Source organism: Helianthus annuus, chromosome 11 (genome assembly GCF_002127325.2).
Source record: "Helianthus annuus cultivar XRQ/B chromosome 11, HanXRQr2.0-SUNRISE, whole genome shotgun sequence".
NCBI classification, from domain to species: domain Eukaryota; kingdom Viridiplantae; phylum Streptophyta; class Magnoliopsida; order Asterales; family Asteraceae; genus Helianthus; species Helianthus annuus.
Genome location: NC_035443.2, coordinates 108,476,575 through 108,548,663, shown reverse-complemented (window position 1 = coordinate 108,548,663; position 72,089 = coordinate 108,476,575). Strand labels below are relative to the sequence as shown.

Below are 72,089 nucleotides of genomic sequence, written 5' to 3'. Positions count from 1 at the left end.
TTCATCCCCATAGCTTTCAAATTCAACGTAATTAACCCAAGATTCACCCTCTGAATCTCTGGAACCGGGGTCGGTGACATTTCGTTATTGAAAGCGCTTTCGGTGTATAATCTGTAACGCCTTCCAGGCCCAGTACGACTAGCCCACCCGGCTCGTTGCTTAGCTGATGCCTGTGATATCGAACGTTATAACTAGCGAATCGAGACCCTGCTTTGGGTTATACATCTCTAGTTTAGCGAAACGAGGATCAATTACGTAAAATATCCCATCGATTGTTATAGAAGCTTCGGCAATATTAGTTGCAACAACCACCTTCCTCTTCCCTATTGCAGGTTCGAAAATTCTTGATTGTTGTTCGCTAGGAAGTGCGTTGTAAACCGGAAAAATTATCAATTCAGGCACGTTTTCACCTAATCCTTCATCCTTCGTGTAAAGAATGGCAAGCATGATCGAGTTGGCGGTGGCCGGAGTTGGCGGTGGTCGGAGTTGGTGGTGGTGTTTGATGAAGAAGGTGGGCCACCTTTTTTTAAAGTATTTTTTATTTTTTTTTAAAGTTGGTTATTTATATTATCTACACAATTAGTCCCTGTAAATATTGACAAAAATGCCCTCATGTGCAAAGCACGTGATCATATTTAACAGAAAAAATTAACTGAGTTTGGCTTAAAGGACAAAACGTGTATGATTTGAAAACATAAAGTACAAAACTCGTCAATTTTGAACATAAAGGACAGCGACTGAAATGAGTATAAAGATAAAGGACAATCCTTGAAATTCACTCCAGAAAATATATTAGTTTTGTACTCATGTATACCCATACTAGTAGTGATACATGTGTGCAAACACGAGTGGTTTTTAAAAATTCATGCATAACACATTTTAATAGAAAGTATAGATATGTGTATAGATATTGTAATTTTTAGTTTAGTTTTTCGTTTGATTAATATTAAATTAGTCATGAGTTATTCTCACAAATCTTGCGTGTTGATGCATTTGAACTCTGATTTACAACTAATGAAATAATCAGCCTAAACAAATAATCAAAAGTAGTCACTACCTTTCATCGTAAAAAGCTAGAACTACTATTTTAAATAGTGATATCTGGTTGAAAGTATTTGCAAACACAGGTTGCTTTTAGAAAACCATTGATACCACATTTTATTAAACAACGAATCACTATCACTATATCTTTTATAGAAGAGAATTACTTTCCCCCACATCCGATGACATGGCCGCCTATGTGGCAGATCATCCTTAAGGGACCACCCCCCTCCACATCTTATAGTCTAATAACCTATGTTATTAACCTAATTTTTGTCATTTTTAATTTTTACACTGTTCATCCTGTCGATTTTTTGTGGTTGGGTTGATCCACGGATGTGTCTTCATCATGTACATATTATTCTTTGTTTGTTAGTGTCAATTAACAGCAAATTCAAATTAATTATGATTTGTTATTAGGGTGTTGAAATTAGTTTTTTATTAGTTGACATGATTTGCCATAGATGTGAATGACATGAGATTGTGATGAAAATGGTGGATACACCAAGTTTTGTATTTGATTCCTTGTTACAATTTTGTTCTTCTAGTTTGGTAAAGTGGTTCACTTGCACTTGTACATAAATGTGTATTATGCTAACTTAAACAACAACCATCAAGTTTCACTTGTGAGTAAATGGTATACGAACCTTTAATAACAACCAAGCTATAATAAGCATAGTATGTAACAGCCTCATGACACAGCTATTTTTTTTAGTAAAAACTGTAACAAGTATCCTTAGATCACTTTCAAATAAATCATTAAAAAAACATAATTCTTCAATTAGTAAAAACTGTAACAAGTATCCTTAGATCACTTTCAAATAAATCATTAAAAAAAACATAATTCTTCAATTAAAAAAAGCTAGCACCAGATCCAAAACAAAAGTTCAAAATCCTTAACTAAAAATGCTCATTAGAATCTGTATTGATTTTTATATAATATATAATCTATTGGCGACTCTAGAGTCTCGCTTTTCTTGTCCACGTTGGAACATGTCACGAAGAAAGGAAATTTGACTTTATTTTTTTTTTCAACAACAAAAATTTGACTTAAATGAATGTGAACAAACCAGGATTAAGGCCTAGGGCCACCAAAAAATATGGACCTTCAATTTTATTTCCTTCCATATATTTGATTTGTTTTTGCCATTTAAACAACGTTTCTAGGCCTAAGATTTAGCATTTACATTAGGAGCCTGCATTGTCCACGCACACAACACATCAACCCTTGTTACTTGAGGTGTCTTTTAAGTAACCAATGTGAAACTAATTGCGGATTGAGCAAAATTAGGGCCAAGATTAGGAAAAATCATCGCTATGGTTATTCAAAGTCTCAAATCTCAATCTCAATTCCTTTATACCAATTCAATAGGGCCGTAACTTTGTAGTTCGCTTAGGGCCTCTAAAAACGTTGGAACAGCCCTGGAACAAACAAGATATAAATAACAATAGATAAATGATAACACTGCATAAAACTTATATTTTTTTTGAACGGCCAACAAACTCAATCCCGAGCACTCTCGGGGCACCCACTGGACAAACGGAATACTCCGAGAGTAACCCGAGTCCACCAACAATTCCGGGGAAAACCCGGTAACCCACCCGCCTGTAGGCACGACAGTGAAATTACCGGTAAAACCCGTTTGGCTCAAGGATCCAACCCAGGTTTCCCTGGGTCTCCTATCATTGCCCACCAGTGCCTACCAAGTGGGAGTCGAACTTGCATCTCCCAAGAGAAATGCAAGCCCTCCACCACTTGATCTAGAGATTATTGACTGTATAAAACTTATATAATTCCCAAAAAGTTGGATAAATATTTTGGATTATTCTATAGGAGAAATTTGATGATTTTTATATAAGAGAGCTGATGATTTTTATATAAGAAAATATTAATAGGTATTGAAAAGATTTATAATTTTTCGTTATAAGTGGAACTACAGGATTTATTTAGATACAATTGAAATTGGTAATTTGTAGAGCATGATTAAGTGACTTCCGTCTGCATATCATTGTAATAACCGAAAAATAAATAAATAATAAGTTACATAAATAGTCCCTATAGCTTGTATTGGGCTTAAACCGAGAACTTTGCCAAACTACAAGAACCAAAACCATATTTACTCAAAACCAAGTATAAAAGGTGTTAATGACATGGAAAAAGTAAAGATTGATGAAGGATGGAAAAAAATCCTTAAACAAAGAACAAAAGCGTCGCTGATATGTCATGCAACTAGACAGACACGTTCTTGAGTGAAAAATCTAGAGTCTAATGCACTAGAAATGGCCTTGGGGTCTTGGTTATAGTCAGTCATGTGGGCGGATGGCAACTGGCACGGTTTTCAATAGAACTAAGTAGTATAGGAAAATAGTAAAACAAGAAATGGAGTGAAGAATCTAAAGGAATACACACATATTAACGCTTACAAGATTCATCATGTGTTGACATTTTTATCATACACAAACCTCTCTTTTTCTTCACCATTGCATCTAACTGTTGAATATTATTTATGGTTCTTGGCTGTTTACACGACTACGAAGTTGAAGCATTTCTTGATGATTGGGGTCAAAAGATAGGGCCGCTCTACAGTCCCGCATGGCACCCAAAACATCCCCTGTATGTTCATGAAACGCTGCCCGTAAATGCAATAAATGTAGGTCCGCTTTGAATGCAATCGCCCTTGATAGCTCAGTGATCGCTTCTTTCTCCTTGTGATTGTCCATCAAGACTGGAATTTGACCACTAACCCAATTAGAGGAGAGCCCCACAAGAATATATCAAAAATCTAAGACGTTTTATATTTGACAAATAAATTATTCGATAAAAATGGGCATTAACGTGTTTTGGGTCAATCACCCAACCCGTAACAAATATTTACCCGGTTTGACTTGTTACCCAATCGTTCAACATGTTTTCTTTTAGGCTATTTATTTATTTGACCTGTTAATGACCCGTTTAAAACTAAAATGATCGAAATTCTCACCTCAACAGAGTCAGATATAAGTTTGAGCCAACTAACCTGCTGCACGATATCTGTACGGATAAACCCGAAGAGGATCCAAACGAGTAACCATTTCAAGATCTGACTTGGTCTGTTCACGTTCACAATACTCTGATCTCTTTTCATAAGCAGACGCATTATTCCGTGCCCTCTCAATTAACTTTGTCATTTCCTCATAAGCAGCAGACTTGTTGTTTTTTAAATAATGGACACGAGCAAGTCCCTGGTGGGCCCGCGTGTGCCTTATTTTAAGCGCGTTAATGTAGCAATCGGCTGCAAGGTCTAGTTTCCCAGAATCTACATAAACGCTTCCAAGATTGTTCAACGCCTGCCACAGTTTTAAGTTCATTTGACCCGTTTGACCCATTACAGATAAAACGTAACCCAATTCGGCCCATAGGCCTGTAAATGAACTGAACTTTCATGAACTGTTTGTGAACTTGTTTGGCTGGAAGTTCGTTTATGTTCGTTTATTTAATAAACGTTCGAACATGAACACTTTTTTTGTTCATTTAATTAAACAAACGAACATGAGCACACGTTTTGTTCGTTCATTTATGTTCGTGAATGTATGTCTATGTTCGTTCATTTGTGTTCGTTTATTTACATTTGTTTATGTTCGTTCGTCTATATTTGTTTGTTTACGTTCATTTCATTTTAAATACATGAGTAATTATATTTACATAAATATTAAACATAAAAGGAACTTTCTAACTGCTTAATATAACTAATTGGTAATTGGGATTTCTAGTAATAAAAATGGGTTTTCCAATGGAATTTATCGTAATTAATCACTAATTTACATTAAAAATTACTTTATGTTCGATTATGTTTATTAATTATGTTCATTTGTGTTCATTTATGTTTCTTCAATTATGTTCATTTGTGTTGTTTATTGTTTGTTAAATTATGTTCGTTTAAGTTTGTTTTTTTATGTTCGTTTACGTTCGTGAATTGTTCGTTTTGGATTTTAAACGAACACGACATGCCCATTTTCTTAATAAACAAACATGAACAAAAAAATGTGTTTGATTCGTGTTCGGTTAGAGTTAAATGAACGAACACAAACATGCCTTTGTTCGCGTTCTTTAGGTTCATCTGCAGGCCTATCAGGCCATATAGGAAAACCGGTCAAAATTTAGGGATAAAGATTGTTCAAACCTGGCCTTTGCGAAGCCTATCGGAAGGGCACTTAAGGGCATCTTGAAGAAGCGCTACAACGGTTGAAGAACACGTAGGATCTTGGCTAGAATCTGCCAAAGCGTATGCTTTCAGAAAAAAGGCCTCAAAGGATCTACTCAACTTAATAGATTCTTCGGCTTTTTTCAACGCTTCATCGCAATGGCCCGTATCGTATAATATCCAACCCTCATAAACTAAACGTTCATGTTCACTTGATGCATGCTGGCGGGCCAACTGTAAACTCCGCATCGCTGCTTCCGGACAATTTAACCTGCAATAAGAATTGATCAGTAAAGTTCAAGATTTGCAAGAAACCTAACACGTACCACAACTGTTTTTTTATGATTAAGTTCATATATTAGAACAAGAAAAAATGACAATTAGACACGTTATATTATAGCGTCATGTTGCATATGCAATGCCTCAACTATTTATAGAAAAATAAAACTGGACAAAAGTGTGTGTCGGTCAACCCAACTAGGGATGTTCAAAAACCGTTGAAACTGACTGAACCGCTCAAACCGAGCTAAATCAACCGGCTTGGGCGGGTTAGAAGTACGCTTTGGTTTACGGTTTGGAACTGGATGGGTAAACAGAACCAGACGAGATATTAAAACTTTTTTAACATAAAAAATTATAATAAAAAATAAATATAAAATAACTTTTTAACTTATAGAAATCTAACAATAATAAGATGTATAGATTATTAATTTAACCAATGTCATGCTCTTAAGTTCTTTTTTCCACTTTTTTCATAAACCTTTTAATACTTAAAGGTAAAATATTAGGTCGTTTATTATGTCTGCCATTTTACCAAGCTTTCGAATATCTAACGGTACAATAGCATGTTAAAAAAAACAGCCCAAACCGCCAGCCAAACCATTTTAGCTGGTCCGGACTACCCAGCCAACTGTAGCTTCCGGTTCAGCCCAGAAATCGTGTTAAAACCGACCGAACAGAACCGTGAGCATCCCTAAACATAGTTGTCAATAGCGGCTATAGCGACCGCTATAGCGCGCTATGTAGCGAAGCAACCAAGTGTCGCTATTTGGGTCATAGCGACCAACAGCGTGAATAGCGACAATTAGTTTTTTGATGTAAATAGCAATTAGATATAGCTATAAAATAGCTGGATTTATAGGTTTTTGTTAAATATACATGTAAAATAGCATATATACCAAGGTATTTTGATATAATATACATATAAAAATTTTCAAAATTCTTTTTCTAGTGTATCGCTATATATAAAATAGCGGTTGCTATTCGCTATGTAGCATATAGGTCCCTTGTCGCTCTTTGTCGCTATTCGCTATTAACAACTATGCCTAAACCCCACTTAGTTTGACCTATTTTGACGGTTGACACTCACTAAAAACTACCCAATTCGACCCGTTACCCAACCCTCCCATCTTCCCACCTCTAATTTTTGGTCTAACGAAGCTACACATTCACACATATACATACATATAATGAATGCTATACAAGTGCATTCAGTTTGTAAATGTTAAAATATTAATAATAACATAATACCTGAGTAGAAGTAAAGACTGTCTAAAATATAAAACCCCCTTAGCCGTTTCAGACTCCAGCATTTGATATATAACAGAAAGTGACCCGATATCGTCAACATCAGACCACCGATCATACAACTGCAACCAACAATCTGCACTTGTCCAACTTCGAACATGCTCACGAACCAACGTTCGAAACTGTGTCGCGGGTACCCGCCCTTCAAACATCCGATAATCCGGACAAATAGTAAGAATCGCCTGCACATCACGAATCGCCGATTGATAATCTTCAACAACCAAATGAAAACAAAACCTCAACTCCAAACATTCAACCGAAAGTTTAAAACCAAGAATCTTGTGAATCTCCGCCATTGAATCTTGCACGTTTTGTTTTTTCATCAAAGAAGCCGCCCGGTACATATACGGGTACGTTAACGTCGGATCCAGTTCCGTTGCCTTTTCGAGATCTTCCCACTTTTTTTCATTATTTTCGCAGTATAACGATCGTTCTTGATACATCCATCCCATAGGAGTGTAATTTGAAATAATAGAGGTGAGTTTCTTAAAAGAGTCAACCTTTTTGCCCTTAATTTGACCGATTCTGGTCAAACCCGTGACAGAATAAACATGCCCTTCGGTCAGTGCAGCCTTGAAGAATCTTTCGGCCTCGTTATATTCCTTCTTGAGTAATTTCACACATCCGAGCATATGATATGCCACCATCTTTTGTTGACTGTTTACCGTAGAGTCAACTAATTGTTCCAAAAAGCAAGCAGCTTTATCGGATCCCGGATCAAGATCCATAGCAACTTGGCTTAATAAACAGTAGAGCAAAAACGAAGCGGACCCCACCATAACCGGACTATGCAGACTGTTAACACTAGTCAACAAGTCAACAACGCGTTCATCATTAAGAGAATTCGGGAGTTCTTGAAGGAAAACCTGCAAACAAGAGGCCGCAAGAACCGGACAGTTCTCTTCGAGAGCGTATCCCATAAGTTCAACCGCATCGTTTCGTGATAAAACGAGTGTTGCGAGTTTCCTGTCACACGAATCTTTAAGATTCTCACAGCAAAATTTACTTGAAAACACCATGATTTCTAGTAAAAGATCCGTTGGTAAATCAGGCAACATACCCGTCGAGCTAAATTCGCTAATCACCTTCATACCCCTTAATGAAATGTCGTTTTTCGACAAATCTATGACCTCTGAAACTGATTCTATAAAACACCCGTTAAGCATAGGATGAAATGGAGGCGAAAGGGTCGCCATTTTTTGCCTATCACAAACTATTTTAACATCCCCGATTTGAAACGAAACGGTTCCCGATAAACTATTCTTTTGATTCGTCATTGCACCATCAGGAAAACTAGTGTTTACGACAGACGGGAGCTCAGAACCGATGTTTATCAATGGAAACTCTTTTGCACATTTACCACACGACGAGAGTAAATCAGATATAAGTTGTTCACCTCGTTTTTCATATTTTAACCATGCGCCAAAAATGAATCGTTCGTGAACCGTACTTGCTTTGAGCCAAGCCAAACGAAGACTTCTTCTCATTAGTTTAATGTCACCAAGGCCTTTAAAGACTTGATATCGTAATAAATATAGGTTTGAACGTTCATGTGGAGGACATGATTCGAGTTCTTTGTGGATTTGAGCTAAAACTTCTACATAATCAACAGGTTTGAACAATGGTAGAATCGATGGATCGCGGACTTTGATTAGAGATTCTCTGCAAATAGCATAAGTATAAAACTCATATTTGACACCCCCCCCCCAACCGACCCGATAAGTGTAAGCTGAAGTAGGTTAAAAGAAGAAGATTATACAACTAGATAATCACTTTTGAATGAAAAGGCCTAACCAAACACGACCCATAAAAATTCAATGTAGTTCCATTATTTCGACTTAAAATAATCACTTTTGAAATTTGTTGGAATTGAGTGTTTGGCTAGGATCAACATGTGAGTATTTGACCCCTAAACAATGAGATAATCATATGCAAGCAAGAGTAGTCTATCCAAACAACGAAAACTGATTACTTAGACAATAACCAAACCAATCACCCTTTTTAAGTTGGCAAATAGAAAACTTACAATGAAGAAGAGTGAGGTGAAACTTTTGAAAGCTTTCCTCTTTCAACTTGCAGCCATGATTGTGGATTCAGAGCATTTAGATGTGATTCTTTACAAGATTCAGATGGGAAGAATGCCCTCATGGTGGAAGATATCCAAATTATGGATTTTGAGGCAAAGTTTGTAACTTTAATCAAACAAGAACATTTTACAAGCTCAAAATCCCAAATTTGAGTGAATTAACCCTTAGAAATCCCAAATTTAAATATGGGTTGTCTTAATTTGATAATGATCAGAGCTTTTTCTTTAAAGGGTTTGATAAACTATACCAAAAATGGTATTTAATGCTTCCTTAAAAAGAGCCATAAATCACCAAAACCCCTAGATATTTACACATGATCTCTGCAACAAAACAAACCAAAACCACATTAAACTCACCAAATCTTTAAAGAAAGAAAAAATAAAAATAATAATAAAACAGAGAGGATTACTAACCTGTTTTTGGATTTAAGGAAAGATCCACAGTAAAGATACAAATTTTCTTCACCACTTTAATGAATTTAAAGAAACTAAACAAACCCACTTATCTAGTGATCTGAATGAACAAATCCCACAAGCTAAAAGTGAAGGAATCTGAAGAAAAATTCAATTTTTTATTTCTTTTTTTTTTTTTGGTAAAATGAAAAGTTTCCTCTTTTTCTTTGTTTTCTATTCAATTTCCCACTGACTTTTTAACCCGTTGGAAAACATAAAGATTGGAACTCATGGTATGTTGTTTGTTGTTGGGTTGGGGAATTTATTGGTGCCAGCAGATGGTACAAGTGTTGATGCACGTTGTACAAGTTTTAAGGAAAGATAGGTTTGTTGATGACAGGACTGCTTTTGTTTCAAAGATATCGCCTAGGAGTGAGGAGTTACTTGTGGGGTACACGTAGATGAACTTTATAGTTTATTTAAATTAAATTTAAATTAAATTTAAATTTAAATTAAATAAATTTACAAGTTTTTTTATCTCACTACTAGATTATAACCCCGTGTATTACACGGGTTGAATAAATAAATTTTATATACTAAATAATAAAATAATATATTTTTAAAAACCTTCTTTATTACACGAGTTGAATAAATATAATTTTATATATTAAATAATAAAAAATTATATCTATAAGAACAATATTGTACAGGTTGAATAAATGTAATTTTATATACAAAATGAAAAAGTTATATTTTTAAAACCACATGTATTACACGAGTTGAATAAATTAATATTGTTTACCAAATAATAAAATAATACATCTTTAAAAAACCTCATTTATTACACGGGTTGAATAAATGTAATTTTATATACCAAATAATAAAAAAAAAATACATCTTTAAAAATAGGCGTATTACACGGTTTGAATAAATGTAATTTTCTTTACTAAATAATAAAAAATATATATATCATTAAAAAATCTTGTGTATTGTATGAATTGAATAAATCTAATTTTATATATCAAAAAATAAAATTACGATTTTAGCCCCGTGGTTATATCACTTTTACTCTTTTAGCCCAAAAAAAGAATTTTTTAACATCTAAGCCTCTGACGTCTTTTTTCTAACATTTTTGGCCCCTAACGTCTTTTTTTAACCCTTTTGGCCCCTAACATTTAATGGATGGGGTTAGTGTTAGGGGCCAAAAGGGTTAGAAAAGAAGACGTTGGGGGCTCAAATGTTAAAAAAATTCTTTTTTGAGCTAAAAGGGTAAAAGTGATATAACTACATGGGCCAAAATCATAATTTTCTCTAAATAATATTATAAATGAGAAGAAAATATTAAACTAAATAATAATTATCTATAAGATATTAAACTAAATAATATTTAATAGGAGAGTTATCTATAAATAATTAGAAAAGATTAAATTAAAATAATAATTATCTATAAGAGATAATGAGAAGAAAATATTAAACTAAATAATAATTATCCATAAGATATTAAACTAAATAATATTTAACAGGAGAGTTATCTATAATTAATTAGAAAAGATTAAATTAAAATAATAATTATCTATAAGAGATGCCCTAATATGACGACAAGTGTCCCAAAAGTGGTTTCTTTTATTATATAGTATAGATATTATTTAAAAACTACAAATGTTAATCTTGTCATTATTTGTTTCACTAATCGTTTAAACTTAGGAGGTGTTTGGGATTGCTTATCAATTTCTTCTCGAGAAAAGTCACTATCAACTAAGTTCTTCATTTCTTTCTTCTTTTCGAAGCATCAAAACTTTTTTTCAACACATTACACAAACATCAATTAATAAAAAAAAGAGTTAACTGCCATTTTCGTCCCTGTGGTTTGGTTACTTTGGTCATTTCAGTCCATTTTTCAAAAATGCGCCATTTTCGTCCCCCACGTTCTGGAAAGGTGCCATTTCAGTCCAAAAATCATAACCCAGTTAAGTCAGTTAGTAAATAAGGACTGATTGTGTAAATTTGTAACATAAAGGACCATTTAAGTAAATATTAAACACCACCACCACTAGCCCTGCCACCACCACCACTCCGCTGCCACCACCACCACAGTCCTGCCACCACAGCCCTGCCACCACCACCACAGCCCTGCCACCACTGCCACCACAGCCCTGCCACCACCACCACTTCGCTGCCACCACCACTCTCACAGATCGTAAACAACTCCCCATGCTTTGTAATTGTTCAATAAGCATGCCCGACACCACGTGAAATCGGAGTTTTTATAAAAAATTCAAAGTGGAATTAATCCACAGAAGTTTGTCGATTAAGTGTCAAATTGTTGTGTTATTTAGAGTCCCTGAACCCATACGAAACTCTCACACCCTTCAAAATCCTTTACCCCTTCGAAAATACCCTCTGTTCATCGTCTGCAAGTCTCGCCGGAATACTCGTCGCCGGAGATTGTCGCCACGCCGTTGCACGCGATACCGGATCAGTTTTAATCACCCAATCGGTATGTTTATACTTGTACAATGTTTCTGCAAGTTTAATTTGAATATTATCCGGTATTGATCGAGAATTAGGCCGTTTGACTTCTGTTGACCGTTTTGGGGAAGACGATGAACAGTAGCATGGTCACCACCGCCGCCGCTGGAACCACCACCATCAACGTCATCATCGTCATCATCTGGGGAAGGCAACCCCACCGTCGCCGGTTCTCTCTCCCGCCTCGTTATCTCTCTCTCTCCGACTTTCTCCCTCTCTCGTCTGATTTGATGATGAACCGGCTGTGGTGGCGGTGGTGGCAGGGTTGTGGTGGTGGTGGCAGGGCTGTGGTGGCGGTGGTGGTGGTGGTGGCAGCGGAGTGGTGGTGGTGGCAGGGCTGTGGTGGCGGTGGTGGTGGCAGTGGAGTGGTGATGGTGGCAGGGCTAGTGGTGGTGGTGTTTAATATTTACTTAAATGGTCCTTTATGTTACAAATTTACACAATCAGTCCTTATTTACTAACTGACTTAACTGGGTTATGATTTTTGGACTGTAATGGCACCTTTCCAGAACGTGGGGGACGAAAATGGCGCATTTTTAAAAAATGGACTGAAATGACCAAAGTGACCAAACCACAAGGACGAAAATGGCAGTTAACTCTAAAAAAAAACTCTTTTGTGTAAAAGTTATAAGTCAATAAAAGGGGGGTGTTTGGGATTCCTTCTCAAAAAGGACTTATTAACTTATATAAGTCAATAAGTCTTTTGTGTAAAAGTTATAAGTTACAAATACTAACTTCTCAAAAACAACTTCTCAGCACACAAAAAAAAAAAAAAAAACCTTAAATAAGCTAATCCAAACACTATAAAAACAACTTATTAACTTTTATAAGTCAATAAGTTATAAGTTGCTCCAAAATGAGCTAACCCAAACACCCCAAGGAGCTTGCAAATGGAATCCTAAACACCCCCTTATTGTTTGTAATTTAGATAAAATAAAGAGAGTATTATTTTTTTTCTTCATTTTAAATTTAGTTTAACTTTTTGAATTAAAAACAAGTAACTTCATATACGTCTCGAGGGGTGTGTATGGGTCGGCTTTAGCCTTAAATCATAATCACAATCGAGATGTCAGATTAAACAATTACAATAACCATAACCAATACATTATGGCAGTTTCTGTTAATTGGTTATGAAAGTTATAATAACCATAACGAATACATTATGGCAGTTTCTATTAGTTGGTTATGAAAGTTATAACGGTTCAGTTATGGGTCGGTTTCATAAACAAGATATGATCCTGAAATGTTTAAGTCTGACAAAGTAGCTCAAAACAATATAATTAAATATGAGCATAACTTAAAAGTAAAAATAGCTCAAAAAGTATATATTTATCAAGATTAGATGTTTCACTACGTGCTTTCATCTGCATTATATTACATTATAATTATAAAACCATTATATCCTAAGATCACACGACGTGTGCGTGGAAATCCAATGTTGTTGTCTCTCCATGTTGTGCACACTGACCCGCCAAGGGTGTGGAGGGCGACGTTTAGATGGAGGCGGTAAGTTTTCCACCGGCGTGGAGGTTTAATGTGGGTCGACATGGCACATTATGAGTGGCCTTGGTTGTAGACGTTGGGTGACAACAGTATGTGACAACTGGCACAAAACCGGTAACTTCCGTACTATTTTAATAATTATTTATTGTTTGCAATTATGTGATTTAACGTCAACATTATATGCTTGCATGTCATACATTTAAATCATGCATGTTAAACATTTCATTTATCGCATTGGGAAACAATTTAAGCGTTGCATCGAAACAATTAGTAAACTCACCGGTTAGACAAGCGGTATCAGCACAGCCTCAGTACTCAGTTAAACGATAGATTTAGGACTTAGATGTAGGTCCGACATAAAAAATATATTAAATCCCAAGTGGGAGAACAAGGGTTTATATTAACACTTTTTGGAAGCTTAAACAAGCACTAAAAATTGTCCGAAACGAACTTTAAACAACAAATTCTGCAGAAATTCAGCAAAATTCAGCATTACAAGCTAAAATAACATTCAGAAATAGTGATTAAACATTCAGAACAACTTGTAAAGTGTCGGGATTGAAATCATAACACCAAAGGGTACTTCATACCTTATAAATTACACAATTTAGCACCTTAACGAACCGACAACCAAACAATTAACCGAACACTACCAAAAACACCAAAAATAAACTAGAAGCATCGTTTTAATGATTTAAAGCTAGTATTGGTCATATAACACATCATAACATCTAAAAACACCTATACATACTTAACACATCACTAAGCATCTAAATTACATCTTCACCCTCCTAACTTCCAAACTTTAACATAACCCCCCCCCCTCTTCATCATGGACGGTCAACAATGGGGGGCCCACATGCCCTTATGTTGTCTAAAGATGAGGAAATTTACTTGGATGCTAAAGATGTTATTTGATGGAAGTTTATGTTATTTAGAGATTATATAACATACTTATCCCAACATGTTCCTTCACATTCACCAACTCAAATTTCAAACTCCATATTCTTCCTCTCTTGCTCTCACCTCACGGCCACACCATTAACAATATCACCATCCATTTTCAATCATTTTCAAGGCAATCCAAGCTTATACAAAGGTGTAAGAAGACCATCTAAGAAGGGTGCAAGCATTGGAAGTTGAAGGACCTACTTGTAGAGCTTTTAACCATCTTATTTTCATCATCTTCGTCTTCATTGTTTCTTTGCCACTTCCCTAGCCACAGGAGCTAGTAGTAAGCCTTCTCATCTTCATTTTACTTCTTGATAGTAGTATGTTTCATATGTACAAGTTACACCATCAAGAAAAACTTAACTTTAAAAGATGAACATGTGAAGAAACAACATAATCTAAATAATATAAAGTGTTTCTAGTGTTGTTTGAAGTATGTGATGAAGTTGTTGTTGTTGATCTTGTGTTTTGTTTAGATCCATCATATGTTGTAGGAACCGTTCGCGTAATAATAAATAAAATAAACAAATTTTATTAACAGATTACAATACAGAAAATAGAAAGCTATCAACTATTACAATTACAACTGAAATAAAAGACAATACAAGAAAGAGGGTAGAAGCAGAGGGGCCGAGTCACGTGTACACACGCTTCCCTTAAAACAAATTCCGAGTCTCCCAGGAGTACTCGTTTTGTTTCCCAGGGTACAACAGCCGGAGCAGTAGTACTGCCGGAGTTCGCCTACAACCCGAAGGTTACCTTGAATACTGTAAGAAAAGGATCAGAAAATTCTAGAGAGAAAGTTGAGTTTGCTGTTGTGTTGCTGGTGTTCGTCGTTGTCTCTACAGCAAGGTATGGAGTTGTATTTATACAGCTCCCAGTTTGAAACAGCCAAAAAACGAATTAAATGAGAGGTTTAAATTGCATTAAACGTCTTCAATGCAATTTAATACGTCATTTAATTCTCAGTCAAAGCCTATTAACTCGTCAGTTACGAAGCTGGACTAAAACTGCACTGTCATTCAATGTTGGAAGCTTCTGCGCACGCGTGCGCGCGCAAGTCACCCTGGTGCGCGCGCGCCCAGGTCTGCATGCTCATGCGCGGTGCGTCCTCTTGGCTCACTGCCATGCGCCACACTGGCTCAAGTCCATGCGCGCGTGCGCCACGTCACCATGCGCGGTGCGTCCTCTTGGCTCAAGTCCATGCGTGCGTGCGCCACATCACCTGTGAACCTATACGAGCGCGCCACACAGTCGCGCCATACTGGCTCACTCTGGTGCGCCGCGCACGACACAGCAGGACCCATGCACCATGCGCGCAACCACCCGGCATGTGTACTCGCGCGCGCATGCGCATGACTGCCACGTCATGCGCCGCATCACCTTCCACTTGGTCCTTGCAACCCTTGTGCTCGACCACGCGCACGCGGTCAAAAATACAAAGGCGGCTCTCAAGCGGCTCGCGGCGATGCGAAGTGCAAAGTGCGCCATCAAAGCGCCACTTGCGCCTCATCGGCCACGCCACGCGCGCGCGCGAGCGTGTGCGAGTTAGGGTGCTCCGCACCCTTCGCGAGGACACTAGTGTGTGCTTCCATGAAACAATAAGGATGGAGAGTTCCTCCTTAAATACCCATTTAAGTTCCATCTTTCCTCCGATGTGGGACAAGGTGCTACTTTCCCTTTTGTTTCATCATTCAATGTTTCAAACACCCAACTTTGAGCATCGATATCTCATTCATCTTAGCTCAGTTTTGGACATGGTTTAGTTCGTTGCGAAGCTCTTCCAACATAGAACACAAACCCACAAATAAATACATAAAACCCGCTCATTTTATTATATTTATTTCTTGTCCAAAATAGGAAAAAATCATTTTCCTATATTTGTGAAAAATGCTATTTTCACCTATTTTTCCAACAATCCCCCATATGAAAAATGCTATTTTCATCAAATTTCCAACAATCCCCCACATGTATGGAAATGGATCTTTTCCTTACACTTTTCAACGATAAAATTCGACAGTTGAGTATTGCAAGATAGGTAGGTTGAAGCCTTTGAACCTTCTTTTGTGAAGCGCACTTAGCTTACTAGCGGTGTGTAGACGCGATGTCCTTGAACATACCCCCATTTGTGTAAACGACAATACACTTCACACAATACTCTCCTTAGTTTGGCCAACTCCTCATTGTCGTGTCCTATTATGGTCCTGGAACACTAGCCTGGTTCTACGAGAGCTCTAGGATTTGCGCACCCCACAAATCCATTTGAAGCGACCCCACTTCTCTCTAACATAGGTGATTCCCATGAATCATTAAAAGCATCATGGTTATTTGATTTCCCTCAATCATTAACCTTAATATGCTTATCCTCACATCAATGTCACTGATTGGAATGGAATAGGAAGTATATTTAACTCCCTTTTAGTTTTGGTTTGGGGTACTCCCCCACAGTGACTCCGTTTTGGTAATATGATTAAGTTGTCCTATTGAACTTAGATCTTGGGATCTCCAGTCAACTAAGTTAGGTTTCCCTCATATTCCCATTTATCACGGGCTTTAGTCCCATTCCTCTTGACGACGTTTCTACTAACTCTCTGCTTAAGCCTTTTGTAAACGGGTCCGCAATGTTATCCGCTGATCTCACATAATTAATTGTGATAACACCCGTTGAGAGTAGTTGTCGTATCGTGTTATGTCTACGTCGCATATGCCTTGATCTGCCATTGTACATCAAGCTTTGAGCTCTACCAATCGCTGATTGGCTATCACAATGTACACATATGGCTGGCAAAGGCTTTGGCCATCTTGGAATATCTTCCACGAATTGACGTAGCCATTCCGCCTCCTCGCCCGACTTATCCAAGGCGATAAATTCGGATTCCATTGTGGATCTTGCTATGATCGTTTGCTTAGAAGACTTCCAAGCAATAGCAGCTCCTCCAAGTGTAAACACGTAACCACTTGTTGATTTGGAATCTTTATTATCCGATATCCAGTTTGCATCAGTGTATCCTTCGATCACTGCTGGTTGTCGGGTATAATGCAGTCCATAATCTCTTGTGTATCTTATGTATCTAAGCACCCTCGTGATAGCCTTCCAATGATCCGTGCACGGATTGCTGGTGTATCTACTTAGCCTACTCACCGCATAAGCCAAGTCGGGTCTAGTACATGTCATTAGATACATTAGACTGCCAATAATTCTTGAATACTCTAACTGAGCAACTCCATCTCCTTTATTTTTCTTGAGATATTGGGAGGTATCAACTGGAGTTCGAGCTACACTCGTGTCTCCCGAGTTGAACTTTTCAAGAATTTTATCCACATAGTGAGATTGACTTAACACAAGACCATCTTGGGTTCTTATGATCTTTACTCCAAGAATCACATCATCTAAACCCATGTCTTTCATGTCAAATCTCGCTTTCAACATGCTTTTAGTAGCTTTGATAATTTTATCATTACTCCCAATGATAAGCATATCATCTACATAAAGGCATAAGATCACATAACCTTCATTTGTGTCTTTGAAATAAACACATTTGTCGCACTCATTTATTTTGAAACCATTGTCAATCATGACATGATCAAACTTTTGGTGCCATTGTTTTGGTGCTTGCTTCAAGCCATACAAAGACTTGACGAGTTTACATACTTTACCCTCTTGACCTGGGGCGGAGAAACCTTCAGGTTGCTCCATGTAAATCTCTTCTTCTAAATCGCCATTTAGAAATGCGGTTTTAACGTCCATTTGGTGAACTTCCAAATTTCTTAAAGCCGCTATAGCAAGAAGCAATCTAATTGAGGTTATGCACGTCACAGGCGAGTAGGTATCAAAGTAATCTAGACCTTCCTTTTGTCTAAATCCTTTAATCACCAACCTAGCCTTGTATTTATCAATACTTCCATCAGTTTTCATCTTCCTTTTGAATATCCAACGATATCCAAGTGGTTTGCAACCAGGTGGAAGATCTACTAACTCCCAAGTATGATTTTGCAATATAGAATCAATTTCATTCCTTATTGCTTCTTTCCATTGAGGTCCTTCTGAAGAGGAAACCGCTTCGCGATATGTATTGGGCTCACCCTCAACCATATAGTTAACGAAGTCTGGACCGAAGGATTTTTCAACCATTGGCCTTTTACTTCGCCTACGATCACTTTCTTCAACCTCAGGTCGTTCATGTGTCTTATCATGAACTACCTCATCAACTGGTGTAGATGAACTTTCACCTACTTCAAAATTAGGTGTTGATGACGTTGCATGTGTTTGTCTTCTCAAAGGAAACACATTTTCAAAGTAAGACACAACGTTAGGATTCACCTCCATGATAGTGTTTACGTGTACATCAGGATTCTTGGACTCATGTACAAGAAAACGATGTGCACTACTTTGATGTGCATACCCAATGAAGATGCAATCAACAGTTTTGGGTCCTATCCTAAGAGCCTTAGGAGGTGGTACAATCACCTTTCCTAGGCACCCCCACACTTTCAAGTATTTCTATGAAGGCTTCTTCCTTTTCCATAACTCATATGGAGTTTCGTCTCTCTTTTTGAGTGGTATCTTGTTCAAAAGATAGTTAGCCGAGAGAATGGCTTCCCCCCACATTTCCTGGCTCACCCCAGAACTTATCACATGGCGTTCATCATTTCTTTCAATGTGCGGTTCTTTCGTTCCGCCACGCCATTTGATTGTGGAGAATAAGGAGATGTACACTCATGTATAATGCCACTTTTTGCGCACAAATCGGCAAAAGGTGCAACATATTCGCCTCCTCGGTCGCTTCGCAAAGCTTTTATCTTCTTTTGAAGTTGATTCTCAACTTCATTTTTATACAAGATAAATTTACTTATTGCTTCATCTTTACTTTTTAGTAAATATACGTAGCAATATTTAGTACTATCATCAATAAATGTGATGAAGTACTTATTTCCACCTCTTGTGGGTACCGCTTTTAAATCACAAATATCAGTGTGAATTAAATCAAGGGGTTCGGTTATTCGTTCAACCGATTTTGATGATGATCTTGTAAGTTTGGATTCATCGCATGTTTCACATTTATAGTGTGAATCAATATGGAATGTTGGTATACAATTTAAATTGATTAAACGGCGTATTGAATTAAAATTAACGTGACCTAATCTACCATGCCATTTATTCGATTCAGAAAACTCAAGCATATAAGTAGAAGTAGTAGCAATTTTATTCATGTTCTTTTTGACAGCCATTACATTCAATTTGAACATACTATTTTGGGCATAGCCCTTACCTACATACATTCCTCGTTTAGTTAGTACAAATTGATCCCTCTCAAAAACTAAACGAAATCCAAACTTATTAAGCAACCATCCCGAGACTAGGCTCTTGCGCAAGTCTAGGACGTACAACACGTTGCTTAAAGTGAGCTCCTTCCCCGAAGTCCACTTCAAGATCACCGTTCCTTCACCCTTGATGTCCACGGTGGCTGCATTTCCCATGTACAGCTTCTCATCTCCCACAAGCTCCTTGAAGGTGGTAAATAGGCTCCTGTCTGGGCACACATGACGGGTCGCTCCCGTATCAACCCACCAACCTTTTAGAGTGTTGGTCACAACATTGACCTCATCCAACATTGCGGTTTTGTCAGAAATCATTGCCACCAAAGGCATTCCATCTTCATCCACCATGTGCGCACGCTCACGCTTTGGTTTCTTGCATTGGTTAGCCCGTTGCCCCGGCTCGTCACAGTTGTAAAAAGTCCCTTGGAACGTTTGAGGTTTCTTTTTCACAACCCCTTTCTTCGGTCCAAGTTTGCTAGCCTTTGCTTTCCCTTTGTCCTTTTTCTCCTTGCCCTTCGCGCCCCTAGAGGATTGCCCATGCTCAACCAAATTTGCGCTAGCAGAAGTTTGCGCATGGCTGCCTTTTAGGGCAATTCTATTGTCCTCTTCAATCCGAAGATGAACAATAAGATCCTCTATAGTCATCTCCTTTCGTTTGTGTTTAAGATAATTCTTAAAATCAACCCAACTAGGAGGTAACTTTTCAATCATCGCTGCCACTTGGAATGTCTCGCTAAGTGTCATGCCTTCCGCAGAGATGTTATGTAGTATAATTTGGAATTCTTGAACTTGATTCATAACTGTTTTAGAATCAACCATTTTGAAATCCAAGAAACGGGCTACCACAAATTTCTTTGTGCCAGCATCCTCCGTTTTGTACTTCTTGTCCAAGGCATCCCAAAGGTCTTTGGAAGTCTTGACGTTGTAGTACACATTATACAACGCATCTGACAGGCCGTTTAACACATAGCCACGACATATGAAATCCGAATGCTTCCACGCATCTACCACACATTGTCTTTGTGTGTCGGTCTCCCCTTCCACAAGTTGGGGAGCGGTTTCCGTTAAGAACCTCGCAAGGTTCATGGTGGTCAGGTAGAAGAACATCTTCTGCTGCCACCTCTTAAAGTGTAGACCCGCGAACTTCTTGGGTCGTTCCGCGTGATTAGCCACTGTGGACGCTCCCACAGTGGTGGCCTTCAAGGGGGTTCCCATCACAACACTCGTGTTGTTAACGTTGACATTTTCGTTCGACATGCTGAAAAATTAAAATTTTAAGTCAAAAAAGCTGATTTACGCAAAAACCAGAGGTAAACTATTAAATTTTAGTTTTACCACAAATTTACTGTTTAGGCTTCTAAGTCCAACTTTGAAGACCAAAAACATAAAGTTTTTAATAATTTTTTAGAACTTACTGATTGGCTTCTAAGTCCAACTTTGAAGACCAAATCAGAAAGTTTTAGCAATTTTTTATGACAAGACTGAATGTAACCAAAATGGTTTTCAACCAAAGTCGCTCCTTTGAAGATGAAAACCAAACAAAATCTGTTTTTAAAACACAAACTGAGTGAAAACAAAACTGGTTTGAATCACAAACAGAATGGTTTTGATTACACGAACGGTTTTAAAAATTTGTTTTAAGATTGTAGGAACCGTTCGCGTAATAATAAATAAAATAAACAAATTTTATTAACTGATTACAATACAGAAAATAGAAAGCTAACAACTATTACAATTACAATTGAAATAAAAGACAATACAAGAAAGAGGGTAGAAGCAGAGGGGCTGAGTCACGTGTACACACGCTTCCCTTAAAACAAATTCCGAGTCTCCCAAGAATACTCGTTTTGTTTCCCAGGGTACAACAGCCGGAGCAGTAGTACTGCCGGAGTTCGCCTACAACCCGAAGGTTACCTTGAATACTGTAAGAAAAGGATCAGAAAATTCTAGAGAGAAAGTTGAGTTTGCTGTTGTGTTGCTGGTGTTCGTCGTTGTCTCTACAGCAAGGTATGGAGCTGTATTTATACAGCTCCCGGTTTGAAACAGCCAAAAAACGAATTAAATGAGAGGTTTAAATTGCGTTAAACGTCTTCAATGCAATTTAATACGTCATTTAATTCTCAGTCAAAGCCTATTAACTCGTCAGTTACGAAGCTGGACTGAAACTGCACTATCATTCAATGTTGGAAGCTTCTGCACGCGCGTGCGCGCGCAAGTCACCCTGGTGCGCACGCGCCCAGGTCTGCATGCCCATGCGCGGTGCGCCCTCTTGGCTCACTGCCATGCGCGCATGCGCCACACTGGCTCAAGTCCATGTGCGCGTGCGCCACGTCACCATGCGCGGTGCGTCCTCTTGGCTCAAGTCGATGCGCGCGTGCGCCACATCACCTGTGAGCCTATACGAGCGCGCCACACAGTCGCGTCGTACTGGCTCACTCTGGTGCGCCACGCACGACACAGCAGGACCCATGCACCATGCGCGCAACCGCGCGCCATGTGTACTCGCGCGCGCATGCGCATGACTGCCACGTCATGCGCCGCATCACCTTCCACTTGGTCCTTGCAACCCCTGTGCTCCACCACACGCACGCGGTCAAAAATACAAAGGCGGCTCTCGGTGATGCGAGCGTGCGAAGTGCAAAGTGCGCCATCAAAGCGCTACTTGCGCCTCATCGCCCACGCCACGCGCATGAAACAATAAGGATGGAGAGTTCCTCCTTAAATACCCATTTAAGTTCCATCTCTCCTCCGATGTGGGACAAGGTGCTACTTTCCCTTTTGTTTCAGCATTCAATGTTTCAAACACCCAACTTTGAGCATCGATATCTCATTCATCTTAGCTCGGTTTTGGACGTGGTTTAGTTCGTTGCGAAGCTCTTCCAACATATAACACAGACCCACAAATAAATACATAAAACCCGCTCATTTTATTATATTTATTTCTTGTCCAAAATAGGAAAAAATCATTTTCCTATATTTGTGAAAAATGCTATTTCACCTATTTTTCCAACATATGTAAGCTTGTTAGAAGCTTAGATCTAACAAGTGTAAGAATGGATCTTGAAAGATCCATGAAGAAACATGTTAGTAAACTTGAAGATCTTTAAAATGAACTTGTAAGTGGTTTTAAAATGAAAGATACATGTTCTTGAACCTACTAATCTTGTGGATGAACAAGTTTTACAAAATAAAGTTTCGTCAAAGTTTACAAAATTAACAAAAAAGCTTTGAATTAAGTAGATCTACATGTCTAATGTATAGATCTAAAATACTACAAATTTTCATGGAACTTCAAGTTTATTACATGAAAAAGTATGATGTATTTAGTAATTTTTACTTGCAAAAATTGTTGGTTCTTGAGTTTTGGTGATTAAAAAAAGTTTTAAAACATGGGAAACCTCCATTTTTAGGGGAAACTATGTCAAAATTTTATAAAAAGTTTGACACTTAGAAAAATATAAAGTTTTGTGAGACTTTTTTCTACAAAAATGTTCAAGGATGTTAAACAAGGGTTTTCCCTAATTTTTATACAAAATACAAGTTAAGAAACAGAGTTTTCTTCAAAAATTAAAACAAGTATAAATATGTATAATTTTAGGGAAAATATATATATTTAGAGGTCATCAAATTATGTGCTATGTGTATATTATGTGTAAATATATATATTAGTGTACATTTAGGAACTTAAAAATACACTAAATACTCCCAAGGAGTATAAACATCAAATACACATAAGAATACACAAGGAATTATTCATAAATAATATACACCCATAGTGTGGGGTTTATTGGGGAACACTAAAAAAGTGGGGAACCGGGGAACACTCTTAAAGATTTAACTTAACATGTTAAAAATTAATTTTTTAAACATCTTTTTTGGCGCTTCTCCTTATGTATACTTGTAGAAGCATTTTTAATAAAAAAAATCAAAAACTAAAAATATTAAAAAGAGGCTAAAAATTGTTTTTTTAGAAAATTTATTTTTTTATTCGACTAGTTTCTCCTCCTTTTTATAAAGAAAAGCGCTGAAAAGATTTTTTAAAAAATTGATTTTTAATATGTTAAGTAAATTCTATAAGATATAATTGTTTTTTAAACATTTTTTATATATTTATTTTTCGATTTTTTTATCAAAAATGTTTCTACTTGTATTTATAAGAAAAAGCGCCGAAAAAAATTTAAAATTTTTTTTAACATGTTAAGTATAATTTTTAAGAGTATTCCCCCGTTCCCCACTTTTTTAGTATTCCCCAATAAACCTTCCCCTACACCCATATATGGACAAAAATACCAAAGTACATACATACATATATATTCCTTATCAAATTCATGGACTTTGGATATGTGGACAAATGTATATAATTACTACAATTAATGGAAATTATACAAAAATCGGACAAGTGATCAAATAAATATATATATATTTAACAAGCATGACAATATATATATAGGGAGAAGATCATGCGAGAACCACCTCTTATTGTGAGAACCGCGAGAACCAATGTGAACACACCAAAAATGCCTAAAAATAGCTAAAAATCACACAAAATTTTTTTTTTAATATTTTTTATATAAAAATCGCTACTTTTCGAAGCAAAAAAAAAAAAATTTAAAAAAAATTTTTTTTTGGCCACTAAATGTAGCGATTTGAGCATAAAAAATATTAAAAAAAAAAATTTAGATTTTTTTTTGATTTTTTTAGATTTTTTTAGGTTTTTTGCGGGTTTAGTTTTTAGTATTTTAGCTTTGGGGGGGGGGGGGTTTAGGTTTTTGGGGGGTGGGGGAGGGGGGTTTAGGTTTTTTTTTTTTGGGGGGGGTTTAGGTTTTTTTAGGGGTTTTAGTTTTTAGCATTTAGCTTTGGGGGGGGGGGGTTAGCTTGGTGGGGTGGGGTTAGGTTTTTTTTTTTTGGGTGGGGGGGGGGGTTTAGGTTTTTTTTTTTTTTTTGGGGGGGGGGAGGGTGGGGGTTAGGTTTTTTTTAGGTTTTTTAGCTATTTTAGGTTGTGTTCACGTTGGTTCTCAAGGTTCTCACAATAAGGGTGGTTCTCGCATGAGCCCCTCCCTATATATATATATATATATATAGGGGACCGCTTAAATGAAAACCACATCCAGTTGTAAGAACCATGAGAACTTTTTGATCCGGAGCGAGTTGGAACAAATTTTTTTTTCGTAAACGTACATGCGTGTATTATAAACACATTTGTAAAAAGAAAAAATTCAAAATAAATGTCGTGAGTGTAGTTTTGAGCACCACAAGTTTGTTTTTACGGGTACCGTAATTTTTTTTTAAATTTACGGTACCCGTAAAAACAAATTTACGGTACCCGTAAAAACAAACTTGTGGTGTTCAAAACTACACTCACGACATTTTTTTTGAATTTTTTTTTTACAAATGTCTTTATAATACACGCATCTACGTTTATGAAAAAAAAGTTGGTCTAACTCGCCCCGTACGGTGTAGTTCTCATGGTTCTTACAACTAGAGGTGGTTTTCATTTTAGCGGTCTCCTATATATATATATATATATATATATAGGGGAAGGATGTATAGAAAACCCACTTTAATTTAGAAAACCCGGGAAACTCAAAGCTCCCGATGTTTTTTTTTCTTGAAAAAATTTACACATGTTATATACATGTTTTTAAGGGTTTTAGGCAAAAAAAATCAAAAAAGCGCCGAGTAGATATTTAAAAAAAAATAAACAAGTTTTGGTGTAACACATGTTACATTCATCTGACATATTTGTAACATGTGTTACACCAAAACTTGTTTATTATTTTTTAAAAATATCTACTTGGCGCTTTTTTGATTTTTTTTGCCCAAAACCCTTAAAAACATGTATATAACATGTGTAAATTTTTTCAAGAAAAAAAACATCGGGAGCTTTGAGTTTCCCGGGTTTTCTAAATTAAAGTGGGTTTTCTATAGATACTTACATTATATATATATATATATATATATATATATATATATATATAGGGGGCTGCTAGAATGAGAACCACCCCGAGTTGTAAGAACCGCGAGAACTACACCCCACGGAGCGCCGTTCGCCGTGATTTTTTTTTTACAAGTAGATGTGTGCATTATAAACACGGCCGTAAAAAATCACGGCGAACGGCGCTCCGTGGGGTGTACTTTTTTACACCTCAAGTTTGGTGTTTTTTAATTTTTTTTTCTTTTTTCTTTTTTTTTTCACCAAACTTGAGGTGTAAAAAAGTACACCCCACGGAGCGCCGTTCGCCGTGATTTTTTACGGCCGTGTTTGTAATGCACACATATACTTGTAAAAAAAAAATCGCGGCGAACGGCGCTCCGTGGGGTGTAGTTCTCGCGGTTCTTACAACTCGAGGTGGTTCTCATTCTAGCGGCTCCCTATATATATATATATATATATATATATATATATATATATATATATATATATATATATATATATATATATATATAGGGAGAAGATCATGCGAGAACCACCTCTTATTGTGAGAACCGCGAGAACCAATGTGAACACATAAAAAATGCCTAAAAATAGTTAAGAATCACACAAAAAAAAATTTTTTTTGAATTTTTTAATATTTTTTATAAAAAAATCGCTACTTTTCGAAGCCAAAAAAATTTTTTTTTTGGCTTCTAAACGTAGCGATTTTAACATAAAAAATATTAAAAAATTCAAAAAAAAAATTTTAGATATTGGTATTTAATAAACCAACCTTTGCCCAGTTGGTAAATAATAATCCAACCTACAGAATTGGTATATAATAATCCTACCTATCAATATGTTGGTACTCAATGAACCTCCGTTAGTTTTTTTTAACTGAAGTTAGTTTTTAAGTTTTATTTATTACACAAACAGTCCCTGTAGTTGTAATTTACTAGTTTTAACTATGAGTTAATAGCCAAAATGGTCCCTGAGGTTAATAGCCACAGCACCGCCACCGCCACCACCACCGCCACCACCACCACCGCCACAGCACCACCACCACCGCCACCACCACCGCACCGCCACCACCACCACCACCATCCCCACCACCACCACCACCACCACCACCACCCACCACAGCACCGCCACCGCCACCACCACCACCGCACCGCCACCGCCACCACCGCACCGCCACCACCACCATCTCTGTCTTTGATCATCGACGCCTAAGGGGTTTGAATTCAGATGCAGCAACAGACGATGACTGACCAAAAACATCACAGATCCAACAGCTCTAGCGACGGTGGTGGTGGTGGTGGCGGTGCGGTGGTGGTGGTGGTGGCGGTGCGGTGGTGGTGGTGATGTGGCGATGGTTACGGTGGTGGAGGTGCTGTGGCGATGGTGGTGGTGGTGGTGGCGGTGCGGTGGTGGCGGTGCTGTGCTGTGGCGGGGGTGGTGGTGGCGGTGGTGGTGGCGGTGGTGGTGGTGGTGGTGGTGGTGGCGGTGCTGTGGCTATTAACCTCAAGGACCATTTTGGCTATTAACTCATAGTTAAAACTAGTAAATTACAACTACAGGGACTGTTTGTGTAATAAATAAAACTTAAAAACTAACTTCAGTTAAAAAAAACTAACGGAGGTTCATTGAGTACCAACATATTGATAGGTAGGATTATTATATACCAATTCTGTAGGTTGGATTATTATATACCAACTGGGCAAAGATTGGTTTATTAAATACCAATTTTCCTTTTTTTTTTTGATTTTTTTTGATTTTTTTTGATTTTTTTTAGGTTTTTTGGGGGTATAGTTTTTAGCATTTTAGCTTGGGGGGAGGGGGGGTTTAGGTTTTTGGGGAGTGGGGGAGGGGGGTTTAGGTTTTTTTTTTGGGGGGGGGGGGTAGGGTTAGTTTCTTTTAGCATTTAGCTTGGGGGGGGGGGGTTTAGGTTTTTTTTTGGGGGGGGGGTGGGGGGGGGGTTTAGGTTTTTTAGGGGGGGTGGGTGGGGGTTAGGTTTTTTTTAGGTTTTTTAGCTATTTTAGGTTGTGTTCACATTGGTTCTCAAGGTTCTCACAATAAGGGTGGTTCTCGCATGAGCCTCCCCCCTATATATATATATATATATATATATATATATATACATATACATATATAGAGAGAGAGAGAGGTTATCATACATTACAAGTAAGTACATTACGTACGTGACTATACTGACCGTCAGATCTTGCGTTATTAAATTGATGATGATTAGCGGTGGCAAAAACGTAATTGTGCTACCAAAAGGTTAATATCGTAACTTTAACCTATCAAATTACCCAGCTACATCATCTTGTCAAATCAAATTACAAAATTAGAACCCAAGAATCTTGCTGAAGTTTAAAAGGCGGTTCGACGGAAAATTTGCTAAAACGACAACGATTTGAACCGACAGTGGCAATGACGATTACGACATTAGGAGGTAAAGCATTACTTTAAATAACATGTTCATTGAATTGTTTTCTTTTTTAATCACGTTTTTAGCATTAGAAATCTCATACTGAACCATCGTCTTATTTTATGTTGAACAAAATGAAAGCTAAACGAGAGAGGAGGAGCAAGAAAAGGAACGATCCGGTGCAATCTACCAACATCAATCCAGGTTTCTTCTAAAAAATCCCAAATTTTAGGGTTTGATTTGTGATCTTTCGGTTACAGGCTTTAAAACTTGCGTTATTTGATTTTAGAGATTTTGATGATCATCATGTTCATCCCACTGTTTGTTAACTTGCGGTATTAGATCGATTGTTCTTAACTAGCGTTATTTGATATTGGGGCTTTTGACCATCATCGTGTTCATCCATGTTTGTAAAACCTGCCGTTTTGTAAAATGATTCTAGTAATCATTAATGCGTTTTTTTTTTTATTTTGGGGCTTTTCATCACCATTATGTTGATCATCTTCATCCGTTTTTTAAACATAATTTTGGTGCAGTTGGCTGATTTTTGCTTGTACCTGCCATGGTCTAATGGTTTTTTATAACATTTTTTTGGTAACACAACCAATGAAAATAATCACGCTTGTTGTGATTTGAAATAAAGTAACTTGCGGGATTTTTTTTATTTGAAATATGAATGTAGGGGGTGCTGCTGATGATGATGATTTTGAGCCCCCCATTCAGCCGATGATAACAAACAAACCTCGAAAGTTAAAGTTAAATAACAAGCCAAAGAAAGTAAATGTTGAAGATGATGATGATTTTGAAGCACCAATTAAAGATTTGAATACCAAAAGGGCAGGCAACATAAAAAAGAGGGCAAATACTTTAATTGTTGAAGATGATGATGACTTTGAGGAGCCCATAAAGAAGATCAAACCGTCGAAACAGACGATTAACGAAGCGGAACCAAATAGGACGGAACCAAGACCGTACTATGCATATCATCATGAGGCAATAAGCCTTAGGTGTAGTCCTTCATCTTTCTTGGATACAATAAGACAGTTTACAGAAGCACAAATTGTGAATGTCAAAAGCATTGGATTTGGTCATGTTCTTGATATAAAGGTTAATCATATAAGCACACATCTAGGTTTTTGGCTCCTACGAAACTATGACGAGCAACACAGCACACTAAACATTGAAAATCATAAGATACGAATCACAAGAGATTCAGTATATGATGTATTTGGTATTCCAAAAGGACCAAATCCAGTACGTGAAAAAAATAAGCCTCGGAAAGGTGCGATAGTTGAAAAAATACTGCTACTGATGGGGTCGAGACAACTATTGATGAGTTCAAAAACCAGTGGCCCGACAACAACATAATTACTCATTCATTAGTTGCAAAAGCTATGAGAAAACAAACAAATGGCAGCAGATTATTCAAGTTAAATTTTTTAGCCTACTGGAACACGTTGTTTGTAGAGATTACAAAGTCAACAACAGTTAAACAAAGTTTTCTACTTGCCATTGAGAAAGAGGAAGACATTCCGAAGCTGGATTGGTGCTCGTTTGTTTTAGAATCACTTAAACGAACTAGGCAAGGTTGGAAAAAACTGGACTTACAATACAATGGGCCAGTTGCATTTCTGATGGTATGTTTTGTGAACATCTTTAAAATGTTAGCTAAAACAACATTGTTATTAGTAATTTGATTTTTTTACACATTTATATGGAGCTTCTATACACCCATGATTACAACAAAAGGCACCAAATTTTCAATGAAGTTGTCGAACTGCCTATCATAAAGTATATAACATCTGGTATGATCGACGACATGGAAGAGTATATATACAACAATGGGCCGCTATCAGATGTTGAAGATTATAATGAATTTGACAAAGATGAAGAAACACAAGGCAATCGCCAGGATCAACAGCATGCGACTACCTCGGACAACATCATTACGGATGATCATCAAAATGAACAGGCTCCGATAACACCATTAGCAAACATAAATCAACAAACTTCGACGTTATTGGTGTGACACTCGAGGTTTTTCCGAACGATCACCTTGTAATATTTTGTGTGTATATAAATATTATTAAATGGAAACGTGACTTTAGTGCATGATATGTGTTGTGTATGTGTATTATATATAAATATATAAGAGTCGAGACCACGACCCGAGACCATGACTCGCAACCGGGCGGTTGCGAGTGGGCCACTCGGTCTCGAGTGGGCCGATGAGCCGTAACCGGTTTGGGCCGAAACCCCAAGCCCAACCCGAAACATCCCTTGGTATATATATACCCCACCTTCCCCACTTTCCTTCACTTTACACAAACACACAAACACACTTCTCCTAATTTCCTCTCAACTAGTAAACCTTCAACAACAACACCACTCTTCTTCTAACTTTCGGTTCAAGCAAGGCTCTCGGTCAGGAATCTCAGACAAGATCACCATACGGACACTTCATCTTCCCTCACCTTCTTCCTTTGTTTTCGGCTCCTTCTTCACAAACCGGTTAGTGTGTGTAATAAATGCCTTGTATGTTTGCTTGAATGATATGTTTATGAAATAGAAAAATGCTTGGTTAGTAGTTTTATGTATGATTTTTAGGATGGTTTGTGAAACTTGAACTATATGTGAAAACCCTTGTGTATGAAAGCATGATAATATGTTTACATGGCCAAAAGAATAGTGATTTAGGAATGATTATGCCAACCGAACCATGTCTAAAGTTACAAAAATGCATGTTCTTGTTCTTGCATGATGATCTTGCTTGAAATATGTGTGATTTTGGTTCAAAAATGTGTGATTATGTTTGACATGAAAACCCTAAAAATGATGAACATAAGATGAACTTGTTTGAATATGGGTTGAAGGTTTTAGAAATGGCAAAGTTTGATCTATGTTTTCTAATAGGCAGTTTAGGAAAAGTGTTAGTGAAACCTTATTGGTCATTTCCGGATTTGGGTCTGAATTCTCGGTACAAATTGGACTGTCATATCTGCATCATCACGTGTACATGAAAATGACAGCATTCCGACTCGCAACTGCGCCGTTGCGACTCGCAACCAAGGCATGACAACTCGAGACCACGTAGTTGCGACTCGCAACCACTGCATGACTACTCGAAACCACACGATTGCGACTCGAGACTACGTCGGTTGCGACTCGCAACCACAGCATGATGACTCGAGACCACGGTTACGACTCGCAACCATAACGTGACAAGCCGAAACCACCTGGTTGCGACTCGAGACCAGCCGGTTGCGAGTGGGCTGTTCATTTTGGTTATTGGGCCATTCTGTGTTAACTTGGACTATCTGTTAAATGGATTATGTGTTGCTGTTGACTGCTTAATTATTTAGGCCGGCCCAGTAACCCACTGTTTACTTATATGCTTGATACGTGTTAGTTATGTGTAAGTTTTTAAGTGATTGCTTGTACACCGAACCTGACCTATACCGGTAACCATGTTAGGACGTGGTGACCAACGTGATTGACAAGTAACCTAAACCTACCGAGCAACCCAAGGTGAGTTTACAACTTAAAAGCATGCGTCCCGGTGGTTTGGGACACGAGACTAACAACTCTATCCCCTGGCAAAAGGGGATACCATTTATATACCTTCCCTAGTTATTGGGAACAAACTTACTTTTCTTTCCCTGGTATTGGGAAACCTTTTGGTTAATTACTGTTTATACGGATTGCAACTAACGGCACTAAACGAAACTCTATCACTCAAGTCCCTACTACAAATACCGATTAGTCGCCGGGTTCAGGCGAGCGGGTTATTAGTTGATAGCGCTATTTAGGTGTTTACCAGCCTCACACCGTGCCCTGGTTTGGGACGGTCGTGAACTAATGTACTCAGAAATCCGTCAATGATGATAGAACATTGACATCGGGGCATCCTGCGGATACGCAACGGTTACCTAGTGTTCGGTATTGGAAAAACAGTTTAGTCGCTAACTTTTGGGGTAGCTCCCCAGGGCATGTATAAACGGATAAATTAACCGGTGAAACAAAGTTTTTGGTAATTAAAACTGGACAACTAGTGAACTCACTCAGCATTATTGTTGACCCCTTACTGCATGCTTTGCAGGTAACCAGTGACGAAGGAGCTTGCAGCTTGGGAACGTGTAGTGTCTGTTCACCCTTGTGTTGGGTGTTACCTTATTTTGAATCATGAACTTTGTTTTAAACTACCTTACTTATGCTTCCGCTACTTATCACTGTTTTGAACTTAAAACTTTAAACTCTGAACTCAATATTTGCTAAGCTTATGAATAGTAAGTATTACTTTTGTTATCAACTTAAGTATTCGGTATAATTGGTGGCTGGATCCTGGTCAGTCACGCCCCCGAAGCGGGTGTTATCCGCAGGTGGATTTTGGGGGTGTGACAGATTGGTATCAGAGCCATTGGTTATAGTGAATTTGGTTTTAAAAAGGGGAAAATCTTTTTGGAGAAAACCAGACTATAACCCGTGACTCGTAACGACACTACACTCCAAGTGCAAGGCTCGACACATTTGACCTCATAGCTCGGACCAGTGTTTACTTGTTGCTTACTTTATGTTTCCTGTTATGCTATACGTACTAGTGTGCCTAAACTAGATAGATACACCTCTCTCTTCTATCTCATTCTCGCTACACTACGACATCACACTCATACTTTGTTTTCTGGTTATGAAGACAATGAGTGGACGTGGAAGAGGAAACATCAACATGACACAGGCTCAGTTCACTAACCTGCTCAACACAGTGGCTGCAGCTTTCGCAGCTCACCCTATAGGTAAGCTCGTTGTTTTAGGATGTTTAGATCCTACCGCCACATCGACTTTTCGCCTCTAAACCTATACGCTTCGCTTCTCACGAATAGGTCAGCATGCACCTGCGCAACCACCAGTGTGTACTTTCAAAACTTTCATGGATTGCAAGCCTCTCCCTTTCAACGGCACGGAGGGTGCCATAGGTCTTCTGCATTGGATTGAGAAGATTGAAGCTGTTTTTGCTGTTTGTGAGTGTCCCCCTGCGAACTGGGTGAAGTTTGCTACTGCTACGCTTGAAGGAAGCGCGCTTTCTTGGTGGAAGGCGCAGATTCAGATGTTTGGGTTGGAAACTGCTAATGCTACTGCGTGGGAGGATTTCAAGGACATGATTAAGGATGAATACTGTCACCGGGATGACATCCACAAGCTTGAGAATGAGTACTACGAGCTCAAGATGGTTGGGTCGGAAATTGAAACTTACACCAAGTTGTCCAATGATTATGCTGCTCTTTGCCCAAACCTGTCCCGACCTATGTACCGAAGGATCGAACTGTATATCAAAGGTTTGGCTCCAGAGATTCGAAGCCATGTCACTACAGCCAACTACACTACCATTCAGCCGATTGTTCGACTTGCTCACAAACTTACTGATCAGGCCGTAGAAGAGGGCCGGTTGCCCAAAAGGATCAATGCTACCGTCGGAACTTCTAGTGACAACAAACGTAAGTGGGAAGGAAATCCAAGCAAGGATGCTAACCCCACTCAGGCCCCAGCACAGCAAAGGAAAACCGAAAACAACAAGGGCGCTCAACAACAGGGTGGCTATCGTGGAAACCACCCCAAGTGCAACAAGTGCAATCGACATCACAGCGGGCAGTGTGTGAAGGGTCAGTGTCAGCGATGTAACAAAATGGGGCATGAGGCCAAGGATTGCAGAAGTCAGTTCCCAGCTAGACAGAACCAGCAGCAACCCCAACAGCAACAGCAGCAGGGAAACAACCGGGCATGTTTTAAGTGTGGAGCTGAGGGGCACTTTAAGAAGGATTGCCCTGAACTGAATCAGAATCGCAACAATAATCAGGGAGCTGGGAACAACAACCAGAACAACAATGCTGGGAATGGTGCTAGAGGAAGGGCTTTCGTGATTGGAGCTGGTGAAGCAAGGAATGACCCCAATGTCGTGACGGGTAAGTTCCTACTCGATGATCGTTGTGTTTCTGTGTTATTTGATTCCGGTGCCGATGCTAGTTATGTATCCCTACGTATTAGTAAGAAGCTTAAGCGTCCGCTTTCGTTACTAAGTTCTCCTCATATCGTCGAGTTAGCTAATGGAAGAAACATCGAAGCCTCACATGTTGTCAAAGGCTGCAAACTAGAGTTGTCTGGTCAGACATTTAGTATCGATCTTTTCCCTGTTACTCTTGGAAGCTTCGACGTCGTTATTGGTATGGATTGGTTATCCAAGCATCGCGCTGAGATCCTCTGTCAAGAGAAAGCAGTTCGTATTCCTCGCCGTTCTGGCAAACCCCTCATTGTACAAGGTGGCAAGGGTGGAGAAATCTCCGGCATTATCTCGTTCTTGAAGGCCCAGAAGTGTTTACGGAAAGGGCACACCGCTATCTTGGCACTTGTTACCAACACGCAGGAAAAGGAGAAGAGGATTGAGGATTTTCCGGTAGTACGCGACTATCCCGAGGTATTTCCTGAGGAATTACCTGGACTCCCTCCCCATCGTCAGGTCGAATTCCAAATCGAGCTAGCTCCCGGAGCAGCGCCTATAGCTCGTGCGCCTTATCGACTAGCCCCCGCAGAATTGAAGGAACTCTCGACGCAACTACAAGAACTATTGGATAAAGGATTTATCCGCCCTAGTTCATCACCCTGGGGAGCACCGGTACTCTTTGTTAAGAAGAAGGATGGCACATTCCGAATGTGCATAGACTATCGTGAGTTGAACAAGGTTACCATCAAGAATCGTTACCCTCTCCCTCGAATCGACGATTTGTTTGATCAACTGCAAGGATCGAGCTACTACTCTAAGATTGACCTGCGATCAGGCTACCATCAGTTAAGGGTCCGTAACGAAGATATCTCCAAAACTGCATTCAGAACTCGTTATGGTCATTATGAATTCCTCGTTATGCCCTTTGGAATGACCAACGCCCCTGCAGTGTTCATGGATCTTATGAACCGAGTATGCAAACCCTACCTCGACAAGTTCGTGATTGTGTTTATAGACGACATCTTGATCTACTCGAAAAGTCAGGAAGAGCATGAACAGCACCTACGCCTTATCCTCGAACTCCTTCGCAATGAGCAACTGTATGCCAAGTTCTCGAAATGCGACTTCTGGCTTCGAGAAGTCCATTTCCTTGGGCACGTGGTTAACAAGGACGGAATCCACGTCGACCCGGCTAAGATCGACTCTATAAAGAATTGGCCTACCCCTAAGACTCCCACTGAAGTTCGCCAATTCTTAGGATTGGCAGGTTACTACCGCAGATTCATTCAAGGATTCTCAAAGATTGCACAACCTCTCACGACACTCACTCAGAAAGGCGTCACCTACAAGTGGAATGAAGCACAGGAATCTGCTTTTCAGAGGCTTAAGGATAACCTCTGCAGTGCTCCAATTCTCTCGTTACCTGAAGGAACGGACGACTTTGTGGTTTACTGTGATGCGTCTATTCATGGGCTCGGTTGCGTGTTGATGCAACGCGAGAAAGTCATTGCTTACGCATCCCGACAACTTAAGACACATGAAAGGAACTACACAACACACGACTTGGAATTAGGAGCGGTGATATTTGCGCTTAAGATATGGAGACATTACCTGTACGGTACCAAGTGCACCATTTACACCGATCACAGGAGTCTCGAGCATATTTTCAAGCAGAAGGAATTAAACATGCGACAACGTCGATGGGTCGAACTTCTGAACGATTATGAATGCGCCATAAAGTATCATCCGGGCAAGGCCAATGTTGTGGCAGACGCCCTCAGCCGGAAAGACACTGTACCAAAGCGCGTGCGAGCATTACAACTTACCATCCAGTCTAGTCTTCCTACTCAGATCCGAAATGCTCAGATTGAAGCTTTGAAACCGGAAAACATCAGGGCTGAGTCCCTGCGAGGATCGAGACAACAACTAGAACAGAAAGAAGACGGCGCCTACTATGTGGCAGGGCGCATTTGGGTCCCACTTTACGGAGATCTACGAGAGCTTGTGATGGACGAAGCCCATAAGTCCCGTTATTCAGTACATCCTGGTGCAGATAAGATGTACCACGACTTAAGAGCCACATACTGGTGGCCTGGCATGAAAGCCCACGTAGCGGCCTACGTTGGCAAATGTTTGACCTGCGCAAGAGTCAAGATCGAGTATCAGAAACCAGCAGGCCTACTACAGCAACCCGAAATCCCGAAATGGAAATGGGAACAGATTTCCATGGATTTTGTTACAGGGCTACCTAGATCTCAACGCGGGAATGATACTATTTGGGTGATAGTAGATCGTTTGACTAAGTCTGCACACTTTCTGGCCATTAAGGAAACAGACAAGTTTTCTACCTTGGCAGAAATCTATTTGAAGGAAGTAGTCTCCAGGCACGGGGTGCCAACTTCTATTATTTCCGACCGAGACGCTCGTTTTACTTCCGAGTTGTGGCAAGCTATGCACAAATCCTTTGGCTCACGTTTGGACATGAGCACCGCTTATCATCCGCAAACGGATGGGCAGTCTGAACGCACCATCCAAACCCTGGAAGACATGCTTAGAGCATGTGTGATCGATTTTGGCAAGAACTGGGAGAAGCATCTACCGTTGGTGGAATTCTCCTACAACAACAGCTACCACACTAGTATTCAGGCGGCACCTTTTGAGGCATTGTACGGTCGTAAATGCCGATCACCTCTTTGCTGGGCGGAAATAGGTGACAGTCAACTCACAGGCCCAGAACTAGTGGTAGACACAACAGAAAAGATTTCCCAGATCAGTCAACGCATGGCGGCAGCTCGTGACCGTCAGAAAAGCTACGCTGACAAGCGTAAGAGACCGTTAGAATTCCAGGTCGGGGACCGGGTTCTACTTAAAGTCTCACCCTGGAAGGGTGTGGTCCGTTTCGGTAAACGGGGCAAGCTGAATCCAAGATATGTTGGACCATTCGAAATTACCGAGAAGATCGGTAAGGTTGCTTATAGATTAAACCTGCCTGCAGAGCTGAGTGCAGTGCACAACGTTTTTCACGTATCTAACCTGAAGAAGTGTTTGTCGGATGAGACACTTGTAATTCCTTTTAAGGAACTGACGATTGATGAACAGCTACACTTTACTGAGGAACCGATTGAGATCACGGATCGAGAGATCAAAACCCTCAAACGTAGCCAGATACCCCTTGTGCGAGTTCGTTGGAACTCACGACGCGGCCCAGAGTTTACCTGGGAGCGGGAGGACCAGATGAAGTCCAAGTATCCCCAGTTATTCCCAAACGAAAACCCCAGCACTGAAGCTACAACCGAATTTCGGGACGAAATTCCAAACTAACGGGGGGATGATGTGACACCCCGTTGAAACACGCTAGCTTGACAGTGGCTGCCTTAACTTTCGGGACGAAAGTTCTTAAAACTTGGGGATAATGTGACACTCGAGGTTTTTCCGAACGATCACCTTGTAATATTTTGTGTGTATATAAATATTATTAAATGGAAACGTGACTTTAGTGCATGATATGTGTTGTGTATGTGTATTATATATAAATATATAAGAGTCGAGACCACGACCCGAGACCATGACTCGCAACCGGGCGGTTGCGAGTGGGCCACTCGGTCTCGAGTGGGCCGATGAGCCGTAACCGGTTTGGGCCGAAACCCCAAGCCCAACCCGAAACATCCCTTGGTATATATATACCCCACCTTCCCCACTTTCCTTCACTTTACACAAACACACAAACACACTTCTCCTAATTTCCTCTCAACTAGTAAACCTTCAACAACAACACCACTCTTCTTCTAACTTTCGGTTCAAGCAAGGCTCTCGGTCAGGAATCTCAGACAAGATCACCATACGGACACTTCATCTTCCCTCACCTTCTTCCTTTGTTTTCGGCTCCTTCTTCACAAACCGGTTAGTGTGTGTAATAAATGCCTTGTATGTTTGCTTGAATGATATGTTTATGAAATAGAAAAATGCTTGGTTAGTAGTTTTATGTATGATTTTTAGGATGGTTTGTGAAACTTGAACTATATGTGAAAACCCTTGTGTATGAAAGCATGATAATATGTTTACATGGCCAAAAGAATAGTGATTTAGGAATGATTATGCCAACCGAACCATGTCTAAAGTTACAAAAATGCATGTTCTTGTTCTTGCATGATGATCTTGCTTGAAATATGTGTGATTTTGGTTCAAAAATGTGTGATTATGTTTGACATGAAAACCCTAAAAATGATGAACATAAGATGAACTTGTTTGAATATGGGTTGAAGGTTTTAGAAATGGCAAAGTTTGATCTATGTTTTCTAATAGGCAGTTTAGGAAAAGTGTTAGTGAAACCTTATTGGTCATTTCCGGATTTGGGTCTGAATTCTCGGTACAAATTGGACTGTCATATCTGCATCATCACGTGTACATGAAAATGACAGCATTCCGACTCGCAACTGCGCCGTTGCGACTCGCAACCAAGGCATGACAACTCGAGACCACGTAGTTGCGACTCGCAACCACTGCATGACTACTCGAAACCACACGATTGCGACTCGAGACTACGTCGGTTGCGACTCGCAACCACAGCATGATGACTCGAGACCACGGTTACGACTCGCAACCATAACGTGACAAGCCGAAACCACCTGGTTGCGACTCGAGACCAGCCGGTTGCGAGTGGGCTGTTCATTTTGGTTATTGGGCCATTCTGTGTTAACTTGGACTATCTGTTAAATGGATTATGTGTTGCTGTTGACTGCTTAATTATTTAGGCCGGCCCAGTAACCCACTGTTTACTTATATGCTTGATACGTGTTAGTTATGTGTAAGTTTTTAAGTGATTGCTTGTACACCGAACCTGACCTATACCGGTAACCATGTTAGGACGTGGTGACCAACGTGATTGACAAGTAACCTAAACCTACCGAGCAACCCAAGGTGAGTTTACAACTTAAAAGCATGCGTCCCGGTGGTTTGGGACACGAGACTAACAACTCTATCCCCTGGCAAAAGGGGATACCATTTATATACCTTCCCTAGTTATTGGGAACAAACTTACTTTTCTTTCCCTGGTATTGGGAAACCTTTTGGTTAATTACTGTTTATACGGATTGCAACTAACGGCACTAAACGAAACTCTATCACTCAAGTCCCTACTACAAATACCGATTAGTCGCCGGGTTCAGGCGAGCGGGTTATTAGTTGATAGCGCTATTTAGGTGTTTACCAGCCTCACACCGTGCCCTGGTTTGGGACGGTCGTGAACTAATGTACTCAGAAATCCGTCAATGATGATAGAACATTGACATCGGGGCATCCTGCGGATACGCAACGGTTACCTAGTGTTCGGTATTGGAAAAACAGTTTAGTCGCTAACTTTTGGGGTAGCTCCCCAGGGCATGTATAAACGGATAAATTAACCGGTGAAACAAAGTTTTTGGTAATTAAAACTGGACAACTAGTGAACTCACTCAGCATTATTGTTGACCCCTTACTGCATGCTTTGCAGGTAACCAGTGACGAAGGAGCTTGCAGCTTGGGAACGTGTAGTGTCTGTTCACCCTTGTGTTGGGTGTTACCTTATTTTGAATCATGAACTTTGTTTTAAACTACCTTACTTATGCTTCCGCTACTTATCACTGTTTTGAACTTAAAACTTTAAACTCTGAACTCAATATTTGCTAAGCTTATGAATAGTAAGTATTACTTTTGTTATCAACTTAAGTATTCGGTATAATTGGTGGCTGGATCCTGGTCAGTCACGCCCCCGAAGCGGGTGTTATCCGCAGGTGGATTTTGGGGGGTGTGACAATTGGCATACCTATTCAATGACAACATCCCATTACACGAGGCTGCTGCAGTACAAGAAAACCTCATCGCATTAGAAACGACATATCAGCCTACGACAGAGAAAGATGAATTCACAATGCCACCTGTGGATACCACAAAGGTCTACTGAAGAAGAAACGAGGCTGATAAAGATCCAAACGACGAATGTTACGTACCATCAACTACCGATTGGTTTGAGGGCTGGAATCCTAGTGAACATATTTCGGAGTTAAACCTAGTTATGGGCATCGGGTCACAAATGCAAAAAATGATTGACTACTGCAGCACTCCGCTTCAACTAACCGAGGTGATCTATGATGATGCTGCACGGGAAGCCTCAAACAAAAATAAGAAGGTACACTCTTTTGAATACAAAAATAGCGCATGTCATATATTAGTACTAGTAGTTTAACATAATAACGCATGTTTAATGTATAATAACGCAAATTTAAAGACCCCATATAATAGTAGAATACTTGTTTATGTTATTAAAAAATAACGCATGCATTATGAATAAATCACGCTAGTTTAAGAATGATAACACATGTTAGAAATGCACTTTCCTTGTGTATGAAAATCACGCTAGTTATATAGATAATAACGCATGATATTTATGAAATTCCAATCCTGCAGATGTTGTTGAAAACAATGGACAAGAACATAAATAAATACATTTCTCTGGTTACGGAAATGAACAATATCGTTACGGACGCAATGGAAAAGTGTTTCTGGGATCCAGATATAATGAGAATGTGTAAAAGATGGGATGATGCAGTTAAGAATACCGTCTCAACGACGACTGATCAAGTAAGCTCTGGAGGTGATGAGGCGTTACTAAACAAAGTTGGAGAGGGTGGCGATACTATTCAAGAGTTAGGAGGGGATGGAGATGCAACCGTAGAAGAAGAAAACACAGGAAAAACAAAAGGTAGAGAAAAAGTTATGTTATTTCTTAAGATTAACGGTAATTTCAGTTAAATGATGAGAAAACGTTTGTGATTTTATAGGTTGTGATGATGTTGATAATATGATATATGACGATGGGGGTATTTCAGACTCATGCATGGCTGCATTACAAACCATAGAACCAGGTGTATACAAGCAGACGAGAGAAGGTAACAAATACGATCATTACTATAAGATTAACTGTATTCTTACTTGTGTTTACAAAAAAATAACCTCCTCGAACATACAAACAGAGACACAAGCAGATGTCGTACACCAAATGGACCAAGATGTAAATTTAGCAGAGTCCAGTCAGCAAAAATCACAAAGTCAGAATACAGTGACCGAGTCAATGTTGAATGAACTAGAAAAGATAAACCCTGACGTCTATGGTAAAGAAATGCCTCCCACCACATCCGTTGAAGAAACAGATGAAGTGACGGATGCAGAAATGCAGTCGGTGGAGACGCTTTTAAGATTGGCTCCCATCCTACAAATGTCAACGGACAGTAAGCAAAAAAAACTCTTGTGTCTGCTAACGAAAAGAAAATGGATGAAGAGAGAGAGAGAGAGAGACACAGAACTAGTGAGAACGCGTATCAAAATGTTGAGGGATAAGAACGAAAAACGAATGGCAAAATTAGGTGACGCATACCTATCACCTTACTGCAACAGGATAACCAACTGATATGAGCCACTCCTGGAACGTGACCAAACGATCATCTGTTACCTCTTAGCTCCGATCGGAGGTATTGGGTAAGATCAAGGTTTTGTTTCTTTTAAACCGCTTAAAATCTTGATATATTTATGTTCACCATTTGGTTTTAAACAACAACTCAAAGATGTACAAGTCTGAAAGTGGAATTGAAACAATAAAAATCATTTTTGAAAGCTTTCACCCATCGCAATTCGTAACTTCAAATGGAGTGGACGCTTTTGTAGATGTGTTGAACTTTGAAGAGAAAAAAAGGGACAAAAATCATCACCATACAGGCTGTTCTTGCCAAGTACAATGATTGTAAGTTTTCCCCTAATAATCACGCATGTAATGTATGTATATATGTTAATCACGCATGTCATATGTTAAAACACACATATTGAATGCTAATCACGCAAGTTATACGTTAATGATGCATGTTTAATGTTAATGCACACATGGATAAGGTTAATCACGCATGTTATATGATAATCACGCATGTTTAAAGTTAATGCACAAATAGAGTTTAATAATAAAAATGGCCATAATTTTTGCAGCCTGACATAATGTATGGGCCCAAATACAATGACAATGATCGATTGAAAGTATTTGCATCACACCTAGACGATGTACTGGGTAAGTATGCAGTCAAGAAACTTGACACGGTGGATCTTATCTTCATTCCCGTACTACTATCTGATCATTTCTGGTGTCTATGCTTTCACTTGAAAAATGGTGAAATTGAGTTAATTAATAACTCTAGGTTTAAGGAATCGTTTAGCAAACGCTACCTTGGGCGCCCCGAAATGCTGGTAATTCTTGAATACTCAGCTTTATATACAAAAATGACTATATATTCTAATGAGTATGTACTAATATGATTTGTTATCGTGATTATAGCAAAGAGTTCTAGTTCTATACCTGAAAGACAAGATACGACGAAAAGAATGGATAACAAACTTGGAAACGACAAGCATAATACGAAAAGAAATGGATTGGAGAACTCTTCAAAATGGAGTTGACTCTGGTGTCTTCACTATGAGAGATATGGAGATGTACAAAGGCTACCATGAAATCCGAGGTTTGTGAACGAAGATAAAAAGACCATACAAGATTCACAGCTTCGATTCTTGAGGTACCGGTATCTTAGTAAGATTGTATTATTCGACTACAATCTTATAAGGAAAGAAGTGTATGATAAAGCTAAGGAATTTGCGATGACCGCAAGACCCGTAGATGTGTTGAACGATCTAGATAACAAAATTAGGGACCGATTGGATCAGTTCTTCAAACTTGAGAATGTGAAAAAAAATGCTACGTCGTAGAACTACTTTGTTACAAGCATATTTGACCTGTTCCTTTTTTTAATTTTAATTTTGTTTTATTATTTTGCTGATTACTCATAAACTATGTTAGCAGATAACATGAAAAATGAAAACACAATGGGTATATTTCCTTATTCAAACACAAATACGATACAAGAAAAACACTTAGATAAACATAAAAGCCACATGGTTTCACTACCCAGATTCATGAAACATACAGAAAATGCTTCACAATACAAACACACATGCTTGCACCCATCAGAAAAAGGACTCCAAAAGCTTGATCTTCGTGTCCATAGAGCATCTTAAGACGGTTATTGCATCCGCAAGCTCCTTTAACTGTTTCTCATCCCGCTCTCCTAGATCAACCATAAACATCATAGCCACCTCTAGGACACTAGACTCTTTCATACTAGACAACAATTTGAATATCTCTTCTCTCCTCTTCATGTTCTCCCTCACCCTAGAAATGTTAGTCTCCAACAAGTCTTTAGAAGACTTGTCTTAAGCAATTTGTTCCTCGATTCTCTTTTTGAGATAAACACTCATAGCTGATGATGAAGAAGAACCACAAGATGAATTACAAGAATCTGCCATCTTTGAAGGTAATATTTTAATGCTCTTTCAATGATATATAAAAGGAAATACCAAATAAGAACACATCAACAACCACTGGGTGACAACCCAGTGGCCACCGACACCCGCCTTAAAACCGAAACGAGGGCCCAAGAGGTCTCGGGTTCGATACATGTGTCGGACCCCTCCTTGATGGTTATGGGGATTTACAGCCAGGAAGCCTTGTCGGGTGGTGACCTGGGAGGGGAGATCCCCTCTGCGGTCGGGGGTACCGTGCAATTACCCTTTTATAATTATTAAGCATGACAACTGTATGCTTCAGAAATCACTGTTGATGTTTTTTGGAGTTTTATTGGCCCAATACAAATATTTATAAAAAGTACGCAAGTTAAAAAAATGGGGATGTTCAATAATAACGCACGTATGTGAATATGCATACTTAATCACACATGTTCTACAAAAGAAAAATGCATATTCTGATAAAAAATTATAAGTTACTAGTACAGTGAATTATGTGAGATATTTAATTTTATTAAAAATAGTAAACAATATGCAAGTTGATTTAAAATATAATAATCCTAATAATAATGAAACCTACAAATAGCCTTCCAAATCGACATCACTAGTAATTATGTGAGATATTTAATTTTACTGACCAAATCTCCCACAACTACCATATTAAATCACAATCTTCATACATATTTGATAACCCACATTAGATTTTTTGCCAAAAATTAGCAACTCTAAATAAGTCACAGAAATGTCTAATAATCCGGCAAGCAAAGCCATCAAGGAGCTCCTCTCCAGTCGCACGTTGACAGAGCTTGCATCTGATGTAAACTCTACTAATAGTATTTTTTATGTGCAGAGGAAGGTCCTTGAACAGCAGAAGATGAACCAACAACTGCGGGGAAAACTACTTCAAGAACCAAAATCTTCGTTGAAGGACAACAGCATAAACCTCATGAAGGATAAGACATCTGCTGATCACTTGGTTTACTCCCATCTGAAGGATGCAGTGGAGACGGTGCAAGAGAAGATGGAGACCAGTGACAAGGAGCTTGGGAAGATATTCACATCTAAGTAGGTGGTATGTCTGTTTTATCAACATTTTTGATGATTTTTGGGGATGTTATAATGTTGGTATTTTGAAAACTTACAACTATGGTGGTTTTTGACAATCGAAATTGATATGTAGATATATTTAGAAATATGAAGTAGGCTTAATTTTAACATGTTTGATATCTGTGTATGGTTTTTTTGGCGTTATTATATGAAAAAAGCCTGTTAAATATGTTTGAACAACAAGGTAAAAGGAAAGGGCATGTTTAACTTGGCCTGCAGTAAAAATCACGCATGTTAAAAGGAAAAGGCATGTTCAACTTGGCCAGTTATATAAATTATCACGCAAGTAGTTAGAAACACCAACATAAATAACGAATGGTAAAGATTATCACGCATGTTAAATTTAAAAACGCTAGTTATGTAAAAACAATCTGTGATTGGTATGTTTAGTAAAAAAAGGCATCAAAAACCCATGTTTAAATGTATGCAATTGTGGTTCAAAAATCACTCGTCGTCATCGTTAAGCTTTTCCCATTCAAAATCACTATCATCGGCTTCGTCAACCTCCTCATACTCTTCCTCTCCCTCACCAGCTTCTGCCTCCTCGTCCTCTTCGTCTACTAAACGAGGATCAATCTCTAGCTGAACTACTCTTCTTTTCTTCCCCTTCTTATCGGCAGCACTAGCTTGACCCTTTAAAACTGAACAAGTTCGGATATCATGACCTTTGGTATTGCAAACACTGCATGTCCGACTTCTCTTGCCTTTAGATTAATCATCTGTTCTTTTTTTTATTTGATCCGCTTATGTGAACCATGTCCTTTGTTCCTAATACCGGTTGGCACATGGACTGTAGGTGGAGCATCAGTGTTCGGTTTCTCGTAACCGATTAACCTTGAATATCTATCAAACTTAGGGTCAATAGGCTTGGTTATGTGAAGTTCATCAACCATTTCTTTCATCTCCCTCATCCGATCCCTGACTATAACTAGATGATCAAAATCTCTCATCAAATTACCAATAAGATACTCTCCGGTCTGCATTATCTCATACGCAACCTCCTTGGCCTTTTTATGCCCATCATTATCAACAACATTTAAATTAAATGTGTTATTTAGATCATTTGGTATCACGTCTTTGGTCCATCTTCTCATAACATACTTGTTGGGAATTTCTTTCACTTTGAACCTCTTGAACACAAAGTATATATGTTTGCACAACAATCCATATTGTTCAAACCTGCGACAACTGCATGATGCAATTACGTCCTCCCCATTCTTGAAACAAACCTAAATAAAAAAACGGAAAGTTAAAAATCAAAGAAAAAACGCAAGTTGTTATGTAATAACGTATGTTAGCTGGTCCTAGATATTGTGACAACCCTCACATTTACAGGTATCCGTATAATTAATTAATATTTAATTTATGCTTAATGATTGTGCTTGATTACAACTGTGATTAAACTGCTTTCTGTTTCTGTTACACACATACATATGCATCACATTTTATACTGTCACTTCATTTATTTCATACAAACGTTAGTGACAAACTTGATGCACAAAGTACAGTTAGCACACTAAACGGATAACCCAGAAAATATGCTGACAATGCCAGCACCTAGACAGACAATGTTTTTGAGGCCAGTGTGAGCCAGAGATAGAATACTACACTAGTAGGGAGTGTAGGGAGGTGAGGACCATAAAACTGTGCCACTAGGGAATAGTTATAGTGCCGGGAAGTGCCTAAAACATACTTTAAATGCAGAATTCTGCACTAAATACCCAAAATTCAGCATTTAACTATGCTAGTAAAGTGCAAAAACTTGGCAAAATAGTCCTAGATACTTTCCAAAGTGTTGGGAATCAAATGTGTCACTAAAAGTATTATAAAAGACACCTTATGGTTTAATTTAGCACTTTAACGGGACTACACCCAACCGAACAACCGCACTTTACCCGGAACATAAAAATATTGTCAAACACATTGTTTTTATTTTTCTGAGCTAGTTAGGGTCCCCGAACACTGTCACAGCCCCCGATCCCTATCTCCCGGGAACGGGCGGCCGTGAGCCAGTTTTGGTGGTATCATATTTATTTATCCAATTTGGCAGCGGAAATTTTCATCAGGACCGTAGTTAGGAAATATTTTAATCAGAGTAAACCACCATGTTTTATAACATTAAACATATGGGTAAAAACCCAAGTTTTCAATACACACGTTTCATAGGAATAAATCCTATTTATTTAATAAAAACATCCATTTTATTCTTAGGTAACTTTATTGCCACTTTTCCAAGCCTTCAGTGCTGTCCAGCTGGCTTCTATTTGGCTTTCACATTTTGTTACCTGAAACGCGTTTTAAAAGCATTTTGTCAGTGGGAAATACTGGTGAGTGATTCCCAGTTTAATCAAGTTTAAGTAAAAACCAATTTGCAGTATTGAGGGCACATCCGCAATTACATTTGTATCCAAGACATCACAATTAACATCAGTGGTACAGTCATACTCAACTTATGGGATGTTACCACGCCAGTAACCAATTTTGTATACAAAACCCCAACATACCCACTATAATTGTATTCTTTACAAATACTCAAAAACTGCTTTGTATATATTTAATTAAGTGAGGTTTTGTAAGAACAGTAAACAAAAAGGTTTACAAAAAGTGAATCAACTCACATTGCTGTCTTAGGTGATTCTTTAGGGTTTCCTGGTGAATATCTATAATTTACACAAATGTACGTGTGTTAGTATAATAACCCATTTTAACATTAGTAATACCCTCCCCGAGACGGCATTCCAACGACTACGTCGGGCAGAACCACGACAGCCGTTACGGAACCCTAGATCAATCGGGCAGCGTATCTAATACGTCTCCAGGGGTTATAATACTTACATCGTAGCAGAACCTCGCTATTTTAGGTGATATTGAACTTGGGTATAATGCCCACTATTTAAAAGTGTAGAGAGACAGAAAGAAAAGTGAACGAAAGCAGACTGAAGGCCGATGGCCTCCATTTATAGGGTTGTAATTGAGTCCCCTCGCGGCCCGCGTGGAGTTTGGGCCGGGCTCACGCGGCCCGCGTCAACTCCGGGTCAAAGCGTAGCTTGGTCCGGTCACACACTAGGTTCGACACGCGCTGGACACGTGGCGGCTCCGGGTCATGCCACCATTTAGGACGCGCGCGGCCCGCATCAACTAAACCAAACATGTACGCGGCCCGCTTGGGCTTATGGTTTTGGCGATATACTGGTACACACTCGCGCGGCCCGCTTTAACTTGAGGTGAGGCCCTACGCGGCCCGCCTCAACTTAATAATTATTGTTTTTATTTATTTTATATAGTATAATCTATTTTGGGGCTCGGTTTTCACATATGGGGTGCATATAAAGACACATTGATATATTTAAAATATATTAGGGTGTCAGAAATATTATGAGGATGTCTGTTTTACCGAGGGTTGTTATATCCTCCCCACCTTATTTTAGAGCTCGTCCTCGAGATCTACTGGAACAAGTGTGGATATTTCTTTTGCATTTCTGATTCCAGTTCCCACGTGTATTCAGGTCCTCTTTTGGAGTCCCATTTCACTTTGACCAGAACTAATCTCTTATGCTTGAGATTCTTAATCTTTCTATCTTCAATCTGTAGAGGCCTTTCTACAAATTTGAGTTGTTCATTAACCTCTATATCCTTGAGAGGTACTACGAGTGATTCATCAGCTAAACACTTTTTGAGATTAGATACATGAAATACATCATGTATTCCTGCCATTTCCTCTGGCAGTTGTAGCTGATAGGCTACAGGTCCTATTCTTTTAAGAATTTTGAAAGGTCCAATATACCTAGGACTTAGCTTTCCTCTCTTGATGAATCTTACCACTCCTTTCCAGGGAGAGACTTTCAATAATACTTTATCTCCTACTTGAAATTCTAATGGTTTGCGTCTATTATCGGCATAACTCTTTTGTCGATCACGTGCTGCTTTTAGTCGTTCCTTGACTTGAATGATTTTGTCAGTTGTTTCTTGTACTACTTCAGGTCCAGATAATTGTTTTTCCCCAATTTCTGCCCAGCAGACTGGGGTTCTGCACTTTCGTCCATAAAGTGCTTCGAATGGTGCAGTATTGATACTTGTGTGATAACTGTTATTATAAGAAAATTCTATTAAAGGTAAGTGTTCGTCCCAATTACCTCCAAAATCAATTACGCAAGCTCTAAGCATGTCTTCCATTGTCTGAATTGTCCTTTCGCTTTGTCCGTCCGTTTGAGGATGATAAGCTGTGCTTAGATTTAACCTGGTTCCCATTGCTTTTTGGAAACTTGACCAAAAATGAGAGGTAAAACGGCTATCCCTATCAGAAACAATTGATAAAGGAATGCCATGTAATGAAACAATTTCATTTACATACAATTTGGCTAATTGTTCCATACTAAAGGTTTCCTTCATTGGTAAGAAATGAGCTGACTTGGTTAACCTATCTACAATCACCCAGATTGTATCATTACCTTTCCTTGTTTTAGGCAATTTGGTAACAAAATCCATTGTTATCAATTCCCATTTCCAAACTGGTATTTCTAATTGTTGTAACAATCCTGAGGGTTTCTGATGTTCAGCTTTAACTTGTGAGCAAGTTAAACATTTAGAAACATAAGCTGCTACATCCTTTTTCATCCCTATCCACCAGAAATTTTTCCTTAAATCCTGGTACATTTTTTCACTTCCTGGATGTATCGTATATTTAGACTTATGGGCTTCTTCTAATATACGGTGACGTAAATTTCCTAATTTAGGTATCCACATTCTCTTTTTATGGAACCTCCAAATTCCATCTGTTCCTTGTTCTAATTCCTTAATCATTCCTTTTAACTTTTCAGTATCCTCCTTGATTACTGATTTTTGTGCTTTTCTAATTTGATTGTTTAAATCTACTTGTAGATTTAATTTAAGAGAACGTATCCTTTTTGGCTTTTCGTGATATTTTCGACTTAAAGCATCAGCCACCACATTGGCTTTTCCTGCATGATACTGGATATCACAATCATAGTCACTAAGTAATTCCATCCAGCGTCTCTGTCTCATATTCAATTCTTTTTGCCCGAAGACATATCTTAAACTCTTATGATCTGTGAATATGGTAAACTTACTACCATAAAGATAATGTCTCCAAATCTTAAGGGCAAAAATTATGGCTCCTAATTCCAAATCATGGGTTGAATAATTTCCTTCATGACTCTTAAGCTGTCTAGATGCATAAGCTATAACCTTTTGACGTTGCATCAATACGCATCCATAACCTAACTTAGAAGCGTCACAAAAGACTACAAAGTCTTCAGTTCCTTCTGGTAATGCTAGTATGGGTGTATGGGTTAATCTTTGCTTAAGGATTCTAAAGGCTTCTTCTTGTTTTGGTCCCCATTCAAACTTAACAGATTTACAGGTTAACTTAGTTAAAGGAACGGCTATTCTAGAAAAATCTCGAATAAATCTTCTATAATAACTGGCCAATCCTAAGAAACTTCTAACTTCAGTTGGTGATTCTGGGGTTTTCCATTTGGTAATTGCCTCGATTTTCGTTGGATCTACATGAATTCCTTCATGGTTAACCAAATGTCCGAGAAATTGCACTTGTTCTAACCAAAACTCGCATTTTGAAAACTTAGCATAAAGCTTTTCTTTTCTTAATAAACTTAAAAGTAAGTGCAAGTGTTTTGCATGCTCTTCTTTGCTTTTAGAATAAATGAGAATATCATCTATGAAGACAATTATGAATTTATCCAAATATGGCTTACATATTCGGTTCATCATGTCCATAAATGCGGCTGGGGCATTGGTTAAACCAAATGGCATGACAGTAAATTCATAATGACCATACCTTGTTCTGAATGCGGTTTTAGGAATGTCCTCTTCCTGTACCTTTAATTGATGATATCCTGATCTTAAATCGATTTTAGAGAAAAATCGAGCTCCTTGAAGTTGATCAAACAAATCATCGATCCTCGGTAATGGGTACCGATTCTTAATCGTGATTTTGTTCAATTCACGGTAGTCAATGCACATACGCATCGATCCGTCCTTCTTTTTGACAGATAATATTAGTGCTCCCCATGGCGATGAACTTGGCTGTATGAATCCCTTCTCTAACAACTCGTCTAGTTGTTTCTTCCGTTCTTGCATTTCCGCGGGTGCCAAATGGTAAGGTGCTTTGGCAATCGGTGCTGTTCCTGGTAACAGATGAATTCTGAATTCAACTTCCCTGTCTGGCGGTAGTCCTGGCAATTCTTCTGGAAAGACATCTGAAAATTGGGATACTACTGGGATATCTTTTAATTCTTTTCCTTTAGTGTTAGTGATTATTGAAATCAAATACACTATAGATCCTTTTCTTATACAACTTGCAGTTTTCATCACAGAGATGAATTTAGTGGATCTAAAAGGTTTATCTCCTTTAATTGAGATCTTTTCACCTCTTGGTGATTTTAATTGAATTGTCTTTTGATCACATAAAATACTGGCTTTATTGGCTATTAACCAATCCATTCCTAACACAACATCAAATCCAGCCAGATTCATTGGATACAGGTTTGCAATAAATTTTTGATTAAAAATTTCTATTCTTGCTCCCTGCAAGATTTCAGAAATCTGAACAGTTTCTCCATTTGCGGTTTCCACTAGACATTCTTGTGGTAGTTTAGTTAATGATTGATTTAGGAGTTTGCAAAACGAAGTATTAATAAAACTTTGGTTTGCACCAGAGTCAAATAATACTTTAGCAAAAATATCATTAACTAAAAACGTACCAGCAATGACGTCTGGAATCATCCTGGCTTCCTCTGTAGTTAGCACGAATGCTCTGGCATTTTTAGGATTTTTGTTGGTTGCAGCTGGAGTCAATTTAGGACAGTTTGTCCTAATGTGACCTTTTTCCCCACAATTGAAACACATTCCATTACTGGATTTCTTCTTGCAATTCTCTTCCTTGTGTCCTGGGGCCTTGCAAAAATTACAGTAAGTAGAGCATCTTCCAGAATGCTTCTTTCTGCAGGCTTTGCAGTAGGGTACAGAGGTAGAACCTACATTCCTACGATTGGAATTCCCAGAACGGTATTCTTGAGTAAGCCTTTGGGTTAGGTTTCTTCTCTGGTCTTCTTCTCTAGTACGAATTAACTCATCTGTCAAGGTATTGGCTAGTTCTACAGCTTCCTCTATGGTTTGGGGTCTAGCTGCCTTGACTACATGTCTAATTTCTCCAATTAATCCCCAAATGTAACGGGAGATTAACACTGGTTCAGGTGATGCAAGGGTAGGTACTATCCTAGCATATTCAAAGAATGTGGTAGTGTAACCCTTACTGTCTACCCCGGTCATTCTTAGATTCAGAAACTTATTTGCTATCTGTTCTTTTTCATTGGGAGGGCAGAATTTCCTTTCTACCATGTTTTTGAATTCTTCCCATTCCATATTATAAATCTTATCACTTCCTCTGGATTGGAGGATAGTGTTCCACCATTCTAAGGCTGCATTTTTAAACAGATTTGAAGCAAACATTATTTTATCTTCTTCAGCACACTTGCTTATTTTCAGAACTGCCTCAGTTTTCTCTATCCAGCGTAAAGCTGCAATGGGTCATTCATTGCCCGAGAATTCTATTGGTTTGCAGGACCAGAATTCTTTGTAAGAACAACCATGTGGCATGGTTCTTCTTCTTTTGGGAACGGGCGCTTGAAGTATGGGTCCATTGTTCACGCTGTTTTCGGGTTCAGTTGGTCGCTTACTGCTATGCTTACTTTTATTATTCGCTTCCTGAACTGTTTGAATAATAAATGGCATTGCATCTATAATTCCTTGTGCCACTATATGTTGAACGGCACTATTATCCATTTGGTTTCCGTTGTTATTATTGTCCGAATTCTCATTAACCACGTTAATGTTACTCTGGTTATCGTTATTCAGATTTTCTTGATTTCCCGCGTCGGCCATCTGAATTTTAGACATTTACCAAATATTAATATCACAAATAATATTTATATATAGCCAATCACATGACACGCACGTTTAACCAAAAACGTCGAGCATTGCGACTTTTACTCTATTTATATAGTATGCATCATTACACACTAGTACTGAAATTTAAATTACAATACCGGCTGAAATGTAAAGCTACAATACTAATAATAAGCATTCGTAGTTTTTTTTTTTTTTCTAACACATACACACATATATTATTTTATTATTATTATTATTACTACTACCGTTTCTGCCATCGCCTTCACTGATATGGATTCATCCAAAAATCCATATTACGCTCATCGTATTTCCATACGAGGCGTTCTCCCACCTGTCGCATACGATCACTACTTTCTAAAATTTCCTCCCCAAAAGTCCTAAGTTCCTGGACATTTTCTGCACTCATTGGGGGTGTAGGTTCTAGGACTGGGTTTGGAAACTGAGGTACGGGTTCCTGATACGGAGGCATAGGGGCTTGGTACGGGTATGGATTTTCTAAAATTTCCCTAACATATGCGTCACTAATGTTGTAGGGATCTTGAGGATCTAACCCTGGATAAGCTCCTAAGTTGGGTATTGGCACATTCTCCTGTATTGGGTTTTGTTGCACGTAGTCCCTAACATCGTCCCACCAGGGGTCGTAATTGTTTGGGTCTAGAGGATCAGGTGCAGGTACCCTAGGTATCTCCTCCGGGTTGTACTCAGGCATTTCTATCTGGTCTTCTATTTCCATGGGTTGATCAGGATTTTGTGGTTGTGGTGCTAGCATTTGTTCCAGGTTTGGGTCAGCAGCAGTGGTTGCTAAAATATGGATATTAGCGATACCCCTATTGAGCATATCCTGATTATAAGCATCAGTTTCTCTTTTTGCTGCGGCTAACACTCGCTGTTCCTGCAACTTTTTCATTCTTTTCCTACGCTCGTGCGCTCCCCTACTGAACCATCCCCTCTTTTTCTGAGGAAATGGCTCTTCAGACTGAGCCTTAAACACAAAGATCCCTTCTTCTGTGTCAGCATAATACCCTGAGAGGGCAGGCTGAGAAGAGGAGGTGCCTTCGCTCCTAGGCGAACCAGACAGTTGACGATAGGCGTCAGAAGGTCCTTGGTCGCTCATACTGTAAACTAACAAATAGTCAGATAACATATAGCAAGAAATACAATTATACACGTATTTCCATAATTTATTTCCTAACACTTTGAATTTTGATGTCAGCAGAACACTTCTGTGGCTGAATCAGTGGCATAGCTCTGATACCACCTTCTGTCACAGCCCCCGATCCCTATCTCCCGGGAACGGGCGGCCGTGAGCCAGTTTTGGTGGTATCATATTTATTTATCCAATTTGGCAGCGGAAATTTTCATCAGGACCGTAGTTAGGAAATATTTTAATCAGAGTAAACCACCATGTTTTATAACATTAAACATATGGGTAAAAACCCAAGTTTTCAATACACACGTTTCATAGGAATAAATCCTATTTATTTAATAAAAACATTCATTTTATTCTTAGGTAACTTTATTGCCACTTTTCCAAGCCTTCAGTGCTGTCCAGCTGGCTTCTATTTGGCTTTCACATTTTGTTACCTGAAACGCGTTTTAAAAACATTTTGTCAGTGGGAAATACTGGTGAGTGATTCCCAGTTTAATCAAGTTTAAGTAAAAACCAATTTGCAGTATTGAGGGCACATCCGCAATTACATTTGTATCCAAGACATCACAATTAACATCAGTGGTACGGTCATACTCAACTTATGGGATGTTACCACGCCAGTAACCAATTTTGTATACAAAACCCCAACATACCCACTATAATTGTATTCTTTACAAATACTCAAAAACTGCTTTGTATATATTTAATTAAGTGAGGTTTTGTAAGAACAGTAAACAAAAAGGTTTACAAAAAGTGAATCAACTCACATTGCTGTCTTAGGTGATTCTTTAGGGTTTCCTGGTGAATATCTATAATTTACACAAATGTACGTGTGTTAGTATAATAACCCATTTTAACATTAGTAATACCCTCCCCGAGACGGCATTCCAACGACTACGTCGGGCAGAACCACGACAGCCGTTACGGAACCCTAGATCAATCGGGCAGCGTATCTAATACGTCTCCAGGGGTTATAATACTTACATCGTAGCAGAACCTCGCTATTTTAGGGGATATTGAACTCGGGTATAATGCCCACTATTTAAAAGTGTAGAGAGACAGAAAGAAAAGTGAACGAAAGCGGACTGAAGGCCGATGGCCTCCATTTATAGGGCTGTAATTGAGTCCCCTCGCGGCCCGCGTGGAGTTTGGGCCGGGCTCACGCGGCCCGCGTCAACTCCGGGTCAAAGCGTAGCTTGGTCCGGTCACACACTAGGTTCGACACGCGCTGGACACGTGGCGGCTCCGGGTCATGCCACCATTTAGGACGCGCGCGGCCCGCATCAACTAAACCGAACATGTACGCGGCCCGCTTGGGCTTATGGTTTTGGCGATATACTGGTACACACTCGCGCGGCCCGCTTTAACTTGAGGTGAGGCCCTACGCGGCCCGCCTCAACTTAATAATTATTGTTTTTATTTATTTTATATAGTATAATCTATTTTGGGGCTCGGTTTTCACATACGGGGTGCATATAAAGACACATTGATATATTTAAAATATATTAGGGTGTCGGAAATATTATGAGGATGTCTGTTTTACCGAGGGTTGTTATAAACACCCTAACACACTTTATATTATATAACACACCGTAACCATTAACTAAACACTTGTTACTTAACTAGATCACTAACTAAATTAGTAACCATCAATTGAAAACCAACCCCATACCCCCCCCCCCCCCGAACCGGTTATGGGAAGTGGGGACATCCCCTAATTCTTTTCAATATTTTATTTGAATGGTAGTGGATTAAGAGACATAATGTACAATGGTTAATGGTGGACTTGGTTTATAAAATGACACAAAGGTCATGATCATCTCATTCACAAACTCACAACACAAACAAGCTCTCTCTCTTCTCTTCTCCTTGTTCGGCCGAGAACCAACCACCACCATACCACAACCTTCAAGTTTTCTTTCAAGCAATCTACACATATTCAAAGGTGTTAGAGATCCTACAAGTAAGCTCGGTGTGTTCGGAAGCTCAAGGACCGCTCTCGTTTTCTTTTATCCATCACTTTTATGCTCTTGAACTCCCCTAGCCTTGTGCTAGTAGTAAGTGTCTTAGATCTTCATCTTCTTCATATTTTTGATGGTTAATAGTTAAAATAATGGTGAAATCTCAAGAACTCTAAAGAACCATAAACTAGTTTTAAACATAAACTAACAAAGTGATGAAGTAGTGTTATAATGATGAAGAAATCATGATATATTTGTGTTGTTATGCTTGTTGAATGTTGTTTGTTAGTTAAAATGACATAGTTCATCATATGGACTTGCTAGATCATGTTTAAAGACATGAACTAGCAAGATGTGAAAGTTAGAAATGTTGTGGATGATGGAACCATCCACACATAAACTATGAACTTGAATAAATACATGTTTTTTTTTTGAAAAATAAAGATCAAAATGAGATGTAATCTTGTAGATCTAAAGATCCATGAGTGGTTTTTTGAAAGAACCAAGTGAAAGGTATAAGTTTTGATAAAACTTGAATCTTACATAAACTAATCACACTTTTAGTGGGTAAACAAGTGTAGAAACACTTGTGTAAGAAGAAATTTCACAAAGAAATATTTTTAGAAAAATATAACTAGAAGTTGTGAAAATACAAACTCTTTAAAAATGAAGTTTTAAAGGAACTAATCACATTTCGGAAGGTAACAAGACTTACTAAGTATGCTAGTAAGTTACTACATGTGTTTATAAATTTTTCAAGTTCATAAGTTTATAGCTCATGCTTATTTTTGTCAAGATTGGTAATTAGGGATTGTATGTTGATGATTGAGAATTGATTGAATGATTTTACAAAAGAAAATGATATGCTAGTAAGCATGGACGCCTCCATTTACAAAGGAAATTCTGGCGAAATTTTCCTAAAAATTCAACACTTAGAAAATATTTTTCTAGTAAGTGTTTACAAATATATTTCTAACTTTATTTTCAAAATAAACTTCTCCATGATTTTTATTACAAAAATACAAAGACCCGGAGGTTGATTTTCGTAAATAAAATTTGATAAATATATATGTAGAATATATATTTTATACTAAAACGCTTGTGTGATTATTTGATTATTTTGTGAACTAGTTATATTATTTTTAGGATGAAATAATATAACTTATGTATACCATGAAATTACGACTCCAAAATAATACCAAAACTCTCGCGAAATAAATATTTAAGTTACGCATTTATTATTGCAATACGAAACGCAAAAACATCACTTATGTATATTTTAGAAAAATACTCTTATTCGTATATTTTTGGTAAAATATTAGTCTGGAAAATTTTTGAAATAAATATAATATTTTTGGGAAAAATATGTATATTTTGAAATTAAGATGTTTTGGACAAATAATTTAAATATATTTTTCTAAGTGGGACTTAAAATATATTTTTCAGAATTACAAGTGTACATGTATAAATACCCCCATCCTTGGGAAGGAAATACACATATAAAATAATTAAGAAGTGTGAATACGAAATAGTTAGCTAACTATTTTCCTATATACAAAAGTTAAGGTTAAAATAAATATTATTATTTTAACAAGTATAATATCAAAGTAACGCAACTCAAAACACTAAACCCTAAGCCAAGGCACGACCCGTTCGTCTAATAGACATTAGTATGTGTAGGTCGTCACGCAGCAGATCGGGTTTGAGGTTGACGTTACAGACTACGCACTTCTGTGAGTTCATGTCCCCCTTTTCTCTTTAATATTTTCAGTTTTATACTTCGGGGGTGAAATACATGCGACAATTATTACAAACATTTATTTACATGGTATGGTTAGCGTAGGGAAGGTTTACTACTAGATCGTGTGAGGGTGGGTACAACACTTAAGGCCATTAATCCTCGTTATTAGGACCGAGGGACACAAGAGTGATAGATCTATTTGGGTGTAGCGAGCCCACACCCGTGAGGCCGGGGCGGCCCATAGAGGTGACTGTGTCTTCCAGCCGAAGCCTGGTAACAAATTTGCTAGGTTTGAGTTTTCCTGCACTTTCTCACACATACCAGTGGCTCTGCAACCCATTGGTGATCTCTTTTTCCTTATTGCTACATACCAGGGACTTTTATTCGTACATGAAAGGTTTATACATACTCACTTTTACATGAACTCGCTCAACTTTTTGTTGATTCTTCAAACTACATGTATTTCAGGAAATTAGTGGATCTGGCGAAGTATGCAATCGTGTCAAGCTGCGTAGGGAATAATGATGTCATCCAGGTTTAGGATGTGTGACCCTTGCCTGGACGGGTTACAAGTCTTAAACCATGATTTTATTTAAGTCTTTTGTCGAGTCGTGTGAACATGTTTTAATTATGTCGTTGTTGTGTTTTGTTTTATGTGTCGACTTTTAAAAACAATGATGTTGCGGTAACTTTTAAAACTTTATGAATGGATGACTATCATGTGTTTTAAATTTCATATAGCATTGATATGATTGTGCTATGGTATTAAGAAGTCACACCAAATAAACCCATGCTTTCGCAAAAGCCAGGGTGTGACAGATACTGTTACCTCTAATAAACCATCACCATGGGCTTTGAAATCCTTCATACTTATCTTCAAGAACGGTTCCTCGATTTTAGTCTCCATAGGAAGACACTCAGACAATGTTGCATATAACTCTGCCTATTGATCAACAAAGATGGACCTGGTGTAAATTTTCATAGCATCTTCCTCTAAGGTAGTTTCAGACCAGTTATCTGGGGGTTGTGTTTCTAGAAATATGGTCATTTTCCGATGGTTGAATCTTTGCACGTCCATTGCACCATCAAAATGGTTAAAAAAACTCAACAAGGGTAAGTTGAGAATTCGCCACCTGACAGAAAAAAGGGTTTTCGCTCTCTGATCTGGAGGTGGTACGCATGAGCCCAGACATAGGCTCATGACGATAGAAAGGTGTAATCCACGAAGATCTCATGCCAAACATATCGTCAACCCATTTATTCTCGGTTAGACCGAATTCAATCATTATCAATTTCCATTCTCTCTCAAACGTTTCTGGCGCAATCGAATCAGTCCACACAATGTCACACATACGTCTCTTGAAATCTTCATTGTTACACAACTCATGTCCCACCTATTAAAAAAAGGATTGCAAAGAACATAAATCAGAAATCTTTATAATTATTCACGCTTTTTGTAAAAAAAAAAAAAACAAAGTGTAGGAAATAATAACGCATGATGAACTTTTTGTAAAAATGCATATAAACATCAGAAATCTTTATAGTTATTACGCTCGTTGTAATTGTAATCACGCATGTTGTAGTTGTGTCTAACCTTATCGGTAACTTTCTTCATTATGTGCCACATACATAATCTGTGCCTACTCTTATCGAACATAGCCTCGATAGCTTGTTTCATCGTCGGGTCCTGATCAGTGACGACCACCTTCGGCTGCTTACCAAATGAGTCCAAAAATGATTGTAAGAGCCATTTGTATGATTCAATGCTTTCGGATGCTAACATCCCGGCTCCAAGCATCACATTCCGACAGTGGTTATCAATACCAGTAAAGGGTACAAAAACCATATTATACCTTCAAAATGATGAAATAAATTGAATAAAAAAACAACAAAATTATACAAAAAAATAAAAGTTAAAACATTATAGGAAAGACTAACTTGATGGTTTTGAACGTAGCATTAAATGATATGACATCTCCAAACTCAGCATAGTTACGTTTGCACAAACCATCGGCCCAGAACAGGCCAGTTAATCTCTTGATTTCATCAACTGAATGTACAAATGAATAATCAACCATAAACTGCTTTTTATCGGTCATCCTATTGATAACCATATCTGCATCATACTCTCCTATATAGCTATGTATCCTTGCTCTAAAATTCTTGCAGTCGTCTTTAGTTGTGCCAACATTTTCAAAACCTCCGTATCTTTGTCTCATTATATTGAAGGCTTTCACCGGCCCAAGATTTAAAGTACCAAGCTCCCATATCATCTCTTCTTGTGTTTCGGAAAGATGCCTATAAGCCGGTAATAAATGCATATCTTTGGGGCACACAAAAGAATGATTATGCGCTTGAACAAACTTATCAACATTATACAACACCCCCATCCATCGAACAAAGCTTAATTTGGGCTTTACACCCCGTTCGAATAGTCGGTATGTTCCTACTTTTATATGGCTTAGACAACTTCGAATAAGGATCATCAAAAGCCTGTGGTTTATGCCCCTCCTTTGAACACACAAAGTATTTAGTCTTGATAATACCACCACTATGATGTTCACCTCCTTTTCGAGCAGAGAACCCTGCCTTCTTGGCATATGTCTGATGAAAAACATATGCTTGCTCTATGGAGCTAAATTCCATTCCTATAATGGGAAGACATGATGAAGCTACCTCAGGAATATACAATCTTTCCTCTACACATTTTGAAATGACAAAAAAAAAACATGAGCTCTAAAACAAGACACATAGTCACTCATTTAGGAGCCAAAAAAATAAATCACGCAAAGAAAATACATCATGCATGTTAACCTCAATAATAACGCAGGTAAAAAAACCAGCCAATACTGTTTACTTTAGAATAATAACGCATGTTTAGTGGAACTACACAGGCCTCCTACACAATACAGCTTATAAACATGTGTGATTTATAACACATTCATTTCAAAATACTAATTATCAAATAATGATGCACGATCAAAATACAAACATCAGACAACGATGATTACGTTGATTTCTGGCAAATTAAAACGTTTAATTGACAACTTACTGGTGTGATCGTCTAATAGAACGTGATTGTCTGATGTCGGATTCCTAAAATGCTTAGTAGCATCATGAACGACATGGACCTCAGCATCTTCAATTTCAATATCATCTGTGTTTCGTGCGTTAGTGCTCTATGGATCCATTTCAAACAATAAGTGATCGTAACCCTAATCGCACACCCATAACCGCTAATTTGATAATTTGGAAAATGGAAAATATTTGAAACTGATTCGAATCATAATTACCGGGATGCAGGAGATAACAAACTCGCATTATTCTCTTAATGTTAGTAAATGTCTGAATTACCCTGCCTCAAGAATGATAAATGTCTAATTTGCCCTTAATGAGAAAACTTAATCTGTGCCACGTGTTTATATCTCCTTGTCACGTACGTGAAGTATGATAATAGGTTTTGTACATTACACTTCCTCTCTCTCTCTCTCTCTCTCTCTCTCTATATATATATATATATATATATATATATATATATATATATATATATATATATATATATATATATATAGGGGAGGGTTATCTTGAGAACAAAGATTTTTGTGAGAACACTAGGAACAATTTCTATCCATAGATCATCATAGATTAAGGGCTAAGATTAGAGGGGTTTAAATGAGGAGGAAACTTAAAGTAAAATACTAAAGGGGCATTATTGTAAAATTACATTCAATTAACATTCACGCTCAAATTCACCTTCTTCTCAAAATCAGATCTCATCTTTCTAGACCCTACTACATTCTTTTCCTCACGAAATCAATCTACAAATCAAATTGTGTCTTCAATAACCCAAATCCACGACGATTATCTGTGAATTTGTATGATTTCAGTAATTAGAAGGGTAGTTTAGCGGTGAGATTGGAACAGAGTGAAAATAGGGGGAGGATTATGACCAAGGTGTCTTCTTGGATCATGAATAAAACTCTACTAATTGAGAGTTCTGACTAATCAGATTGTTTCATCCTTATGTAAGTATTATATTTTATAATAATTTATTATTTTAGTATACTTGTTATTATGATCATTTATGGATTTATATTTTTTTGACTTTCCTCTGAGTTTATGTTCTAGCTTCGTTTTTCTGCAAAATATAGTTTTAGGTTTAGCTACATTTTGGGTAACCAATTGTTGGAAATTTGATATTTTGTGTAATTTTGAATTTATGTGATAATTGTTGGTTTTCTTGTTTCCATTGCATACATAGATCTCGTGAATTGTATGATACATCTTTATCATGCCTTTTTTTTATTTACCCAATCATTTATGTAGTTCATTACTAATTTTAATTTAAGAAAGCAAATACATATAAGTAAAAATAAATAAGTATACATATAAAGATTTACACATGTGTACATCATATTAATTAGAAAGGATAAGCATAATTATGAAAGTTTACACATGTGTAAATCATGATAAATAAATAAAATAAAATAAGTATAGATATGAACGTTTGCACATGTGTAAATCTTAGTTAACAAAATAAGCAGAGATGTGTAGATTTACACAAGTGTAAATCTAAATAGTTAAAAAAAAAGCAGAAATATGAAGGTTTACACATGTGTAAATCATAAAAATTAAAAAAATAAGTATAGAAATGAAAAATTACACATGTGTAAATCTTAGATATGAAGGTTTACACATGTGTAAAACTTAATAGTTAACAAAATCAAGCATATTATGAAAGTTTACACATGTGTAAAACTTAATAGTTAACAAAATCAACAGGGGTTATTGACGAGGGGTCATTAATTGACTGGGCTACATTGTTTTCGTCACCTCGAGGATCACGTAGCTGTTTCCATAGATTCTGTAAATAGGTTAGTGTATATATCAGTTATCTGTAACTATGTTTTTGTTCGTATATGAGGTGTTGTGCATTGTTCGAGATATTTTACAATTCACATCTGTATCCTGTAGCTTGGTTTAACAGTATCCCATGCTGAGAATTGTAACTATATGTTTTGAGGTGTGTTTACAGTTACATGTGCAATACGGTAGCTCTTCCTATGAATTACTCTACCTTAATAAATCTATTAAATCTTTTTCAATTTCATTCTTAAAGGAATCAAGTTTTTTAATTATGTTTTAAAGTTTGTGATTTTGAGATTTTTATTTAATTTCAATATATTGAGATCTAAATTAGTGTATCAATAAAATGTAACTTGATTTACTTTCCACTAGTGAATGCAGGCACACTTACTTCGAGCTGCTGCAGTTAAAAAAGCCATCGAGTGGATAATGTCGAATCTTTACGGTCACTATTTTGCTGATTCAATTGCTGTTGCAATTGCTCATGGTGCTTTGACTGCAGAAATGGCTTCAGTGGTTGATACTCAACCTGGATCATTTCCTATTTCATCTCAGAAAAAACGTTATCAAGGTTTCTTCCGCCACTACTACATCAAATCTGTCAAAAAAATTCAGGTGATCTATTTCCATTCAACCCAACCAAACCAAACACACTCTGACCCGTTACCTGCCCCATTCGGTTTAATTAACATTGCTATGTGTTTTCTTTAACAGAGTTGATGTAGTGAGAGAAAACACAGAAGCAGTGTTTGCTGCATGTGATGCAGCGTATGGAAGATGGGCAAAGCTACTTGATGTTCATGCTATTCTCCATCCAAGGCTGAGGCTAACTGATTTTTTAAACATATATAACGTGTCGCAGGAATTTGTAACGGCTACAGAGAAGGTACAGTTATTAGTTATAGTTCAACTTTGCCAATTGAATATTTATTAGAAAATAAATATAAATATTTATTAGAATAAGCTTTGGTTTTAATTTGCAGTTTAGGAGCGACAACTAGCAGAAAGCTTGGGAACTTAATGAAATGAGCTTGGGAACATAAACAAATTCAAAGAAAAGGTGTTGCAGAAAGCTTGGGAACTTAATGGAATGAGCAACAACTAGACCAGATCTTTTACTTTTATTTTTAATTTTTGGGCCTGAAAGATCAATGTTTTTTTGAATATTATGTATTACTAATGGTTGTAAGAAGACATGGTTTTGATTATTGCACATTTACATTAGTATTTGAAAATGGAGATTTACCATTTCATGTTTCTAGCAACAAAACGACCATTTGAGTCACTCTCATGTCGATTAACTTGTCAAAATCTTGCTTGCCGGTTTCATCCTACTAAGTCTACACGCATTCGAAATGTATTTTTTTTATCTTGTAAATTTGTATCAAGGAAGTACCCTTTCACAAAGAATATAGAACAACAGTTACACATGTGTAAATCTAAATAGGATAGGATGCAAGCAATTAGCAGTTACACATGTGTAAATCTGAACAGGGTGGAATGCTCATATCAGCTCCAACACTTGCATCATGCAACTGAACATCTTACGGACTTGAGACAAACTTTTCACTTCAATATCACACACATACGAATACATGTCCTCTTATCTTCCAACATTGAAATGGCCTTTTACAATAGCAGAAGATGCTAAAAGTCTATGAATATGACTCGTGTCAATTAATACGAATACATGTCCTCTTATCTTCCAACATTGAAATGGCCTTTTACAATAGCAGAAGATGCTAAAAGTCTATGAATATGACTCGTGTCAATTAATTTGTCATACGCTCGCCAGTTTCATTCTACCAAGTCCACACGCATTCAAAATGTATTATTTTATTTTGAAAATTTGTATCAAGGAAGTAGCCTTTTACAAAAAAAAAATATAGAATAATAGTTACACATGTGTAAATCTGAACAAGATATGATTTAAGCAAATAACAATTACACATGCGTATATCTGAACAGAATGGAATGCTCATATCAGCCTCAACACTTGCTTTATCGAAATCTTCGAGTTGTTCGTCATGATTGGCAACACTTAATATACAACCCTTGGTTCACTTCACAAAATTTGAATATCCTTTTTGCTGATCTTAGATGAACCTACATCACAATATAAGCACATGCATGTAGTCACTCTCAACTACTTTAAATAACCCCAACAATTACACTATGTAAAAATTAAGCAACAGTTGCTCAAATAACATTTGTGGCTAATTTTGATATCAATCTTAATTATGGAACCCTACTTCATCAATCAATCATGTGATTCAACATTCGTTACATATGGTTTAGGATAAATTGTACTTGTAATCCAACAAATAGAAACTAATTTGTGTAAATTACCAACTCAACAAGAACAAATGTTAAAATCTAGGAACAAAATCCAGAATATATAAACAAAGTAATTGATACCAAAACTGATTGAACAATAATTAGTAAATCCAAAATCGATTGAACAATTAATTGGTGAATCAATAATTGATTTAAGCAAAAATCAATGAATCAAAAAAAATTGTCTCAAATAATTAAAACATGAAGAACGTATCTGCAAATTAGGAGCAAAATAGTTTAAGAATAATCAATCCATCCATAATCGATTGAATAAGGTTCTTGATTGAAGCTCATGTGCATACACTTAAGATGATGTGCGTAGATCGAAAACAGAGTAGCAATGGAATTTAGGTGATAATGGAAACATGAGAGTTACTAGGAATTTGTTCAATTACCACTTTACCCTTTTAACTAAAACACAAGAGAAATAAATGAGTGACTGAGATTTGTTCTTAAGGTTCTCACAAAAGATGGGTGTTCTCATTTAAACCTTCCCATATATACATATATATATATATATATATATAGGGAGCCGCTAAAATAGAAACCATCTCCAGTTGTAAAAACCGTGAGAACCACTCTCAACCAATCAAAGTAAGGGGTAATTTAGACATTTAACTAAAATGTCTAAGTCTTTGTCAGTAGCATTAAAGTCTCATTAGACTTTTGAGACTTCATGTTTTCTCTCTCCTCATTCTCTCTTTCATCTGATATTCACCATCTTCACCATTTATCCCTGTATTTCTCTCCCTTTCTAATTTATATCATCTTCATCCTTTTCACTATCACCCCCACTCATTTCTTCTCCCCCTCTGCATTCTCCGGCAATGGCTTCCGCCGCAACACCCGCTACTTTCTCTCTCCTCCCCACCACCACCACCAGCTCCCGCACCACCACCCTCCACCTCTCATCGCCGGAAACAGGATCCGACCCTCCTAGAGGGGAACCCACTTGACCAACAAGATAAGCAGATGGGTGAAGGGATCAAGTCATTTTGTTCATCTAGATCTGAGACCCGACCCGTTTGTGCGGTGGTTGATGGCATGATGAGCTCCTGCAAGGAGTTTTTTGTGAATTACTTGTCACACCCTACTAGTTGCGGAAGCGTGTTGCGTGTGACGTAAGAAAGGTAATCATTGCATCCAATCATGTACCGGCTCAAGACTTGTTTCCTGAAATACATGTAGTTTTAAAAAGTCAACAAAAGTTGAGCGAGTTCATGCGTTTTATATGAGTTCCAATAAACTTGTAAACATTTGAGAGATTCCTTTGAAAAAAAGTATGTAAAGCGTCTATGAATAGATCAATTAATGTTTTGCAAGGACATTAATATATGTGAAAACATAGGGAGTACCCAACCCAAGTGGGCTATTATTAGTGTCGAATCCCCTCGACTGTGTCGAATCCCCTCGACTGTGTCGAATCACCTCGACTGTGTCAAATCACCTTGACTGTGTCAAATCCCCTTGACCGTTGTCGAATCACCTCGACTGGGACACAAAAGCACTCTAAGTAGTCATAAATGGACCATGAGTGGGGCTCGGCCGTACCCGTTAGATCTAACCTTTGTCCATGTTTCTTATGAGAGTTATTGGCATTTTAGTTTCAGCCTATGCTCACATGATCTAATAGTTCATTTCATAGCCAAAACATACCATTGAAACATATGTAACATGTATTTCACCCCCGAGAGTTATAAATTCGAAAACAGTTAAGAGAAAAGGGGGACATGAACTCACAAATTTGCGTTCCGTGTAATATGATATCGAAGTGAGCGTCCGTACGTGTCAGTAACCTACATGTGTACTAATCTCGTTAGACACTAGGTCTTTCGGACCTCGTACAAGTTGTTCATCTTGAATTCTTTATTATGTTCTCGTTTGTCATCTTTGGAACAACTTTGTATTTTAGAGCGTTGATAGTTTACTCGCTCGATTGTTATGTGTATTCATGTATTCTATACGTATTGAATTATATGTGAACGGCTTCGTACCTATGTCATTGGGCTTATCCCACGTTTAAATGTTATTGGGCCTAGCCCTAGTTTTTAATGTTATTGGGCCTAGCCCTAGTTTTAGTAATTTGGGTCTAGCCCAAATGTAATCCTAGTGAGTCCATTAAATATACTCTTGCAATTTTTACCAAAAATTCACCAAGCATGTAACTTAATAAGTTCGTTTTTCACATGAAAAATACTTGGTAATTTTTATTGTTTTCGACTTTCCGGATTCTTGTTTTTGACCACTTAGTTACGCGTTCGCTTTAGTGTCTAAAAATATGTTATTTTTAGACTCGACATTGTAGTAACTTGTTTATGATGTCGATACGCCCAAATTGTCATCATCAAGTGTTATGTATTTCCATTTCGGCCATTTTATTTAATTGTCCGATTTGATTTTACTAGCATTTCTTGGACCATGTAGGAACATGTACGTGTATTTATTTTGATCACCCTATAGGTATCTAATACATACACATACATAGCACACATTGCAAGCACTTAGCAAGTTTCCGAAAATATATAATTTTTCTTACCAAAAATTATATTTACACATTGTTATATTTTTACCCATTTATTTTTGTAAGAATAAATTTAAGTTCATAAGAACTTCTTGAATATTTAAACTTTAAATATTCCCATCAAAGTTTCCATAATGACGTTTAAGACCACTAATCGCGATTAACTTTGTTAATCACCCTTTAACCCTGTTTTTAATCGCGATTAGATTTTTAGAAAAATTCGCCATAATTTCCCCTAAACTATGACGTTTCCTACGTTTTCAAAACGCGTTTAAATCATCAAATCATCATTAATTCATCAAGCTTTCCAAAAATCATTTCTCAAGCATTAATCATAAAATTTTACCTTCAATTTCTTATGAGCATATTACTTGCACAAATCTATCCAAGACTTTAAATTAACCATTTTTCAAGTTCATTGTTATATAAACTTGATTCTCATTATTTTTCATTCTTAAAAATCCACATTCTTTTGTAAAAAAAAATTTTCAAGACCTTTTATGCTACACTTTGTAAACTAGAAATTTCCATAAGCTTGCTTCATGTAAAAATCAAGTTCATTAGTGTTTTTAAGACTTGGTCACATGGTTATTCTTGGTTTAAAATTTACTTAATCATATTTACATATACATGCTCATAATATTTGAAGTTGATGATCTTGTGCACATTTTTAAGTCTAACATGACTAGATTATCACTAATCTAAAATACTACATAAAGTTAATCACAAGATCATCATAAATGTAAACTTTAAACCACTAATCTATACGAAATTAACATAATCATCAAGATTACATCAACTAACTACACTAATCTACACAAATAATCATATAACCAATCATGATTAGTAGATTATTAAGTTTGGGATTAGGGTTTTTGGTTATGTTTTTCTTAATTTTCAAGATAATCAACTTGTACTTCTTAAATCAACACATAATAAGAAGCTTAAAATTGGTAAAAGATGGCTTACAACTTTGCACAAGCTAAACAATGTGATTAAGAAGTGATTTAGCTCCAAAGAAAGTCCTTAATGAAGCTCCATGCTTAACCCTTGCATTAATGACTTTAAAATGCCTTGAATGTGGGTAATTTATGGTGTTTAATGGTGATTTATGGTGTTGTAAATGGTGGTGTCTTTGAACCGTGAATAAGGAAGCATGGATGGGGGTTTTGAAGCTTGAAAGTTATGGTGAAAAGTTATGGAAATGGTGTTGGTTACTTGTTTATTTTTAATGGCCATCATATTTTCCAAGACCATGCTTCATATATTTAACACCATACTTGAAATCTTGCAATTTTCAACAAAATTAAAGTGGGTGGGACCCACTTGACCCATTTCATATAAATGGGGGGGGGGGGTAAAGTGTAACTTTTTATAAAAGTTATTAAAAATGAAGATATTTTGGTAATTAGGCTAAGTATGGTGATTAGGGTTAATCTTTCACCATTAGGGGGTAATTAGTGTTTCGAAACCAAAATTAATATTAACTAGTTCACCAAACTAGTAAAAATTCATGTTTTGATGCCTTGGATGCCTTTCGTTCGGTCGTCGGTGGGTTTACGACACTTTTGTGGCGTACCGACGGACGTTGTCGGAAGTTGTTATTTCACGTCTAAGTGATGTATGAAGCAATTCCAAGTTCCAAATATGGCTTAACTAGCTCACTAGAGTTGTCATTTGGTTGTTATAGTGGCGGAAATATCGCTTGCTAATTCGTCGGTTCGCTAACGAACTAGTTTAATGCATAGCGATATAATATCGGAAGCTTATGATTTTAGACACCCCGTTATCATACATATATTGTTTTCATATGCTTGATATCATTTGCCATAATTCCAGAGTTCCGGAAATGCTAAATATGGTTTTGGACGAGTTAAAATGTCATATTTTTGGTCGAAACGGACATTTTTGCAATTAGGGCGTTATACCGGAAAGTCTTGTATATTTGCAAGATATGCTTTCGTATTAGTATTTTCTTATAATAATGGACTCAATTATGTTATCCGTGTGTCGTTTTTGAGTGTTTCGTTCTATTTTCACGGTTTTGCTGGCATGAATAGTGTAACCGTGAATAGTGCACGCAGCACTTTCTACCAACACTTTTAGGACATTGTTTGCTTGGTTTCGCAATATGACGAAAACCAACATATGTTTTAGCTTTATTTTCTTGTCCAAACACTGTTATCCAGTATACGACACAGTTACGTAATTAAGTTACGCTAAATGCACGAGATATAGAAATATAAATAGTGATTAGATTGTACGGAATTATCAGTTATTTGCCAGTTGTCACATTCTCCCCCTGTCAAAAAGAATTTCGTCCCGAAATTCAAGTTGAGCCATCCTTTGCAGGAGTCTTCTCGAACAGGTGGGGATATTTTGCCTTAATCTGATCTTCACGTTCCCATGTGTACTCGGGTACGTGACGTGAATTCCAGCAGACCTTGACTAGTTCGACACGACTTCTCCTTGTCTTGTGGACCTTCCTGTCCATAACCTCAACGGGTTCTTCGGTAAACTGGAGCGTGTCGTCCACATGGATTTGATCCGCTGGGATGATAATTGTCTCGACGATCGGACTTTTCTTGAGATTCGACACATGAAATGTGTCGTGTACGTTACTGAGTTCTTCTGGCAGTTTCATCTTGTACGCGATGGTACCGATCTTTTCTAGAATCTTAAATGGCCCAACGTATCTCAGGTTTAGTTTTTCGCGTTTCCCGAATCTAGCTACGCCTTTCCAAGGCGAGACTTTCAGTAAGACTTTGTCTCCGACCTCGAAGACTAATGGTTTACGTATTTTGTCCGTAGCTCTTTTGTCTGTCACGAGCCGCTTTGATACGGTCTCGTATCTTTGCTATCTTGTCAGTAGTCTCTTGGACTACTTCAGGGCCAAGGAGTTGTTTGTCTCTGACTTCCACCCAACACAGCGGTGATCGGCACTTCCATCCATATAGTGCTTCGTATGGGGCGGCTTTGATGCTTGTGTGATAACTGTTATTATAGGAAAACTCCACCAGCGGTAAATGAGTATCCCAGTTTCCGCCCAAATCCATCACACAGGCGCGAAGCATGTCCTCCAACATTTGGATGGTTCGTTCGCTTTGTCCATCAGTTTGCGGATGAAATATGTGCTTAGATCCAAACGAGATCCAAGCGATTCCTGAAATGATTGCCATATTCTTGACACAAATCGACCATCGTGATCCGATTTATTGAAATAGATACTCCTTGACGTGCTATTATTTCTTTGAGATAAAGCTCAACTAACTTCTCTGTACTGTCTTTCTCGCGAATTGGCAAGAAGTGAGCTGACTTGGTTAATCGATCGACGATAACCCAAATCATGTCATGACCTCGAGAGGTCCGTGGGAGTCCTGTAATGAAATCCATTGATATATGTTCCTATTTCCAAACGGGAATCTCGGGTTGTTGTAATAGTCCAGATGGCTTTTGATACTCGGCCTTGACCTTTGCACAAGTTAGGCATTTCCCAACATAAGTCACAATATCTCCCTTGAGATTAGGCCACCAATAGTATTCTTTTAAGTCTTGACATATTTTATCGGATCCTGGATGTATTGAATATCTTGACTTGTGTGCTTCATCCAGCACCGAGTCTTGTAGACCGCCAACATATGGAATCCAGATCCTTCCCATGAAATTTAAAGTGTCATCTTTGTTTGTTTCCCTTTGTTTTCCAATCCCCACAAGGATTCTACTTGAATGGCTTCCGGCTCTAAAGTTTCTTGTTGTGCATCGTGCACTCGAGTAGTAAAGTTCGTTTGAATTGTCAACTCTAAAGCTCGTACTCGTAATGTTTTGACTCGCTCTTTCCGGCTCAAAGTATCTGCCACAACGTTTGCTTTGCCCGGATGGTACTTGATTTCACGATCATAGTCGTTCAACAATTATACCCATTGCCGTTGGCGCATGTTTAGTTCCTTTTGATCGAATATGTGTTGAAGACTTTTATGATCGGGGAATATGGTACACTTAGTACCATAGAGGTAATGACGCCAAATCTTTAAAGCAAACACCACCGCACCTAATGCTAGGTCGTGGGTGGTATAGTTTTTCTCATGAACTCTTAACTGTCATGACACGTACGCGATGACTTTTTCGCGTTGCATTAACACGTAACCCAAGCCTTGATGCGATGCATCACGATACACCACAAAGTCATCGGTACTGTCAGGGAGTGATAAGATTGGCGCTTGCATAGTTTATCTTTAAGTAATTGGAATGTCATTTCTTGTTTTTCACCCCAATCGAACTTTCTATACTTTTGAGTGAGCGAGGTTAGCGGTTGAGAAATTTTAGAGAAATTCTCAATGAATCTACGATAGTATCCCGCTAAGCCTAGAAATTGTCTTACTTCCGTTGGGGTCTTGGGAGCGTTTCAGTTGTTTATGGCTTCTATCTTAGCTAGGTCCACATGTTTTCCATTCTCATTCACAACGTGACTGAGAAATTGGACCTCACGAATCCAAAATTCGCATTTTCAGAATTTGGCATACAATTGTTTTTTTTAGCAACTCCAAAATAGTTCTCAAGTGTTGCGTGTTCCGCCTCTGTCCGTGAGTATATCAAAATATCATCAATCAATACGATCACGAACTTGTTAGGATATGGCTTACATACTCGGTTCATTAAATCCATGAATACGGCGGGAGCGTTTGTTAAGCCGATAGGCACAACAAGGAACTTGTAATGCCCATAGCGAGTCCTAAACGTTGTCTTAGTAATTCTTTCCTCTTGAATCCTCAGCTGATGATATCCGCATCTTAGATCAATCTGGGAATAAAATCTGGAACTTTGTAATTGATTGAACAAGTCGTCGATCCTCGGTAAAGGATACCGATTCTTGATCGTTAGCTTGTTTAGTTCTCTGTAATCGATGTACATCCGAAAGGTTCCATCCTTCTTTTTGACAAATAGCACCGGAGCTCCCCAGGTCGAGAAACTCGGTCTAATAAATCCTTTGTCAAAAGTTCCTGAAGCTAAGTAGATAATTCCTGCATCTCCGAGGGCGCGAGTCTATATGGTGCTTTCGCCACCGGTGCCGCTCCCGGCACAAGATCGATACGAAATTCCACTTGTCGTTGTGGTGGCAGTCCCGACAAATCTTCTGGAAAGACTTCGGGATATTCCCTTACCACA

The 72,089-nt window shown here is 38.0% G+C and overlaps 3 protein-coding genes across 3 annotated transcripts; all 3 read right to left on the bottom strand.

Annotated features, from left to right (window-relative positions):
* Positions 1 to 3,354: 3,354 nt before the first annotated feature.
* LOC110890406 (ETO1-like protein 1) lies at positions 3,355 to 9,550 on the bottom strand. The gene is made up of 6 exons (XM_022138012.2): positions 9,310 to 9,550; positions 8,836 to 9,216; positions 6,753 to 8,471; positions 5,202 to 5,493; positions 4,059 to 4,368; positions 3,355 to 3,767 (listed from the first exon to the last, which is right to left on the bottom strand). The coding sequence occupies exons 2-6, from the start codon at positions 8,955 to 8,957 to the stop codon at positions 3,547 to 3,549; spliced, it is 2,664 nt and encodes an 887-aa protein (XP_021993704.1). The 5' UTR covers positions 8,958 to 9,216; positions 9,310 to 9,550; the 3' UTR covers positions 3,355 to 3,546.
* A 35,297-nt stretch (positions 9,551 to 44,847) lies between these two features.
* On the bottom strand, positions 44,848 to 58,109 carry LOC118484045. Its single transcript, XM_035979938.1, has 3 exons — positions 58,032 to 58,109; positions 45,158 to 45,632; positions 44,848 to 45,044 (listed from the first exon to the last, which is right to left on the bottom strand). The coding sequence occupies exons 1-3, from the start codon at positions 58,107 to 58,109 to the stop codon at positions 44,848 to 44,850; spliced, it is 750 nt and encodes a 249-aa protein (XP_035835831.1).
* Positions 58,110 to 58,296: 187 nt separating this feature from the next.
* On the bottom strand, positions 58,297 to 59,592 carry LOC110944712 (protein FAR1-RELATED SEQUENCE 5-like). The gene is made up of 3 exons (XM_022186359.2): positions 59,141 to 59,592; positions 58,797 to 59,055; positions 58,297 to 58,596 (listed from the first exon to the last, which is right to left on the bottom strand). The coding sequence occupies exons 1-3, from the start codon at positions 59,590 to 59,592 to the stop codon at positions 58,297 to 58,299; spliced, it is 1,011 nt and encodes a 336-aa protein (XP_022042051.2).
* Between the last annotated feature and the right edge of the window lie 12,497 nt (positions 59,593 to 72,089).

Bases quoted from the DNA above. Each gene is read 5' to 3' on its own strand.
- LOC110890406 (XM_022138012.2), bottom strand. From the start codon at position 8,957: ATGAGGGCATTCTTCCCATCTGAATCTTGTAAAGAATCACATCTAAAT. The intron at 8,472-8,835 runs GTAAGTTTTCTA...TGCTATTTGCAG, and splicing joins TCACCTCACTCTTCTTCATT to AGAATCTCTAATCAAAGTCC. The intron at 5,494-6,752 runs GTATTATGTTAT...TTCTTATTGCAG, and splicing joins CAGTCTTTACTTCTACTCAG to GTTAAATTGTCCGGAAGCAG.
- LOC118484045 (XM_035979938.1), bottom strand. From the start codon at position 58,109: ATGGAGACTAAAATCGAGGAACCGTTCTTGAAGATAAGTATGAAGGAT. The intron at 45,633-58,031 runs GTAACAGTATCT...TTTTTTATTTAG, and splicing joins ATGGTGATGGTTTATTAGAG to GTTTGTTTCAAGAATGGGGA. The intron at 45,045-45,157 runs GTTCACATAAGC...GAACTTGTTCAG, and splicing joins TATTAGGAACAAAGGACATG to TTTTAAAGGGTCAAGCTAGT.
- LOC110944712 (XM_022186359.2), bottom strand. From the start codon at position 59,592: ATGGGGGTGTTGTATAATGTTGATAAGTTTGTTCAAGCGCATAATCAT. The intron at 59,056-59,140 runs GTTAGTCTTTCC...ATCATTTTGAAG, and splicing joins GCTACGTTCAAAACCATCAA to GTATAATATGGTTTTTGTAC. The intron at 58,597-58,796 runs GTTAGACACAAC...TTTTTTTAATAG, and splicing joins TGAAGAAAGTTACCGATAAG to GTGGGACATGAGTTGTGTAA.